The sequence below is a fragment of the Cupressus sempervirens genome, chromosome 2, assembly GCF_028749045.1.
Source record: "Cupressus sempervirens isolate cs-2001-9-10 chromosome 2, ASM2874904v1, whole genome shotgun sequence".
Classification (NCBI taxonomy): Eukaryota; Viridiplantae; Streptophyta; class Pinopsida; order Cupressales; family Cupressaceae; genus Cupressus; species Cupressus sempervirens.
This window is the reverse complement of record NC_143119.1, coordinates 343,462,033-343,534,121: the sequence shown is the minus strand read 5'-3', so window position 1 is coordinate 343,534,121 and position 72,089 is coordinate 343,462,033.

Genomic DNA, 72,089 nt, shown 5'->3' with positions numbered 1-72,089 from the left:
TTCTACTCATTCTAGAGTTCTCCATTTACATCATCCTAAAATTTTCCCTCTCATTTTTCCTCATTTTTACATCATACAACTTATCAAAAACATCATATCTTACATCATAGAGTGTTGCTATCATAGTCCATAAATGTATCACATCCTACATCACAAAGCATTAGTAACACCATGCATTTCATAAATCTCATCATTAACACATCACATCCTACATCATAAAGCATCAGTAAAATCATGTATTTCATAAACATCCAAACATCACATCTTGCATAAAAACATGTTTTTCTATCTCATACATCTATCCACATGCATCTCATAAAGCATCCACATAAAAATATCCCATGATAGAGTACTCAGTACATCCATATCCCACCCCAAAGAATGCTCATATATATATATATATATATATATACCCTCAAAAAAAGAAAAAATACATCACCCATGGATAGGTACCTTGGTGAAAACCTAGAAAATAAGCATCATTTGTACTTGGCCTATTCATTATCTATCAATGATCTACACCTCCCACACCATCCTCCACATCTCATCACCAATCTTCCCATTTTCCAAAGGTGTTCCAAAGATTCCATCACCACACTATCATAGATCATGACATTCTATCCTTATCCTTTAGCTTAGAACTCCTATTAGAACAATGTGTTCTACCATGGTTCACACATCTATCATATCCCTGTACCTTACCACATGTATCCTATCATTTATATTTTTTCTTCTATAACATGTCCATATATCATACCCTTGTAAAACTATTGTACTATATCTGATCACATCACACTACCTTGTCATCGTGAGGTTTTCCCATTATATAAAAATCCACTCACATATTGCACTTAATATTCAAAATGTCACCCAAGAGTTGTTTTGAGAAAGTTACAATTGTCATTCTATCATAGTCCTAAATAATACCAATAGGTTCTTGCAAGATGCATCCATCCACATATTTCCACCTTGGCCTATCAATATCTCATCGTAATAATATCTCTGGAAAAAGATTACATTCATGGATTTTTTCTTTCTCTTAACATTGGATGTCACTTTTTGGTTCTTAAAATGTATCTTTTCTAAGCAATTTGGTTGTTCCCTCCTCAAAGTCACCATGATCTTTTATATCATGGTATGTTGCGAATAGGAAAATTAGAGAGCAAAGTTCTAATCAGGTCTTTTTTTTCTTGTGATTCAGTTAGATATAACCCTTGGATGTTCCAAAAATGTGTTCTTTCATGATCACATGATGGAATTGGGAAATATCATTTTCTTGTGGATCACCTAGCATCATTTCCACTCTGATTCCTCTAAGATTCATGTGTGATGTTGGGGCAATCCTTGCATACTTGTTCAAGTTAGTCCTATGTAATATTGGGGTAGACACCTTGATTGTTTAGTAACCTTGGCATACACCTAATATTCCTATATCAAATTAAGTGCTCAAATGACATGATGGTACTTCTTTACGAAGTACCCCACCTTCAAGCTTCAAGCATCATTCCATCTTCCCACTACCTTGTTCCATAAATAGAAAAAAAAACTCTCATTCATATCCATTACACCATATCCATATTATCACATCCTAAATGTTCTTACTATAAATATCTATCCTACCTACCTCCATAGTTTCCTTTCTTAAAGAAACCTCCCTACATTTCCTATCCTATCACCAACCTTAGATCTAATCTAACTACCTATCCCCCTTGACCTTCTTTTTGTTTTCCCCGACACCCTTACCTCTCCCTAAAAGTCTCCTAACCCACAAACATTATGGTAAAATTTTTGCATATTTTCTCCTCCTCCCAATCAAAGACTATAATAAATCAATGATATGTTGTAGATCCTATCCCCATGTATGTTTCCCTATCATTCTACCCACATTTCATATCATGTACACTCATCTCTTACCACATTACCATGATCCCTTTTTTTGTCATCATTTGCATCATCATAACCCTTTAAAGTTTCATGCTACTTCTCATTTGCATCATACTTTTTACGATTCCTTTTTACTCATCATTATCATATGTTTAAATCCATTTTTCATTATCATAGTTTTAGATCCATTTTTAATTATCATAATTTTAGATCCATTTTTCATTATCATAGTGTTTTATCCATTTTTTTTTATTATCATAGTTTTAAACCATTATTATCATAATTTTAAAGTCAACTTCATTATCATAGTTTTAAATCCATTTTCATTATCATAGTTTTAGGGCCGAGTTTCATTATCATAGTTATAAATCTAGTTTAATTATCATAATCTTAGTTATCCTTTTTTCATTATCATAAACCTTTAGTTATCCATTTTTCATCCTCAATTTTAAATGTTCATTTTTATTATCATAATTCTTTTAGTTGTCCATTTTTCATTATGATAAACCTTTAGTTGCCCATTTTTCATTATCATAATCCTTTAGTTGTCCATTTTTCATTATCATAAACTTTTAGTTGTCCAGTTTTCATTATCATAAACTTTTACTTGTCCAGTTTTTATTATCATAAAAACTTTTAGTTATCCATTTTTAATTATCATAAAATTTTATTTATCCATTTTTTATCATCATAATTTGTTCTACTCATTCTAGAGTTCTCCATTTACATCATCCTAAAATTTTCCCTCTCATTTTTCCTCATTTTTACATCATACAACTTATCAAAAACATCATATCTTACATCATAGAGTGTTGCTATCATAGTCCATAAATGTATCACATCCTACATCACAAAGCATTAGTAACACCATGCATTTCATAAATCTCATCATTAACACATCACATCCTACATCATAAAGCATCAGTAAAATCATGCATTTCATAAACATCCAAACATCACATCTTGCATAAAAACATGTTTTTCTATCTCATACATCTATCCACATGCATCTCATAAAGCATCCACATAAAAATATCCCATGATAGAGTACTCAGTACATCCATATCCCACCCCAAAGAATGCTCATATATATATATATATATATATATATATATATATATATACCCTCAAAAAAAGAAAAAATACATCACCCATGCCTGAAAGAATACCGAAGTCCATGATAACCCAAATTTGGTCTTCATATAGTACAAATATCCATACAAGTACAATAGGTCTGTGCCTACGAAAATACATCCAACATATTGCTTATAGTCCCAAAATCCAACATATCAGTGCTCCTCCTTATCCTCATCCATCATGTCCTCACCATGAGAATTGTAATGTTCTCTCTCTTCACCTAGCACTATTGATGGTGGTGGTGACAACCTTATCTACCCCCCTCTAGTCCCTAATCTCTCTACCTCATCCCTACTCCCACCTATCCCCCTATCTCACCTCTAGCATTTCCTTGTATACTAAGATCCACTAGTTCTCTAAGACTCCCCAATACTCCATCAACTCTCTCCTACTCCTTGCATGCTTGTATGCATTCTAGATGTACCCAACCATGTCGAACATCTATAATGATCTATCTAATTTGTTGGCACCACTTCATGACTTTTCTAATAGTAGGAACTCACTCTCTCTTTCAAATACTCCACCTCCCCCCTCATCCACCTCATCTCCTCCAATCTTCCCCTACCACCAGTTGTGCCCTCAATGTAGCCACCTCCACCACTAGCCTATCCCTCTCCTCCTAGACTATGCCCATCCTCCCTTAGAATCTCTACCTCTCTAAGGAAATCACCTCCAACCTCCCCTATAACTTCCTAAACTCTATCCATAGTGTCCCCAACTCTAACTCTACTCTGTTTGCCTAGCTCTATGCCACAGAGCACTCATATCAAAACTAGTCTTGCTCTACCTAAAGCTAGTCTGTCTCCTAATGTGTATCCCATAGTAGTTGGCTAGTATCCTCATGTGCCTACTATAAGGACAAGTAGCTACCTTCCATTCCATGATCCCCTTCCCTTGAGGATGATCCTCCTCCATCTTCTTCTCCACTCATTGGCTCTTATGACACCTATCCACCCTCCTCTTACCTCAACTCTGGATGTGACCACTTATCCTCTTTCTTGCCCTCTCCCCTATCTAACTATGGCCTAACCTCCTCTTGTCTCACCTCCACTACAACCCTAGGCCTTTACCTCAATGACACATGCTCTTGTAGCATTTTCTTTGCTTGAAACCTTTTCACTTGCTACCTTAGGCCCTTAGCCATAAATCTCCCATGCCTCACCTCTCAAATGATCTCTGCTACCACTACTGATTCTTTGGTCACCTGGGCTTGACATACTAGCCTTGGGCACTCGAACCAATCTCTATACTCCTATGTTGAGCTAGCATCTACCAATCCACCAAACCAATCCCATTCTTATGGTGCTAAACCTTGGCATGCCCATAGTAATCCACCCCTTCTATAATGTTGCCTTGAACAAGATCACTAACTCCCTTATCACATGTTGATACTAGTTCAGCTCCCCCTAGTAAACCTATGGTCATCCAAACTACCATAGGGCCCTATTAGGTTGATAGTGTTATGCAATGTACTCCTAGTGCCAAAAAATGAAACATGGAAAAATGGTATAGGGCAGATGCTACCTCTCCTTTTCCCACAACACAAGACTCATATATGACCTCCATATGAAAAATTTCACCTCATTTAAATAGATTCACTAGTAGTTAACCTCCTTTGTATGGTGATAGGTGAGAGGATCACCCCAACTGCATATGACTGACTCTATTGTGTATTTGTATCTATGACCAATTATCCTAAATGTCATGATGTACTCCCAGGCCCACACCAATAGTAATACCAATAAACCCACACTCCAATGGTGCCTTTCACGTTGATATACAATCTGACACAAATCTCAATATAGCTCAGCTAACATTAGTAAGACCCATGCAGCCAAGACTCCATCACCCACGATCCAAACAATCATTGGTATTAGGGCCAATATCACTCCTATACCACTAGTATTTGGATCAATATACCTTGAAACTAGCCCATACACATAAAATTATACCCACCTCTCCACTACCACCCAATCCTAATCCTCATTTAATGGAAATTAGCCCCTTCAGATATAGAACTAGTCTTTGAGCCCCACTAGTCATTACACTCCAACCTCTCCTGAAACCTCCTTGCTAGCTATCACTAGTGTATGGTAGCCAAATAATATTGTACACATCCTCTTAAGTAACTATCATCTCCCCTCTTGACAAATGGAAGGTGTCAGTCTCACTATGCTAGCACTCACATAATGTTGTTACCATCACCATGTTTGTCTGTGTATGTAGTAGCCTTGCCAGGTACCCAAGACCAATGATGTCAATCCTCACCTAGTCTACTAGTGTAAACTACTCACCAACATGCAACACAACATCACATTTATCTCACAACACCAAAGAGTCTAATAACCACTGCATTAGGTCCATGAAACACTCATGTCAGTTTTCTATTTCTCTTCCTAAAAATAGTCTACCCATGTTTCATCACCTTCCTTTTCCACCCCCTTAGTCCTTTACTCTTTCCTCACATTCTCAAAATTGTGTTCCTATGCACCATCAATACCCTCATGTTTTTGCTACTGCACTTTAGAATGGGATTGCTCCATAACATTTCCTAAACCCACCCAAACCCTAACTTTCATCCTTGGTCCCACACCTACACCCGTATGTTCCCATAACTCTAGATCATTGCAAAAATGCATCCTCTCCTTTTCCCTTCCTAGTCAACATTCCCTGGTCCTTTGTTGACCCTCTTCTAAACTACTCTTCCCCATGAGACCACATTTCTTCTTAGGAACGTGTTCCCATTAGTGAGATAACTAACTCACATAAAATTCCAACTAAATTTGCATTCTCACCAAAACTACTAGCCAAATTCACATTCATGAAAGAATGGTTTTTGGATAAACTTTTTATGCCTACCCTCTAGACATTTTTGCATGATCACATTCCTAGCTAATCCCTATAGCAATCCCACTAGACTTGTGCCTGCAAGAACACACTTTCAAAATTATGAGTACATTATAACTTAAAATATAGAAATCATAGAGAAAAGGTTTCTGGGCCTATTGATTAGCCTAGTGTTCTTCATGCATGTACTCACTATACCACATCTTCTTGACTCACTAGTTATCCTTGCACTTCCATCACATTGTCCAAATTAGAGCTTCAAAAAGAAAAATATCTCCACATCAATATGAGAGCCAATAACCTCTTTCATGCTCTCCTAGCCCCCTTTAAGCCCCCTATGGTGCGCTATCTTCCTTTATGATCTCTCTAGTGACTGCCTTTTCATACCACCTTAGTATTTTTACAATTTTATTACAATTTTAACCCTCCTTTAATCCTTTTATGTCCTTCTATGCCTTCCTGCTCATTTTGACTTGTTATAAATTATTCAAGAATCCATTGAGCCCCATTTTCTCTCCTCATCACCTACTTGATGGGGCATCACATAGTCCATTCTCTCCTCTTCTACCTAAGACTAGGGAAACCATATTATTTTAAAAAATCCTCTTCATGTGATTTATATCCAGACTTCTTTGAAATAGTGTTGTCCCAACACTATGTCAAAGAGGGGTAAATGTAGACACCTAAATTTGATTACATCACTACATAATCTTATTTAATCAACTTCTAGGACATTATTGATTAAATATTTACTATGTAATTAATTAATTTTTATCCCCTAGTTAATTAATTAATTAAATTAAGTATAGTCCAATTGATAAGATCAAATGATAACCAAAATCAATTTATCAATTAAATCCCCATTCCTCTATTAATTTAAAAAATATTAAAATCTATTTAATTTAATCTCACATCCCCCATTTATTAAACAAATCCTTTAATAAATCACCCTAAATCCCTAAACTATCTCTAAACCCTATCATTACCCCTAATCCAACCCAATCACCCATGCTAACCACACTTAGCCAACTAACTAACTCATCCCATCAAGGCTAAGCCACTTACCTCCTAAACCCCCTCCTAAGCTGAGCTCAATCCCATTGATAAACATGTACACAACTTTAAGAAAGGGTTAAGACTTCTTAACCCAACCCAATGTCAATAGTCTTCCCTATCCTCTTCCATTCCTATCCAAGAGGATCCATTCAAGACCAAAACCATCCATTTTGTACCCGTTTTATGCTATAATTCTCACTTAAAACCATGGCTACATATTCACCCATTCACCCCATTAAAGGACTCCATTGATGTTTGAAGCACTCTTGAGCATACATCCATCTATAGCTAGACACATCAAAATTATCAAGGCTACACAAGGAGCTTACCATTCTTTGTCTACTTTCCTCCTGTTGGAAATATAAGAGGAGTAACTGAGAGGGGAGGGATGAATTAGTTACTACAAAAATAAATTCTAGACGCCTTAGATGTTAGTGCAAAATGCAAATAGATAACTGAATACTATTGAAGCTCGATAAACACATAGAATGTTGTAACTTGGTAATAACTGAATTAGTTCAGTAAATGATTAATATATAAACCTTTAGATTTTATCTATGATTACCATTAATTTAAGTTAGTGGAAAAAACATAAAGAAAATAGCATGAATAAATTTGACACTAGGATTTAATGTGGAAACCCAATTTGGGAAAATCCACCAATAGTAACTAGTTACTTATTTTCACTCTTTAGAAGTAAACCCTATTAGTATCTAACCTTGTTAAAGGTTACAAAAAAAATTGTTAAGTGTGACCCTATTAAAGGATTTAATCACCCTATTAGGAGTGTCCTTGTTAGAGGTCTTGAGAATAATTCAATGGAATTGTCACCTTGTTAGAGGATTTACTATTAAGCCAACTTTGTTAAGAGATTTAGATAATTGCTACAATGGTTAGAGAGTAACAATGAGATGGTCTAATTTGACTACAACCAATTTACTAATTTTAGATCTCTATTCTGGCTTATACTTGATCCTTCTTGATCGAATATAACTTTATTGCACCACAAGGATATTCTGCTTATCCTTCAAATTTGTTTCCTCTTCTCACCAATAGATCTTCAATCACATCACAATAATTTTCACATCCACTTCTACTTGCTACTTGCACACTTTGAAATCACAACTTGACCTTATAATTTTATATTTCACTTTGTCAAGTTGGCTCAAATACAACTTACAACAATCAATATTCATCACCTTAGTTGGATGGAATCAATAGATAAATCAATTAAGCTTAATACAACAAAATAAGAAAATCCTTCATTAGTTGACCCTACTAGATAGAAACTAACTCTTAAACGATTTCCTTTGTTAACCAATAGAAGCTTGGTTAACATTACAAACTTACAAAAGTCCTTTGGTAACTAAGTGAGCTTAGTTAGCACTAGTTCCATCCAACTTTCCTTCATTACCTAAGTGAGCTTGGTTAATACTCACTTTCTACAACTTTTCCTTTGACACCTAAGTGGACTTGGTAGACACTACCTTCTAAACTGGGAAAACACAAGAATGCTTGATAGACACTAAGAACTGTCTTCATTGCCTAAGTGAGCTTGGCATATACTAATTGATAAATATTATGACATTTGTGTAACATCAAAGACAAAACATAATTAATCAATTGTATCCAACAATCTCCCTCTTTAGCATTGATGGCAACACAACATGTCATAGTATAATGAAATTTTGGATTTGAGAACTCCCTCTATCAGTATGAACTCTTCCTTTCACTAAATTCAGTTTGCCAAAGTTGTTACCATGTTCACTCAGAACATCCTCCCTCTTTCAACATACTTCATCTTTAAAAGACTTCTCCATTTTTAGTTCCAAAAATTTCTCAGAGATATGATAGTAAACTTCTCTCTCTTTGACAAAAAATGCCAAAGACAATAACTTTGTAAATACCAATGTAACTTAAGTACTGATTCATTTGCAATATGCCCTTGCCAATTTTGCATCAACTAATTGATCCTCAGTAGGTTTTGGTTGATACATTCACTAAATTTCATTTTAGTGAATTTCAGATTGGAGAATGACCCCTAGCTTACCTCATAGATACAAAAATGTATCCTTAGGTAATGACTTGGTGAATATTTCTGCAATCTATTCCTTTGTATTCACATATTCCAATTTGAATTTTTTATCTTGCACCAACTCTCTTAAGAAATGATATTTTACAACAATATGCTTTGTTTTGGAATGCATTACTAGGTTCTTTGATATGTTGATTGCACTTATGTTATCACAATATATGACAACTAGATCTATGATTTCTACCTTCATTCCTTCCAACAGTTGTTTAAACCAAACAAGGTTAGAGAAATTGATTGCTGTTGCTACATATTTTGCCTCTAATGTGGATTGAGAAGTACAATTTTTCTTCTTGCTTGTCCAAGATATTAATCTTTTACCAAGAAAGAATCCTCCACCACTAGTTCTTTTTTTGTTATCAAGACTTCCTACCCAATTAGCATTAGTAAATACTTTCAAGTCCAGGTTGCCTCCAAGTTTGTACCATAAACCATATTCTTTAGTACCTTTTAGATACCTCATGATTCTCTTGATTTCCATCATGTGATTTTCTTTGGGATTTGTTGAGAATCTTGCCACTATTGCAACTATTAGAGCAATACTAGGCCTTGTGTTAACTACATATTGTAATTTTCTAATCATTGATATGTAAGTGGTCTTATCTACTTCTTTGGAATTACCATTTTTGGAAAGCTTATGTCTAGTAGACATAGGTGTTCCAAATGGTCTTGAATCTTCCATTCCAAATTTCTTTAGTATCTCCTTGATATACTTGGATTGAGTGATGTAGATACCATTCTTGTTTTGTTGTATTTGCAATCCAACAAAGAATTATATTTCACCAAACATGGACATCTAAAATTATTTTCTCATTTCTTCTAAAAATGCTTTGCATATATCATCATCTCCTAAAAATATAGTGTCATCAACAAATTGTTCCGCTAACACAATCTTCTTATTTGGTCCTTCCTTGATATACAGACTACTATTATCATTGGTCCTTTGAAAACCAATCTATACCAAGTAATTATGGAGTATTTCATACCAAGCTCTAGAAGCTTGCTTGAGATGATATAAAGCTTTGTGTAGTCTACAAATCATGTCTCCTTTTCTAGGATCTACAAAACCTTCTAGTTGCTCAATGTGAACTTCTTCATCAAGAATGTAGATTTAACATCCATTTGATATACTTTAAATGCTTTATGTGCTGCATATGCTAATAAAGTTCTAACACCTTCAATTCTTGCTATAGGAGAAAAAGTCTCACCATAGCCAATACATTCTTCTTGAGAGTACCCTTTTCATACCAATCTTTCTTTGTTCCTTGATACTTTTCCATCTTCATTTGACTTATTTTTAAATACCCATTTTGTTCCAGCTACATTTTTATCCTTGGGTCTAGGAACAAGAGTTCAAGTTTTATTCTTCTCTATTTTCTCTATCTCTTCATTCATTACTTCAATCCAACTTTCATTTTCTAGAGAATCTTTAATACTTCTTGGTTCAAATTCAACAAGTAAACATGTACCTTTAATTTGATTCTTATCATTGTTCCATCTTATTTATCTCCAATGATATGATTAGGTGCATGATGTCTTCTAACATATCTTGCTAACACAGGCTCCTTGATCTTTGAATGAGTTCCACCACCTTCTTCTTGAATTTTAGTTTCAAGCTCAGTTTTCCCTATCTATGAGTCAGGTCTATCAGGCTCAGTTTGAACTAGCTCAGTAGCCTTTGATTGTGACTCGACTCCTTCCAACTTGGGTTGCACTGTCTACAGCTTAGTAGCTATTGGATTTTCTAGGGACTTAGGAGTTGAAGCTTCTTTTCTTTTAGATAGATTTGGTAGAGTATTATGTTAATAATAAAAAAATATTTTATAGTCTTTAGGTTCCTTGTTGCTTTCTTCTTCACTCTTTTCTACAAATTCATCAATTCTAACATGTGCACTTTCTATGATTTTGTGAGTCGATAAATTCAAACATCTGTATGCTTTGCTTCTATAGGAGTATCCTAGAAATATGCCTTCATCACCTTTTACATCAAATTTTCCTTTTTTAGATTCTTTCAATATGTAACATTTTCTACCACATACTTTCAAGTAACTTACATTAGTTTTGCAGCCATACCATAGCTGATAAGGTGTCTTGTTTGAATCTTTCTTCAATTGAACAATGTTCAAGGTATTAAATGAAGTGCTGATATCTTCCTTCCAATATTTGAGAGCAACATTCTTTTCAATTATTAGGGTTCTTGCACAATCCATGATAGTTCTATTTCTTCTTTCTACTATACCATTCTACTGTGGTGTACTATGGGAGATGAATTCACCACCTCTATCTAATCTTAAGCATTTCAACTTCTTTCTACTTTCTTTTTCTACTCTTTCCAGATACCACCTAAATTTTTGAAAGGCTTATGACTTTTATTTTAGGTATATTACTATCATCATTCTAGAGTAGTCATCAACAAAGAGAATGGATAACTTTTCTCCACTATAACTCTCTATTCCAATAGGTTCACATAAGTTTGTATGAACAATTTCCAAGACTTTTGTTGACTGATAGTCTTTTCTTTTGAAGCTTTTTTCCCATCTTACCAATTTGACAATTTTTGGATAGACCAATGTCAAGCTTCTTCAAACTAGGAATACCTCTTACTCTTTTATGTTTTCTTATCTTAACTATATTATCAAAGTTCACATGACATAGTCTTTTGTGCCATAACCAACTTTCCTCTACTTGAGCAATAAAACATGAACAATCATTGAGATCAAGATAAAATATATTACCTTTTGTTTGCTTGCAAGAACCAACCAGATTTCCTTTCCCATCTAGAAGCTTGGCTTCTCCATTCATGAATTCTACCTTGAATCCAATGTTATTTAATTGTTCCATACTCAGTAGATTATTATTTAATCCTTTAGCCCAAAGGCATTTTCACATACAAGTTCATTAGTCAACAAGAAAAATCCTTTTCCTTTTATGTTACAATGTTCATTGTTCCCAAATCTTACACTACCTCTATCATAATATTCCATTTGTTCAAATTTTGTTTCTTAATTAGTCATATAATGTAAGTAGCCACTGTCAATAATCCATTTATCATTTTTGCTAACATGAGAGATAAGTGCAATTTTATCTCTTTCATCTTTCATAGCTATATATACCATTTCATCTTCACTTTTATCAGAATCCCTAAGTATGAAACAAGATTTCTTACCTTTGTCCTTGAAGCTCTTGTAGTTCTTGGAGTCCTTCTTGCCCTTATTCTTATTTCTTTTCTTCTCATCCTTGCTTTCTTTGTTTGGACATCTAGCAACAATGTAACCAATGTCTTTTTTCCTAGTCTTTTATGAGAACTTTACTTTTTGGCTGGGCTTTATGCTTATTATCAGCCTCTGAACTTATACTTTTTTGGTTGGGCTTTCACGCTTATTATCAGCCTTATATGTTTTAACTATTGGGTTGTAGGATCCCTGTAAAACTTGTTTATCTAATAAAAAACAATGTAACCAATTTCTTCACAAGAAAAATAGATTAGAGGAACTTCACGTTTATACTTTCCTCTTCCTTTGAAATACTTGCTCATAAGCAAGGCTTCAACAACTTCAAGATCACTATCTAAACTTTCTTCTAATGATACATCTTCTTCACTTCCTAACTGGTTCAATTTTTACTTTTTACCCTTTTCTTTGAATGAAAGCTTAGCTTTAAATGCAGATTCAATACTCTTTGAAGCTAGAACATAGTTATCATAATTGTCTAATTCGAAAGCTATTAATCTTCCAACTAGAGTATCCAACCCTATCTTATTAGTTGGATCACGTCTCATTTCTTGAATAGAAAATAATCTAATTGCATAGATGGGAAGAATATTTTTGAGTACTTTACTCACAAAAATTTCTTCCTTGATGTCTCCTCCATATGCTTTGATTGCACTTACACTAGCATTGATCCTTTCCTCATATTTTTCAATGTTTTCATCTTCTCTCATTCTCATTTGATCAAATTGTCCTCTAAGGATTTTTTCTTTGGCTCTACTTACATTGTCATCTCCTCCATAGATATCTTTCAGTTTGTTCCACATTTCAAAAGTAATTTTGCAATCTTTTACCTCATCAAATTCAGCATAACTGAGAGCAGATGCAATATCAATCATCATGATATTATGATTCTTCTTTTCAGCAACATCTTCAATTGATAATGTTCCAGTGGGAGACTTATACTCAAAATTAAGATACTTGCAACCTAAATTAGTAATGGTATCCAGATGTAATCTCATAACTCCTTTCGACATTGTGAAATTGTCTTTGTTCATCTTGGGAATCTCTCTTTTGTAACACATCCTAATTTTTAGCTTAGGTCCTTGAAATCTTCTCCATAAGCACCAAAAGATCTTATATCAATTGTTGAAAATATAAGAGGAGTAACTGAGAGAGGATGGGTGAATTAGTTACTACAAATAAAATCTTAGATCCCTTAGATGTTAGTACAAAATGCAGATAGATAGCTGAATACTGTTGAAACTCAGTAAACACGTAGAATGCTATAACTCGATAATAACTAGATTAGCTTAGTTAATGATTAACATATAAACCTTTAGTTATTATCTATGATTACCATTACTTTAAATTAATTGCAAACACATAAAGAAAATAGCATGAACACATTTGATACAAAAATTTAATGTGGAAACCCAATTTGGGAAAAACCACCAATAGCAACTATTTACTGATTTTCACTCTTCTAAAGTGAGCCTTGTTAAGAGCCAGCCTTGTTAAAGGTTACAAAACACACTATTATGTGTGAATCTATTAGGAGTGTCCTTGTTAGAGTTCTTGAGAACAATTCAATGGAATTGTCACCTTGTTAGAGGATTTGCAAATAGTTGTTAGGCCAACTCTGTTAAGAGATGTAGATCACTGCTACAATGATTACAAAGTAATAATGAGATGACTTGATTTGACTGCAACCAATTTTCTGATTTCAAATCTTTATTATGGCTTTTACTTGATTCATCCTAATCAAATATGACTTTTCTGCACCATAAGGATATTCTTCTTATCCTTCAAATTCATTTCCTCTACTTATCAATAGATCATTAATCACATCACCATAATTCACACATCCATTTCCACTTACTACTTGCACACTTTGAAATCACAACTTGACCTATACTTATATCTTTCACTTTGTCAAGTCAGCTCAAACACAACTTACAATAATCAATATTCATCACCTTAGTTCATTGGAATCAATTGATAAATCAATCAAGCCTAATACAACAAAATAAGAAAATCCTTTATTAGCTGACCCTATTTAGTAGAAGCGAATGCTGAAATAATTTCCTTCATTAACCAATAGAAACTTAATTAACATGCAAACTTATGAAAATATTTTGGCAATCGAGTGAGCTTGGTTAGCATTGGTTCCATCCAACTTTCCTTCGTTACCCAAGTGAGCTTGGTTAACACTCATTTTCTACAACTTTTCTTTCAATGCCTGAGTGGACCTGATAGACACTGCCTTCTAAACTAAGCAAACATAGGAATTCTCAGTAGACACTAAGAAGTATCTTCACTACCTAAGTGAGCTTTACATATATTGACTGATAAAGATTATGACATTTTTTTAACATCAAAGATAACACACAATTAATCAATTGTATCCAACACCTCCATGGTGTTCCCTTCATCCTCTCATAATTTTTAGTGTAGTTAGAATTGTGATTTCTTTGTAGATCTTAGTATTCTATTTGGAATTACTAATAATAGGTGATACACTTTCTATACATGAAAGATTAGTTGATGTTACTACCTAGCTAGACATTTAATATCAATCCCTAGATGTAGCAAAAATAAATTGTGATGCAACATTGAAGATAATAATGGAGCTACACAAACCATTTTTGGATAAACACATTTTTAGTGTTCAACCCAATTGACATAAGTGTCAAAAAATGGGGATTATGAAAATTTTGGAGAAAAATATTTGTTAAGGAAGATATCTACTTAGTAGGAGTAATAGAAGCTGGAACATAAATGAAGTACTTACTTAGGGGGAGTAATAGGTATGGAAGATAGACAGATTTTTCAAATTTTAATAATTTTGTATAGAAGCCAAGAAACACATATAAATTGTATCAAGATAAGGATGTATATGCCATGACAAAATGTTTTTTCCACTCATGTCAACGGGGGAGATTGTTGATCTCATTTTGGTTTTGACAAGGTAGTGAAAAAATACTTACTCATTATCTAGAAAAATTATAGTGCATAGTGCATGCCGAGTGATCAGAGTGAGCTAAGAAATTAGTGCAAGCTAAGTGATCAAAGCATGTAGAGAAAAGGTTTCTAGACATTACAATTGAATAATATTACTAGTTAGTGTTGAGTGCTAATATTTACTAGTCACTCAAGTTCTAAGTAGTCTATACATGCCAAGTGATTCTAGTGCCAAGTAATAGTTGGTGCCAAGTTCTAGAGAAGCTAAGTTACAACATTCAAATCATAGTGAAGGCCAAGCATTAGAGCCTTTAGATGCCAAGTGAACAATTTTTTCAATAGTTGTTTGTTATGGCACAAATTCATATGTAAACTATTTTTAACTGACATAATCATGAATTTACAATTCTAAGAGATAAGTATGGAGTCATATTACAAATCCCTATGCAATACATTCAACCAATCAGATTAAGGGAAGGTTAAGGCAGCTATAAGAATCAACCACAACCATTGATTCTAACCTAATCCATCTCAACCTATGTTTCTTTAAGAAATGAGAACCCTAAGAAGTTTATCATTGCATAAGAGGATGAATGCTAAGTGTTGAGAGAGCATTCATGGTGGCTATGGTGGCTATAACAAAATTATTCAAAGAAAACAATAGTCTAGAGGATCAGAGACAAGTAGATCCAATTAGAAGTATCAAGATACAATCAGTAAAGAGGAGATCTAATATCAAGTAGAAAGTTGCTAACTGAAGATCAAGTGCTAAATCATCCTAATAGGTGATGCAAAGTAATCTCTTAACTGAGCAGTCCTTGTATATGAGCAATGTTAGTATACTAATAGAAACCAAATTTAAATAAAGCTTCTACAAACTAAACAAAATTCATAAACTTCAAGATAGACTAAGATGAGCTCTCAATTGAGAATATGAGCCATTAATGGACTCTCTCAATGAGAAGCTCTCTTGTTGAGTGGCTTTGTCTAAATAGATAGGATGTATGCTCAAGCTTATGCTTCAAAAATGGCTTCAAATGGAGTTGGAATTTGGGTGTGAGTGTATGGTTTTAATGTAAAATGGCTTCTCAAAATGGCATTATGACTTTACTTCATGGATTGCGTTAAAATGGCTTGGGAGAGGATTCCTTATATAGGCAAAGGGCTTGAGGGATCAAGGGCTAGGATGCAAGGATGGGAAAAAGCTCATGGAGGGCTTAGATTGCATAAGACGAGAGCACATGGATTGTGCTTCCTTACAACCAATCAGGGAGTGACACATGTCACAGGGTGAGAGGATGGAGGAAAGGGCAAGGATGAGTCAAAAAAGGAGGCTCAAGAGATAAAATCTTCATAAAGACCCTTCATAAGTGCTTTGTAAGAACATTTATGACTTTGCGGGCCTTATAAAGTTTTGTGGTTGAAGATATTTGTGAGAGATACCATGAAATTCAAATTTGAGGGTTTAGGGGGGCTTTAAGCTTGCTTAGGGTTGTAAAAATGATTAGAGGAAGGGTTAGAGATGGTTTAGGATTAGCTTAGGGATAGGCAAGTGCATGGCATTTAATGAGGGTGGGTGAAGGAGGAGATATTTGTTAACTTTGGCTTGGGTTAGTAAGTCTTAACCCATTTTTAGGGAATGTGACAAGGTTAGGAGGGGATTAGGATTAGGTTTAAAGACATCTTCTAGAAGAGTCTAGACTTTGGATGAGGATAAAGACTTTCTAGAATAGTCTAGAATTTCCTAGGATGAGGATGAAGACTTTCTAGAAGAGTCTAGAACTTCTTAGGATGAGGATAAATTAGATTTTTAGGAAATAAATAAAGTTTTATTTATTTCAAGGGTTTGGGTTGAGGAGATATTTATTAAAACTTTTTTAATAAACATGAGGATTAATATTTAATCTTAATTAAATATTTTGAGTTGGGATTAGGGGTAGGAAATGATGGGATTAGCCTTTAATCGAAATTAAAGAAGGATTAGAAGATTTTGGAAGAGGTTATTGGTCTTAAAGAAATTGGCCAACTTTTGGGAAAAAAATAAATAAATTATTTATTTTGAGATTTTTGGTCAATTTATTAATTAAATAATTAATAAATAAGGAAATAATGTTTAAATAAGATTTAAACATTTTTGGGAGGGATTTCTTAATTAAATATTTTTAATTAAGATAAAGGGATTTAATGGCATAAAAATAAATAAATTAATTAAATAATTAATTAATTAATAAATGATGATGTCATCAGGAATTTTTTAGAAAATAAAAATACTTTATTTTCTAAAGGTTTTTTAGGTGTCTACATTTTGCCCCTCTTTGATGTGATGCCGCAAGTGGCATGACATCAAAGATAAGAAAATAAGATGCCCAAGGCTAGAGCAGAAGAGGAGAGAATGGATTGTGAGATGCCCCCTCAAGAAGGCGATGAGCAGAGAAAGTGAGGCTCGACGACTTCTTGAAAAGAACAAGAATCTGAGATGAGAAAGAAGACTCAGATTTTCTTAAGAGAAGAGGTTTGGTTAGCTCAAACTCTCACTACGGGAGAATGATAAAGGGAGAATCAGAGGCACAAGAGGAAGCAAGCTTAAGATCTCAGGGATTGCAGAGGATGAAGGAGCAAAGTGCTATAAAAGGAATCCAGGATGGGGTGATGGATGAGGGGATTAAAAAAGCTGATGCAATAGGATTTCAAAGAGTCAGATTCGCGGAAGATGGGTTTCGGAGATCCCAAGGACTAGGATTGTGGATCTTGAAAGATGAGGCTTGGTGGATTGATTTGGATTGGTGGATCCCTAAGACTAGGATTGTGGATCCCTAAAGCTAAAGGTGAGGAGTAATTCAAAGAGATACTGATGCATAAGCTGGGGTAGGCGAGATGGATGCTGGATATGGATGGGGGATAATGGAGATGAAGGGAAACCATTGAAGCTTTTTTGAGCAGGGGGATACTTCAAAGGGAAGTACCACCACGTAGTTGAGCACTAGATTTGCTATAGGACTATTGGTTAATTTCCAAGGTTACCAAGAATATCAAGGCCTTTTCACCAACTGTCTAGAGGACTGACGAACTGACTCAAAAAAAACATGCAAGGATTGCCCCAGTATCACACATGAGTCCAAGAGGAAGCAGTGTGGAACTGACACTGGGTAAGCCACAAGCAGAAAAGAAAAATAAACAAAAGACTTGATCAAGACCTTACACTCAGATTGCCCCATTCGTAGCATACCATGATATGGAAGATCGTGGCAACCTTGAGGAGGAAACAAAAAGATTGCTTGGAAAAGATATTTCAAGACCCAAAAGGGAAGATTCCAAATCAAAAGAAAGCGAAAATCCAAAAGAGAACTGTTTGCCAACGAGATGGGTAGGATAAGGTACTAACAAACCAAGATCAAACATGAGGAAAGCTATATCCTACAAGGATCTATCGGAGAGCACCTAAGCTGATGGATCTGGATGGGTGATGCGTCTGGCAAGCTGAACTAAGAAGGATAACACTTTGGTGATAGGAGATCTAGCTAAAGGATGCATTGGAATAGCTAACCAAGGGTTGTTCGATGTGTGCAAGATGCTAATCAAGGAGGAATGAACACGAAAGTTGGATAGATACAACAGTACTAAGCTAAAGAGGATGTACAAGCTGACAGACCAAGATATTTACAAGCGGGCTAATCAAGATATGGTACAAGCTAATAGACCAATGATAGGTATGATACAGATGGATAAAAAGCTCAGGATGAGAGGATAGCGCGATGGTTCAATGTTGTGCAAGATGCGAAAGCTAAGGGTGGGGTGATAGCAAAAGATATGGATTTGGCAGGATGCATCCAATGATGAGGAGAGATTCTGTGACCAAGGATAGCTAGAGGAGTAGGATGAGATGGATGGATAGGATGGTAGATAGCTAGGATTATGATGGATATAAAGAGATGACATTGGGTTTGCATGAGGATAGCCTAGAGCTAGATACCAATGACAAGGGAGGATGGACAAGACAAGATCTCCAAGGAATATAGTGCCCCCAATCAGATGATAACATGCAGAAGGAGGTCTTATGATGGATGTGATATGATTGAAGCTAGGATGGAAAAAGCTGAAGGGGCTAGGGAGATGGATGATAGCTGGGATGATTGGCTGAAGTTGCAGGAGATTAGTGGATGGTGTGAGATGGAAGATGGAGGGTGGAGGATAGGTGGATAGATTGGAAGATGGAGTTGGATGTCAAGAGATGACCAAAAGCATGAGGGTGATAGGCTAAGCTAGGGATGGCGGGATTACACATGATGCTTGTTTGCCAAGTTTTCATCATGGTACTTGTCCAAGGCACTTGAATTGCCAAGTTTTCACCAGTGGATGCTTTAATTTTCTTCTTTTTTTTGACTTTTTGACTTTGGACTTAGCTGGAATGATTTTGGCTTTCTTCAACTATTTTGGCTTTTTTGGGATTTTTCACTGGCTATTGGAATGTTCAATTTTTTTGCTAGCTATTGGTACACCGGATTTGTGATTTATGCAATAGATCGGATTAGATGGGATTGATGGTAGGAGATGGAGGGATGAAAATTCTAGAAAGGAGCATGAGATGGGGATGCTTGCAAGAGAAACATTGGCACATGTTGGAACGGGTGTGAAAAGAGCATATGGGGGATAGATGGTAGATGCGGGCGTGATGGAGGATTTGTGGAAGTGTGCTTGGGGATATAGGCACCCAAGATGGAGTTAGGAGATGGGGGACATGAGTCACTAGATGGGGGATTAGCAATTGTGGATGCCATTATGCATTGGGTTTCAACTTTTTTCTTGGGGATCCACATGGTTTTGGATTTTCTTTTCATAGGCTTTTTCATTGTTTTGCATTCTTTGATTGGACTTTTCCTTTTTGGAGTATGTCTTTTAGAATAGACATATGATTGCCTAGGATGTGGATTTTTAGCTTTATGCATTTTGAAGTTGGCATTCACATTGCTGTGGTAAGCTTTGGGAAGATGGTTAGGAGAAGCTTTGTGAGATGGAGAGGATATGAAAGAGCATGTAGAGGGATGATGATGGATGATGTGCCCTGATATGCGCCTTTGTTGATCTTGCATGGAAATGGATGGAATAGGATTTTTATGATGGCTGATAGGAGGATGGAGGATGGTAGATTTTGGGACATAGGGACCCAAAATGGATTTAGCGGATGAAGGGGGGATATGGTAGGTTGTTTTGGGTTGCAAAGATGGTGGAGGGGGGATGACATAAGATTTCTTTAAGGATTGATAGGAGGTTGGCATGGTGGGCTTGGAGATAGGCTTGGTTTGGGGGTGTGGTGTACCAACACCTTTAGATGGTGAGCCTTTGGATACATATCCAAGACCATGAAATCCTAGATTTTTTTGTGCAATAATATGCTCTCTGTTTCCTTGCTCTTGTGGTCCTAAACCTTGACCCTTATAATGCCATCGATTGAGCATTTGAACAAGCTGAGGAAACTTTTTGCTTGTAGAAAATGGTAGAAGTGATTTATTAGGTGTATTGCAATGGGGAGATACTGTTCTTAATTCTTCTGCTGAGAGAGGGCCACCGTGGATGAATGTAAGTGAACCAAGAGGGTAGATTATAGATGGTGGAATAGCTTGGATAGGTGGTAAGATGGAAGCATGGAGCGGGGTAGATGGAAGGATAGGACCTTGATGTAGCTGGTGGGATGACAAGATATCTTGTAGTGGAGGAGATATGGCTCGAGGTTTTGGAGATGGAGGAGATGGTGACTACACTATGGATGGAAGACATGGTATGATGATATCTTCATTTATGCTTTGGGGGATGTCAACATGCTTCTGGGAAGGATCTTGATAGGATTGGTTTGGAGTGGATGGTGCGATAGGAGGTGAAGGGATGGATTCTTCAAAGGCAACGGATGGATAGATGGGAGATTCAGTAGTGGAGATGGGTGAGTAGAAGATGTATGCATAAGGGTCATTACGAGAGATTTGGGAAATGCTTGGAGGTGATGTGGATAGGATTTGGAGGGATTTGATAGGTGGTGGGATTTTGATGCTTGCGGGAAGTGGAAGGATTTTAAGCAATTTGATGGATGGTATGGTGATGATAGCTATGGGAGATGGAGGTGATATTATAGATGGGGAAGCTTCATCACTGACTACTTCACATGGTTGGACTAGATGACATGGCTTATCAACTGTTGGAGGCAAATTTTCTTGTATTTCCTCTAGTAGATTCCTTGGAGACTCGTGTGTCGAAGGTGGAGGTGGATTGACAGGAATAGCTAGTGTGATGGGGGTGGAAGATTGGAAGCTTGGTTGATGGGGTGATGGAGGGGAAGCTGGAATATCAGATGGCATGACTAGATAGTTTGGAATAACTCTTGGATTTTGGTGGATGGTTGGTGGAATGTTTCTAAGGCTCTCAAGATACCCTTCATAGTCAACAAGATTTCCATCATTATTGGAATAGGAGGTGGCAGGAGCAAGGACAATGCAACCAAACACATCATGATAGGATTGGTACTTCATGCTTTGATGATGAGTTTGATGGGGATGGGGTCTTGCATATGGATGAACATAGAAGCTCATGGTTGGATTTGGATTAAGCACAGATTTTGGATTGGCTGATGAAAGATTTCCTAGGGGGAGTCAAAGTTGTATGACAGACCTAAGGAGGATTGGCTGGAGATTTTTGGCTTTCCTGTGGATGGAAGACTTTCAAGGGTATGCTATCAAAAAGTGAGAGTTTTCCTTTCCTATGTGCAGGATTTGGTGGTGGCTGTGTCAACTTGAGGATAAACTAATGATCCTATGGGCATGACATGAGATTGACCACTTATGGATCCCAACCTTTAGCTCAAGGTGATGAGGGATGCAAGTGACAAAGCTAGATTACCCTAGACAATGCTTTGTCAGAGGGATAACCTTGGTGAGATTGGTTGATTGGTAGGATAGATTGATTGGATAGCAAATTTTGGCAAAGTGACAACAACTCTTTAAAGGCTTGGGTGATTTTGGATTGGGTTGCTAGCTGGCTAGGGGGATGATTTGGATGGACTTTGGATTTGGGATTTTTCTAAGGCAAAGAACTAGATAGATTCGGTTGTAGCGGGGGAGCTTGGATACTTTTTCTGATAAGGCAGTGACTATGCTAAGTATGCCTTGAGCTGGGAGATTTCTACTTTTTTGGGATTTTGACCAAAGTTGGAAAACATTCATTCAAAAGCTATGAACAAACAAGAAGACAAAATTTTGGAGCAAGCACGTCAAACACACCAACATCCTAGGAAGCTTTCTACAAGGATGAAATTTGTTATAGCTAGGGAGTCCTCAATATATGCAAGGTATGTGAGGCCCAAATCCGTAGATGAAACCAAAAAGATGTCACACAGCTGAGAGGAGCGGTAACCCACTTCTCCTCTTTCACTTCTCAAGGGTATAAAGTTCCTTGAGGCTTAGCCCGAGTGACAAAATTTTGATCCCAAGAGAGGTGTCTTTGGATTCAACTCCCGATCTTTATACTCCGCCGGAATGCTGGAGTTGAGGTCATCCCAAGGGGTGATGAAATCCCCAAGCAAGCCTCCTAAAAAGTGTAAAACAAGACCACATACATGATCTTGGGCTTTAAAAGACACACGTTCATTCCAATTGATGATTTAAATTTTGTAAGCTATGATTGAAAACACTTTTCTTTTACTTACAAGTCAAGATTGAAGTTTCATATAGCCACTAGAGCCAAGTTTGTGTTGGCCAATCTTTTGTACTCCCACTTCTATAGCTTTTGAAGTGTCTTGCACTGTACAAATTTTGTTAAACATGTTAGACTATATATTTACAAAAATAACTAATTAGTACAGAATTGCAATAACATCATGACACACCTTTTTTTTTTTTTTTCTCTTCTCTCTTTTGGTTCAATTCCTTTATTTGTAGCCTTTTCTCTTTTTCATCTTTTATTATTTCATTCTACTCCATCGGTGGAATCATAGGAGGATTCTCATACTTTGGGTTAACCTTTAGAGCCCTTCTATATTGGTCCCTCATAGTCTTTATATGTTTGGATTCTCTTTTAAGAAGTAGAACATTGTCAAAAAATCTTTTTCCAAAGAGGTCCTCAAAAGATGTAATAAGCTAATTTTTTAATTCAAGACCCTATTCATTCCACCTTCATACATTTTACATATAGTGGGCCCAAATAGCTTCAATGCCATTTCAAAAAGAGTATAGTAAAATAATCATTTCCTACAAAAACATCATGGGATTATCAGTCCAAAATGAGTTATGTATAAGTAAGCTACAATTTAAATGTAAATAATAACAATTTTAAAGAACCTAGAAGCTTTGTTACTTGTTGGTATAATTAAATATTCACTAATTAAACTTACTTAAGATTACTTAGGATAATGCATTGCATAGTAGTTTGTAATTGAGATACTTGGGAGTTTGCACCTCAATTAAATGCATGGTGTAGGAGAATTCCACTCTAGGTGGTCATAGTTGTTATCTCATTCCACCTTTAGTATACTTATCACATTATCATCCTCATTAACACACATACTTCAATGCATAATGGAGGATGATCCACCTTTGGTGGACATGTGATTCCACCTTCTATGGGTGATAACTTATCTTCTCCTTATCATTATCTCTTATCACCTCTCCTATATAGGGAGGCCTATTATGTACATTTTAAATCAATACATTGGATGTAAATCAAGTCCATTATCAATAATAGCATTCTTACATCTTCATGTAATTGTCTTGACAATCTCTTGTGGAAGTTATCTTAGTCTTTCATTTGATCCTAGGGGTGTTGTAGAGTCACCTAAAACTCTAACATGGTATTAGAGCTCTCATGGTGTGAAGACTTCTTCTCAAGAAGTGAAATTTTGGTTTGACATATTGTTGGTATAACATTGGCAATTTGGACATCACAATTTGGAGGAGATTTTGGGAGTCCTATTTTGTGACCTTCTATTGCAAGTGACAATTGGAGCTTGCTGGTGCAAATAAGAGGTTTGCATCATATAGAGGAGGTCCAAAAACCCATAAATTAAATTTTATTTCATCCAAATTAGATATCTAAGGCCAAATCTATAGCTATTTGATTTTTGAAGGTACGGCAGTAGCGATTCAAAAAAAAGAATTTTAGAGGTGATTTTCAAATAGCAATATCTCCCTCATATGTATTTGATTTAGGATCTCTACAAATGTAATAACATTTTTGTAATTCTATGTGTTTCATATATCTTTAAGAGGCATGTCTTGTGAAGAGATATGTCTCTATGGTTATATATATTAATTAATCATTAATTAAAACATTATTAATTATAACATATCTATATTATATAGAAATATATTATATATAATATATAGCATACAATACATTATATATAATATATATAGCATACTATATATATATATATATATATATATTAGAGTATGTACAATTAATGATTAACAATAACCATAGAAAGGATTAACTTTAAGACAATTCAATCTGACAAAAGCTACAATTTAACACTCCCTCTTAGCTCAAGAGAATTCTAATAGAATACATTATTGTCATATTAAAGACCTTAATATATATATCACACTAGATACATTATCCTTTGATAATATAAGTCTCAACAAGAAGTCTATATCGTAGGTGAGATATTTTTATAGTAGGCATCACTTCATGAAATGTGTCAGAACAAACATGCAAACAATATCTAATTCTAACAATGATATGCATATCAATTATTTTCTACCATAGCTATGACTTAGATATAATCAAAGCTATCTCAACACACCATCTTTATTTGGGAAGATCGATATATAACATATTATGTTATTGAGTATAAGGAGATATCATCTCACTATGATATACCTAAAATGGCATATCAATATGAATTCATCAACACACATATGTAAATTAACATATGGAATTTACTTCAACACACTAAGAGTCTAGAATCCTCAATACTCCCTCTTAAGGAAATAGAAATTGAAATAAGTTTAACTTAAACAATAAGGTGTAATTATCATTATGTTTTAAACTAAGAGAGACAAAGAAAAAATAATGGATTTTCATGGTGTTCGTCTATTGCCCAAAAGATCCATGAAGGTTATCAATGTATTTGGCAAAATTTGGCCCAAAGAACAAAGATAACCTAAAATTTCAGAAAAATGGGTTTTCATGGTGTCTGACTATCACCCAAAAGACCCATGAATATTATCAATGTGTCCGACAAAATCTGGGCAAAAGAACAAAGATAACCCAAAGTTTCAAAACAATGGGTTTTCATGGTGTTTGGCTATCGCCCAAAAGACCCATGAAGGTTATCAATGTGTCTAGAAAAATTTGGCCTAAAAGATAACACCAAATTCAACCATTGTTTGAAAACAGACCAATGAAAAATAAATTCATCACTTTATAATAGGATCAGAACACACAAAAGGTCATCACCTTTCACAAGAAAAGTCGTCACTTTTCACAATACAAGCTTGCAAGAAAAAATAATTTTATATTCATGAATATATAGATTAATAAATGCATTTACAACAAGGTCATATCAATTTTACCTCTAAAGTACACAATTTCAACTTTGCAAGAGGCTGGGTAAAAATATTAACACTTTGCTCATTTGTACTAATATAACTCAGCCTTGTGATAAATGCACCAATATCACAAGGTCAAATGACATTAGGTCATGGAGAATTTTCAATAAGAGTAGATTTATCACTATATGCATATAATCATCAACCATATGATGTTAGTTAATAAGAGCATAAGAAACAATAACCATTAATCATGTCAAGTTTACCTCTGAAGCTTAATTTGAAACTCAAATAATTTTTATTTGACTTGTGCCCAATATCTTTACCAAGCTCACACTACAACAATGTATTTGATCTTTTAATTATAGAAGGGAGATATATCTTCCTTTCTTTTCATATGGTAAATGTGGAAGTCAAATTGTATTTCATATTTCATGGGTTCCATTTTCTTACCATCATGCCTTGTTGTGGCGCACTTCATTCCCTATACATTGATCACTATGTTGATTATTATGTGCCTCAATTATTCTTCTTTTATCTCTGCACCAATTTCTTTTCAATCTTCTTGTGTTCGAACATTATGACTTTTGTCTTACTTTTTCCTCTATGTCACAAAGGGAGCATATAAGAATTGCATCAATATTCTCACTGTATTTCAATTTATTATTATTACTCTTCCTATCTTCAAGTATCATAGATACATCCAATTCAAAATCTTTGGGAATTATGAATAGTTGATAATAATATGTGGATATGTTCATATTATTAGATATGGAAGCTTTGATAAATTTCTTTGAGGTATATTCAGACCCTAAGAAGAAACTTCTCTTTATCATAGTATATAATATATCTGTAGTGAACTTCAGAATCCATTGTTGACACACATATATTCATCTCTGACCCTATGCTAGTTGATGTCAATGTGATAGGTAGAAGCTCCTGATGGTAGTTTTCTACTATGCTATTGTTAGATATATTTTCCCAATCAAATATAGTCTCTGAATTCAATTAGTGGGTCTCCTTTGTAGCAAAAAACAACATAGTTTTAATGTCATAAGGATCATCTATATTAATCAATGGATTAAGATGCATCTTTTTATACTACATTTGCAGCCTAAGCTCTGATACCATGTTTGATTTAGGATCTCTACAAATGTAATAACATTGTTGTAATTCTATGTGTTTCAATTGTAGATTTCCAAGATATATAAATATATCTTCAAGAGGCATGTCTTGTGAAGATACATGTCTCTATGGTTATATATATTAATTAATCATTAATTAAAATATTATTAATTATAAAATATCTATATTATACATAATATATAGCATACAATATATTATATATAATATATATAGCATACAATATATTATATATAATATATATAGCATACAATATATATATATATATATCTATTAGAGTGTGTATAATTAATGATTAACAATAACCATAGAAAGGATTAACTCTAAGACAGTTCAATCCGACATAAGCTACAATTTAACAATATGAACTTTTTCCAAGCAATTTTTTTAATTTTGGGGTAGAATTTCATAATCTACACAATGGTGTAGGTGAATTTGGATATCTGTCTCTGAATTTTTCTAAAAATCACAAATCCTATTTTTTGCAAATTTCAAGGCTTTATTTGGGCACATTTAGTAATGTTTTTAGGTGCAATTTTTTTTGAAATTGTATGATTTTTCCTCTACTTTCTAGATTTATAATCAAATTTTAGTGATTTGGAGTGGGCATATCACTTTTTGAAATAGGTCTCTTTTGGCTATATTTATACTAGGTAAACACTTGGATTTCAATTTTCTTAGTTGAATCAGTAATTTGAAGGAGTTATTATATTATTTCAGTCATCATTTGATTTCATTATGGATTTTTCAAAATTTCCATTACTCACTCCATATAAATATAACATGAAGTTTCTAATCAGTTGATGTGTATTGGATTGCTTAGAATGATTCTTGAACAAGATCTAGAACTAGCTATAGGTGTTTTAGAAAGAAGAAAATGGTTTGATAGAAGGGATAAAGCACTTAGCTCTCTTAGATCTACCATTTCCAATAATTTTCTATATCATATTGCATCCTACACACATCCTCATGATGCTTGGACTAAATTGGAAGGAATCTTTGGTAAACCTGATAGAATTAGAAAATTCAAATTGGAGAATGAGCTTATAGGTCTAAGTCCATGTGATTTCTACAATATTCAAGACTTTTTCTCTAAGTTCAATTCCATTAGATTGGGTCTTTGTAATTGTTAAATTACTAAAAATGATGAGAAATTAATATTATATATTCTTTCCAAGCTAGGTCCTGAATATTCAATCTTTGTTTCCACATTCTATGCTACTATGGATACTCTTGGTAGTGCATACAAAATGCCTTCTCTTGATGAAGTTGTAGCTCAACTCATAAGGGAACAAGAAAATTTAGCACACATGGGTCAATTAAAGCCTTCAAAGCATCAAGCATTGGTTGCAAATGACTCCACTCCCAAGGCTCCCAAAGGAAAGGAAAATAAACAACAGAAGGATCCTAAGAAACATGACAAAGGTAATGAATCTCTTTCATAACTTAATATTAAATCCAATTCTCTTCAAGAGAAGAAACATCTAGAAGAAAGAGAGATAAATATGCGTATTGTAAAAAGCTAGGATATGATGAGCATAAATGTTTCCATAAGAAGACTAATGAGCTCACTTGCATTCTTCAAAAGAACAATATCCAGTTGCCCTCATCAATGTCTTCTCCTTATTCCCAATATCAAGTAGTTGCTGCATCTACATCATCATCTAGAGCTAAAGGACAAGCACTCATTGCTTTCACACATCTTGAGCAAGACAAATGGCTTCTTGATTTAGGTGCATCACATCATATGGCATCCTCTATGGATATATTTTCTTCTATTGAGCCTTGTACTTCTCCATCTATATTGATGGGAAATAATACATACATGAAATTTTGTGGGAAAGGTTCTTGTCCTATGGGAGAGATTATATTTAATTATGTTCTTTGTGTACCATCCTTGACCACTAATCTCCTTTCCATTTACCAAATTACTTATGGGGAACAAAAAAAAATTGTTGAGTTCACTCCTAATTATGTCTATATTAGGGACATGGAGACTAGAGATGTCATAGCTATGGGAGTTGTTGATCATACATCATGATTGTATTCTTTCACACATTCTATTGATCATTACGATGATATTCATGATGTACCTAACCCTTTAACAAGGTTTAATAATCCATTTGAGGAGAACATTGGACACTTGAATCATTTTGTTGTTGAAACAAGTGTTGAACTTCCTACTCCTCCACCTCCTTCTTCTTTAGACATGAGTTCTACAATTCAGCAGGATGATCTTCATCTTTAGATCTTTTAGTGTGGGATGAATTTTTCGATGCTCTTTTAGATGAGTCTCACAATACAGATTTGGTTAATACATATGAGGGAGTTTCTCTTCAAGATACTTCTTCACCTTCTTTGGAGACTAGATTTCTCAACTCTTCATGTTCTCTTATTTTTTCACATCTTATAGGTCAGCTTGATGGTGTGACAAAATCTTTAAGCTTGGACACCTATTTAGTCTTCAAAGATGCATACATGGAGACCTTCTTCCTCCTTCCTCACTTTTTACATGGAGTGGCTTCTTCATCTTTTAAAGTATTTATCTCTTCCTAAGGAGAGACATGTTTCTTGTAGGCATTGGATTATATTTTTCTTTTAGGTACTCTTCATCTACATTGGAGCTTCTTCACTATGGGTGGGGGGGATATAATGTCTCCTTATTTCCTTCATATATGGAGATCATTCTTTGTATATACATGATGTATGCAATTTTTGCGAGGTCTTGAGTACTCCATCCATCCATGCATCTTGTTTTCATCTCTCTTTTTGAGGGAGAGTTTTTTCCACGAGGTTTTCTCTCTTTGTCCACTTTATGAGAGATTACATTTCATGTATTTCTTTTCATATTGTACATGGGTACCTAAAATGGTCTAGTAGCTAGGACCCATCTTGCATTGTAAGTTTAAGTACATTCCCCTAAGTTTCACTTAAGGGGGGTGTTGGTGTAATTAAATATTCACTAATTACACTTACTTAAGCTTACTTAGGATGATGCATTGCATAGCATTTTGTGATTGAGACACTTGGGAGATTGCACCTCAATTAAACACATGGTATAAGACAATCCCACTCTAGGTGGTCATAGTTGTTATTTCATTCCACCTTTGGTGTGTTTATCACATTATCATCCTCATCATTGTACATACTTCATTACATAATGGAGGATGATCCACCTATGGTGGACATGTGGTTCCACCTTGTGTGGGTGATAACTTATCTTTTCCTTATCATTGTCTCTTATCACCTCTGCTATATAAGGAGGCCTATTATGTATATTTTAAATCAATCCATTGGATGTAAATAAAGACCATTATCAATGATAGCATTGTTGCATCTTCATGCAATTGTCTTGCCAATCTCTTCTAGATGTTATCTTGGTCTTTCATTTGATCCCAAGGGTATTGTGGAGTCACCTAAAACTCTAACAATACTTTTAGTAGAAACATTGTTTTCTTGTTCAACAACAATGACCCCACAAACAAACTAGTACTAGTAACATGGGTTGATCTACGAAATGGTTTAGCTTATGTAGTAGTGGTCTCTATTCTTGTATTAGTCATCGGTGTATGTATTAGTGCACAAAATATATCAAAATAATTTTTTACTAGTTGTACTTGGTATATATAAAGATGTCTTCAAGCTTCTTGTTGTCAACATTGCAGTTAGTATTATTAGAGTGGTGATCGAAGGAGGCATTTGCACTTTATCATGATTTGAAGAATACATTTTTAGAAAAGATATTTTTAATGGATAAAGATTAAATGAGGTACTAGAAGTATCCCAAACATAATTTGAGTCAATAATGCATACAAAGGTTAAACGAATGGTTAAAGATTTAAGGATGATTTACATGAAGGTTATGCGCCACTACAAGGCTCACCATGTTGACTACATTTTACATGAGTCAAAAATTCCTATAAGAAGAACACATAATATTTTAGATCATGATCCATAAGGTAAAATTAAATATAAACATGTATTGAAATTTTATTATTGCTTAAGATTAATTACTACTTACCTTGATAAAATTGACTCTACTTATCAATTTATCTTTGAGTGCCTTTGCCTCCTCAATTTTTTTTTTTTCCATGACAAGGGTAAGAATTTTTTGACTATATTTATTTATAATCATAGTAGCCATGAAACCAAGGTCAACACTACATATAATGTCATCTAAAAATCCTGCCTCAATTTTAGATTGCATTTGATCTGCTATCATTTTTTCTTTTCCCTATAAATAAGTATCAAGTTGTGACATCAATATCAATAAAATTATATCCATATAACTCCAAAGCCATAAAGAAAAGCATACTAATATGACATTTGCTTCTATATAATTTGTCCAATTACACTAATTAAGGTTTATCTTTGTTAAAGGTGTGTGAGGAACATCCCTGACTATGCCTTTTGGTGGATCCATGTTTCCCTATGAAAAAGATTAGTAATTCTTAGCAATCATCGATGAAATGAAAGTAACTAACTTACCAAAAAAATTATCAATAAAATAGTATATTATATATTGAAGTCAATATTAATTGGAGACAATTGGTTTAAAATATGTTACACTTACCAATCCCATGATAGTGAATTTTTTGTATTAACATGATTCAAATTGTAATCTATTAGAAGCTCTTCCCCTGCACTTATTGATTTTATCACACATATGAAAACACAATTTCCCTCACATGCCTTGAATATACGATTAAACCACTTATTAGTTGACATAGGTCAAGAAATATTTACGAAACCTACCCTATCACTTTTGGCCTTCCATCAATATACATAGTGATCCTTTTACTTTGATCATTTTCTTTTCATTGTATATAATTTTTTGACAATACATACCTACACATACTTTTTTTTTTATATAGCACATTCTACATTTAAGTATTATAATTATAAAAAGGTCCTACATACTCCATCAAATTGAGAATTTTATTATAACTAATCTTTATGTCCTCCACGGAAAATAAGCCCAAACCATGTAATAAAGATGAAGCTATGCAATATATCCTTTTGTTAACAAAAAAATTAGTGTTAACTAGAGATAGTTCCTTGGGTACCCATCCTTTCTAAAGATGTGTGTACCTTAAGGGAACCTTCCTATCACCTTTGGTCTCATTATCATAAGAACATGACGAACCCCCCCCCCCAGAAAAGGAAAATTGTATTCATTTATTGAATTTCCTTCTATTCTTTTGAAATCTAGTTGATCTCCCTATTTTAGACCTTCTAGATGTCTCACATTTGTCTTCTATTCTTGCATTTTCCTCACTCAAGGAAGAAAAATTAGACAAATACCTATTTGGTGATACTTGCAATTCATCGAATAAGAGACATAGTAGGACTAAAGTTGATGTGGATAGTAAAGAGTCTACCATAAATAATAAATTTTATCTATAGGGTCTATTGACTTATACCTATTGATCCATATCATTGTACATGATCTTGGTCAAAGGCAATAAATTTATTGCATATGTAAATCATTTATCTTAAGCTAGCCAAAAATTATGTTATATGTATGCTATAAATTACATAGAAGAAAAAAATTGCATGATGCATTCATCAAAATCATTATATATTTTCTAATTCATTACCTCTTCTTTATGTGTGGTATATATGCAAAACCATTGTATATACTCCATGACATTAGAGTTCAACACATAATAACTTAATTATAAAAACATACAAGTCATACAAATTTCTATGAATAAATCAATACCTCATACATGACATTGATCATACCTTGACATACATTTCATTGATAATGTCATTGATCATCCTCTTCATTCATGTAACCATCATGACTATCATCATCATCATAATCATAATAATAATAATAATAATAATCATCATCATCATCATCATCGTTATCATCATCACCATCATCATACTTGTGCCCTTCATCATAATCATCATCATCGTCATCATTATCAAGACCAACACCACCACCATCTTCATCACCATTATAAGCATCACCATCATCTTCATCACCATTATCATGAAAATCATCATCATGACTATAATCACCTTGATCATCACCATATTCAAAAATAAGATCATGATCACCACCACCATCACCACCATCATTAGCATTACCAAAATCATCATCATCTTATTCTTCATCATCATTTTGTAATAGTTGTTCATGATCATAATTTAATTTATCTTTTGATTCTTCGGTATCTTCTTCTTCTATGACATTATAATTTACTGGCCTTCTTCTTGGATCATGTCTAACAACAAATGATTGACCCAGTTTATGTAGAACACTAAAGTAAAGCACTTACTCATGTTGGCTTGAAAGAACATAGGGCTCATCTCCAATTGGCTCAAATTACCTTGTATGAATCATTGTAAATGCACTATCATGTTTGATAACATTCATATTAGATCATTTTGATTTAACCATTCCCTATACCATTTATGACAAATAGAACTAATTTGAATGGGTTAAAGTCACACTCAAGTATATAATCCAAAATAGCATTATATCAATTTTCAGATTATTGAGGATGTATGTCATTTATAGATGAAATATCGGTGATCTTGAAGACCGCACTTATCCATGAATCACAAGTTTTCTTCATTTCATCTAGCATTTTTATGAAAAAATTATAGCCATGCTAGTACATAGCTTTGTGGTGTTTGATATGCAATGATTAAAACATGTCAAGATTATTTGCATCGATCTATGAGTTGTGTTGCCATGATTTCATCCTACTATATTTTTCAAACTTTAAGGGTTAGTGTTGATTCAATATGATGTCAAGTCTGAGTCTAGATTGCGTATAGGATAACCTTTATTCTCATCATTCCTTTGAGTTAACCTAATGTAGGAAATCATATGAGCAAATTTCTAGTCCATGACTAGGTGATTAGTGTTTGGGAGGGTTTGTTTTGCATTTTCTTGATGAGAAGACGGTTTGGATGTTTATAATGATTCATAATTCCTTGTTCCTAATCATGTCCAAGACAAAGATTCATGTTGAGAAGTGGTTCCTCATCTCTAAAAGTTTCTAATTCCATGGTCAAAGATCTATATCTAGAGAAGGATACATTTTCATAGGTAAATATAGAGCAAATGAAAAAGAGAACACTAAAGACTGAAGGTGAAGATTGATATACAAGTCATGGGAACAAGTCAGAAGCAAGAATTAGTTAGATTCAATATAGAATGGATGTTCAAAAATGTAGAAATGGTGAAGAACATGGTAAGAGGTGGTGAAGACCAAATTTGGAATCAATTTAATGAATCAAACATGTCTGATCATCCACATCACCAAATTGACAAGTGAAACAAACAAAATAATGCATTTCATTGATCAATTAAAAAGTCAAAGTATTACATGTTAGTTGGGCACCTTTTGTTTAACATAAGATCATGCATGTTCCTAGCCGTCATATCTTAAAAGATAAACACATGACACTTTCCCACATTTTGGAAGTGATTGAGAAATAAACAATGCAAGAAAATGACACTTCAACATGTGTCTTGAGAGGCCCATTACATTCAATAAAGTGTAATGAAGCAAAAATTCCACATTAGATTCTTTGGTCAATAAAGTAATGTCACTTTTCTTCCAAGAAGTAAATGAGCTATACAATTTGAATGTGGATGCACATTGAAAACTAAATAATGAAGCCTTTTCCATGAGCCATCAGATCCTATAAGATCTACAGACACTCCTTTCCTACTTTTTTAGAGATGCTCGTGGTTTACACAATGCAGGGTAGTGATAATGAGACACATGGAATGGTGGACCCATGGAAAGAAATATTATGGTGATAGTAAAGGTTTAAAATTATTTAATCATGGCTATTAATTTAAGACTAATGGCTAGAATTTGAAAAGGCAATGAATGTTAGAATATGAATTACATGGATTTGGTGCCAATGTGACTATTAAAGATCAAAAAAGAAAATGGACTATTTTGAAAGTTTCTAACCATTTCAATTTTCTTTCTCTCATGTATTAGATTTTATTTGTTGACCATTGGGTTTCTAAGAAATTAAACTGCTCTGTCAATGTAACTAGCCAAGAACCCTAAAGGGGAGGGTTTATATATGTAATTTTCTAAGTTAATGGATAGGATTGAGAATTTTATGCAATTTCTCCTCCTGTATTTCCACATACTAAGTGAGAATTGAGAGGTTCCATGAAATGAAGGATTTGTATGATGTTTGTAGCTAGGTAATGCGATATTATGATTCCATTTAGGACTACATGCCTTGCTTTCTTTTATTGTCTCTTTTGGCCGAGCTAACTTAGATTTCTTAGAATGGTTTCTATGGAATTGTAGGACAGATGTATTTTAAGTTGGTGATATCTTACTGGATTCAATTTTAGTGGAAATTTATTAGTCAAGGTGGATTCCATTTCATCTTTCATGTGCTTCTCTATTCTACCCCTAGATTGCATTTTAGTAGGACTAATATGCATCGAGAAGTAGGAGTAGATGTTAGAAGAACTTTAAGGTAGCTTATGATATCCATTCCACTAGGTGATATAAGTTTCCCAAATATTTTTATGACTAGGGTGTTTGTAGTTATGAACATCCTAGTTTTTCCTCTTCAACTCTTAGGTTAAGAGCATACACGATATCAGAATGATCTATTAAAAACACAATTTAGTGCATATATTTTGTATAATGGAGATGTACCTTAAAATTTAGAGGGTAGTGATATAACACATACAGAGACCCATTTGTTCATAACATCCTTTTGTTTCCTCACATTTTGGGTATCTAGAGTCAAGGTAAAGCCAAGTTAGCAAGAGGGACAAATTGTTAACCAACAACTTTTGGAAACTCTATTGGGGATTGAAATCTAAGCCCAATATTTGGTTTCTCATTCTAAGATTAGAAATCTAAAAGTGTCTTCCTTAGGATGAAAATTGGTGACTCTATATGAAGGACCTACTTTCTTTGGTCTAAGAAGGTCTAGTGTAATTTGATGGTTATGCCAAATTCAAAAAATGGGAAAATGCCATGGCCTAATCCCACTCTCTAGAAGCTTAATGAAACTATTGACAAGCTATTGTAGAATCTTGTACTTCTATATAAAGAAAGCATCTCCAATGCTATCTAAAAAAATATCAGCATTGAAGATGATCATGTTTCTACCTCCCTATGGAAATGTGTGTGCTCTAGATTCTACAAGTTGAAACAAGTACATATAGTTGAACATGAAAAACCCTTGGATAAGCTAAGGCCTGAGCATACTCTTGAAGAACTTTATACAATTAAAGACAAGGTCTTTAAGAAGATCTTGTTAAATTTTGCTAAGAGTCTCAATAAAGGAGATGACCACAAAGCAAATAAGATATGGGACCACCTTTGCAACCTATTCTACAAATTGAAGGATAAACAAAAAGCCAATAGAAAGGTTCTACAATTGAAGATAAAATCTACACCTAATTATGAAACTCCCATGGTAATCTCTCTTGACTCTAGTTCTCATATTATTGTAGTCTTTGGTAGACAAAAAGATATTTTTGATGTTATAGATCAAGGTAACAATACTCCATCAGAATGATTTGAAGAAAAATCTTGTAATCATCATTTGCCTACACTAGAAAATTTTACTTGTGATCTACCAATAGCTACAAGTCTAACTCCAGTTGAAGAAAGAAGCAATGAAGTTCATCCTAAAGAATGGTTGTATTAGCATAATGTAACGCCCTGCCAAGGGATCCAAAGAATTAACCTAATGTTTCACTAAGTTTGGCAACATTTTTTTTTTTTAAATCAAGAAATTAAAAACTAGTTATAGCTTATACGTAGTAATAGAAGCAATAGCAACAATACAAGTAAAAATAAACATAAACATACATAACAGGTCACATTCTCTAAGGATCCCTTAATTTTGAATTACATCTAAATCAACCAATACTAATGATTCCATTTAACACTACATCCACATGAAATAATAATGAAAAGTCCAATTTTCATTAATTACATTTCCAAATGCTCAATCATCCATTGTACATGTCACAGGGTATGAAAGGCTTAAAAGAATATACATGTGTGAAATAAAGTATATCATCATTCTAAATCTTATCCATGATGCAACAAAGTAAAGGTAATCACATGTCATGCATGATACATCATCATAAAAGATAACCATTTATCATCAAATATAATTAACTAAGTGCATGATTCCTCCCAACCATAAATAGCATCATTAGACCATTGTCGACCCTAGCCATCCCTCCATGCATAACATTCCAAAATTACCAAAGAGATCATCGATATTTAAAAATTAGGAATGTCACTCCTAAACATACTACATCATATGCAGAAAGTAATCTAACATGCTACAACATATAGATAAGAAATCCCACCATATAAAGTAGAGCATAAGATAAGTAAACAACATCATCTATCATATGCTAATCATCAATGAAAGGATAAATATCCACCATCATAATCCAAGAATGCATCAGCTACGGTGTCTCAAATGGATCTCATATGGTAAGAGTGAAAAAAGCACTACCACTCAATTGCGTGGTACCTAAATGGTCCACTCCCACTGCGCTGAGGAGATAATCTCAAGTCCCAAACAGGCTATCAAAATCACATAGCATAATACTATTTAAGTCCAAGAATCCTATAAGTATACTAACTCAATGGTTTCAATCACAAAACAACATCTAATCCCAGAGGCACAACAAAGACATGTAGGAAACCTACTATGCAAGTGGGAAAGTGTCATCGCATGGATCATGCTAGAGTTACCTTGGTAGTCTCCCAATAGACCCCGACCCCTTAGTGATCCCTGTGCGGCCACTAGTATCCTCTCATACAGACAAGGCATACTACAAAATGTAAGGTCGCAACCAAGCATTCTCTCTACTCCCATCCTAGTCTGTACTAGCACTTGAGGCATGGGCAAGAACAAACAATTATCTTTTTAGTTTCATTAAGTCAGTATTAGGTGTGAGTGTTTTTACTTATTAAGACAACTTACAATGAGTTACCCTGGCAGCCTCTTAGGGCCCTGGCCTCCATTGCAAGCCACTTCCCATCACTATAAGTAGATAACCTACCCTAAGCTCATGGAATCATAAATCACAAAATACCAAAAGATAATGCACAATATAAACGTTAAATCTCCATGAGTCAACTAAAAAGAATCCATAGATAATCATGACCACAATAGTTTTCTATTGGCAACTGAAGGTATCCCTGATAATTAGAATAATCATTGGTTCTTAATAAGCAACCAAAAAGCATCTCAAAGTAATATTGACCGAAGACTCCAAAATGGTTGAGTCAAAACATGTCACAACATGACATCATCAAGATCATATAACAATTTCAATTCCATCAAATGACTGGAAAGTAACCCAAGTATAATTGATTGATGACCCAAAACGGTTAAGTCAACTGTCTCATACATATGAACCTTAGCTTCACACAAGAAGATTGGAAAGCAATAACAATACAACATTTCATAGAGCATACCATCACATAACCATGGTTGGGTTTATAAAGATCGGAATAAAAAAATATATCATCATCACATCACAATCATAACCCCTGAGCCTCTGGTAGACATCCTACAACTAGTCAACACTAGTCAACCCAAAAACCCAAAACAGAAGCATAGAGAAATATTTGTATGTTTTTTCCCTAACCCATGTATAATTTTGATGAATAAAAGTTTCTCCCTCTAACTCTTAGAATTTGATTTTCTAAATGTTCTAGGAATAAACATTATACGTTATTTTGGTAATGAGTTATCATTTAAAAAAAAAAAAAACCAATTCTTCTCTTGATAATTCCCAAAAAAATAATAATTTTAAATATTTTATTTAAAATATTCTTAATAACCCTAATTAAACCGAATTATAATTAAGAAAATTGATTAAATTAAAACTATATATATATATATATATATATCTTTTTAAAAAAAAAATCTAAAATCTAAATAACTTGAATATTAAAAAATTCATCAATATTGTATACATCTATATATACATATATATACATATATAACAATTAATTATATATATATATATATATACATACATATACATATATTTATATATAATAACATATAACCATCCCTTAATATTTTTAAATGAATCAAAAATCGCATTATAACTTTTACCAATGTTATTAAAAAAAAGTGTACATATTACATACCATGGCTTGCAGTAATGACATCGCTGTCAAGCGACAGAGCCATGTAGTCTGACCTCTGTCACAGGGCCTATGACGGCAGTCGCAGTACCTGTGACAGCAGGCTCGGCTGCCAATGCTTTTATAAAGGGATCGGGGTGGGATAATCCCCCCCTCCCAACCTTATTAATTTTTATTTTTAAAACACTTTTAATAAATGTTTATCAAATGCATGATTCGGATTTTTTTATATAAAGTTTCTCACAGCGATTTAACATTCGATCTTTCAATAAATAAATAAATATATGTATGTATGTATATATATATATATATGTATGTATATATATATACACACACAGAGAGTTTTATACTACAACATAAATATATACATATATATGTATTTATAAATGTGTATATATATATATATGTATGCATGCAGATTTGAAAAATATATAAACATGTATATTTCTAAAGAACATATACACTATTTTTTTAAAAAAAGGGCTTCCAATTTAAGAATTTTCCTATAAATTATTTGTTCCCTAAATTTACCCATAATTCTTCTAATAGGTTTGACTATAAATTTTAACCCTAGCTCCATAATTTCATCGGATCTATGCATATGAAAGTTTCATGCAACCAAGATATAAAAAATTCTCAGAAAGAATTTAGCAGACACGAAGAAGACAAGAAGTGCAAGAAGTGAAAATGACATATGAAAAAATCACAAGTGTCTACCTGGACACTGATGCTAAATCACTTCTCCTCAGAATCTATAGAGCAAGCTTCTTCCTTCTCCAATGTTCTCGGTCCTCCAAACATGCTCTCTAAGCTTCTGGGAGTGCTTGAATATAAAGAACTCTCAGGAAGCACCTAGAATGTCTCTAGAAACAACTAAAAGGTGTTGACAACTAAGCATGAGTCTTTTCCAACTTTCTAGATGAGTCATAAGGTTGTAGACATCATGTGCTTAATTTGTGCACTAACCCCTGTGTTGTTGACATATGTGAAATCAAAAGGTGCGCTTACTCCTAGGAACTTATAACTTTTATTTTAATTCTTTTATAACTTTTATTATTATTATTTATTACTTTATTATTATTTTTATTATTTTAATTTTAATTTCTTTTATTTAATTCTTTTCTCAATTAATTTCCATTTAATTAATTAAAATCAAAATATCTAAAGATCATGATATTATATTAATTTTTCCCAAATAATTAATTTATTAATTAAATCTATTTATTTAAGACTTAATTAATAGAAAATTCACCATAGACCTCCAAGATAAAATATGAAAACCTATCATAGAACAATCCATACAAAATCAGTCTAAAGGGTTACAAATCACGAATAATGTCATCCAACACATTCAGAAGGTAAAATATCTAGATACTTGTCCTACCTCACTAGGACAAATGGTTTAGGGGTTTAGAATTTGGACTTGATAATTTATCTCCCTTCTCTTACCATTGAGATAGTGCATAGGGTACACTCATCCTGGAAATTCAGGGAAGTCGATACCCGGTACCTGCAACCTGCATAAAAACTATGCATGTACATGCAATATATATATATATATATATATATATATATATATATATATATATGCTAAACTAAATAGGCAATGGCAGGAAGTGGTGCATCGTGTAGATCCTGACTAGCAGGTGACTATGACTCCCTTCCTTAACCACATCAGAAATGCCATACATAAGGACAAACACACACACCATACACATGCAAGTATAGGGTAAGTATCCATCAAAAAACACATGTGATAATAAACTGTCTAACTAGTCATCATCAATAATTGAAAGAAATGTAACAATGATAATGCACATATGAAATGTAGATTCTAAGTAATCTCATCATACATCAACTGAATCTATAGCATAATATCTGATAGTCTCAAAACAATGCTACTAACTATCAGCATAAAACTAGTCTAACATAGTTTGATAATAATAGCAACAATGTGTCTAGAGAGATGTGAATGAGGGTAGGCACTACACATAATAAGAAACTTCATGAACCTACTAGTAAGAATATTATCCTTGATAAAAATTTGATTAAAGAAATGAGTCTTGAGACCAATTGTTAGTTTGTAGAAGAATTAGTTCCATTGGTAGACATAAATTTCCCTTATAGCAAGGACGAACCCTTTTTATGAGACCACTTCCCTTGGAAATTTTATTTTTGATCACCATGACCTTACCTCTGATGATGAAGAACAAGTTCTAGATGACAAAAATAAAGTAGAATACATAGAAGGAGAAGTTGTTCCCTTGTGGTCATCTCCTTTAGAGAAATTCTCACTTGTTGAAGAAGGACTTATTGAAAAGGGGTTAAAGGTAGATGTACTATTTGAGAGCTTGTTGAATTCTCATAACTCTTCTAAATAAATAGTGAAGTGGATGACAGAAATCTCTCACAAAAAATCAAAATATGAAGATGCAATGGAGGATAGGGAGAATTCATATCACTACATAGCTGAGTGAGGTTTGTTTCTTGAATTTAATGAAGTAGGCATCCATCCAATAATAGAGCTTGTACAAGAGAAGATTTTGTCTATGTTGATTGATAAAGCCTAGCTATGTGAGAGAGTAACTGAAGTCTTTGGTGTCAACCACTTTCCTCCTAATAAGGAGGTACATGACCACCTTCCTCTCCTAGAAGATTATCAAAAGGAGACTATCAATGAGAAAAGGGATGAAATTGATTTAGTTTTTTTCAAAATAATGAGGTGACTAATCATCAACTAGTGGATTCCATGGTGAAGGTGATATCTTCCTATTGTTAGGCTCATGAAGAAAGTACAAACCATTGAAATAAAAAGCTAATTTTCATAAAAGAAGTATATGTTTTTCCTTCTATCCTTGGCATAATGGAAGATCATCAAGAGAATGACATGAAAAATGCAAAGGGAGATAATGAAGTATATGACTAGGAATTACTATTAGAGCATGAATGCATGTATAGCTAGCTACTACATATAATTAAAGAAACATGTGGAGTTTCCATGTTGTTGTTGTTGCTACAAGCAGGGATCCTACTTAGAGATCAAAATTAGTTGCAGAGGAAGGGATTCTACTTCAGTCAATCAATTAGTGTGTTTCTTTTTCCTTTCTTTCCTACTTTCTATGTGTTTTCTTTTCTTTTGTGTTGGCTGCCCTATTTCCACACCACCCAAATGCATAGCATCTCCTTGTGCTATTTAACACTCTACAACCCAATGGACTAAGGCACTGAAATTTTCTATTTGATTTTTTTTAATAAGGGAAGTAGGTAGTTTCTTTCTATGTGTGTTTTTGATGATCTTTTCAAACCAGAGATTGCTAGGTTCCTACCTAGGCACTAACATGCCTAGTTCCCTAGTTAGAGCCAATTGTTGCTATGATTTTAGCCTTCTATATTTTTCAAACTTTTAGAGTTAGTGTTCATTAAATATTATGTCAAGTCTAAGTCTAGGTTTCCTATAGGATAGCCTTTCTTCTCATATTCCTTTGAGTTAACATAATATAGGAAATCATATGAGAAAAATTTTGGTCCATGACTATGTGATTAGTGTTTGGGAGGGTTTGTTATGCATTTTTGTAATGAGAAGAAGGTTTAGATGTTTATAATGATTCATAGTTCCTTGTTCCTAATCATGTCCAAGACAAAGATTCATGTTGAGAAATAGTTCTTCATCTCTAAAAGTTTCTAATTCCATGGTCAAAGATCTATATCTAGAGAAGGATATATTTTCACAAGTACATATAGAGAAAATGTAGAAGAGAACACTATAGATTGAAGGTGAAGATTGATATATAGGTCATGAGAACAAGTTAGAAGTAAGAATTAGTTAGATTCACAATAGAATGGATGTTCAAAAATGCATAAACTGGTGAAGAACATAGCAAAAGGTGGTGAAGACCAAAGTTGGAATCAATGCAATGAATTAAACACATCTGATCATCCACATCACCAAATTGAAAAGTCAAATGAGAAAATTAATCCATTTCATTGGTCAATTGAAAATTCAAATTCATACATATCAGTTGGGCCCCTTATGTTTAACATAAGATTGTGCATGTTCCCAATCATCAGATCTTGAAAGATCAACACACAACACTTTCCCACATTCTAGAAGTGCTTGAGAAATAAATAATATAAAAAAGTGACACTTCAACATGTGTCCTAAAGGATCCATTACATTCAATAAAGTGCCATGAAGCAAAAAGGTCCATGTTAGATTCTTTGGTCAATAAAGTACTACCACTTTTCTTCCAAGAAGTACATGAGGTATATAGTTAGAATGTGGGCCCACATCACAAACTAAATAATAAAGTCTTTTTCAAAAGATATTAGATCTTAGAAGATTTTCGAACATTGTTTTCCCACTTTATAGAGACTCTTGAGGTTTACACAATGTGGGGAAGTGACAATGAGAAACATGGAATGGTAGACCCATGGAAAGAAATATGACAATAATCTAAAGGTTTAAAATGATTTAATCATGATCCTTAATTTAAGATTGATGGCCAAAATTTGATAAGGTGATGAACGTTAGAATATGAATTACATGGATGTGGCTCCAATGTGACTATTGCAGATTAGAAAGGAATATGAAGTATTTTGAAAGCAACTAACCATTTCTATTTCCTTTCTCTAATGTATTAAATTGTAATTGATGACCATTGGGCTTTAAAGTGATTCAAGTGCTCTATTAATGTAACTAATGAATATGTAACTAGCCAAGAACCCTAAAGGGGAGGGTCTATATATGTAATTTTCCAAGTTAATGAATAGGATTGACAATTTTATGCAATTTCTCCCACTGTATTTCTGTATGCTAAGAATCAAGAGGTTGTATAAAATGAAGGATTTATATGATGTATGTAGTGGGGTAATGTGATGTTTTGGTTTCGTTTAGGACTAGCATGCCTTGGCTTCTTTTATTGTCTCTTTCAGCCAAGCTAACCTAGCTTTCTCTGAATAGTTTCTATGGGATTGTAGGATAGATATATTTGAAGCTAGTGATATCTTACTAGATTCAATTTTAGTGGAGAGTTATTAGTCAAGGTGGACTCCATTTCATCTTTCATGTGCATCTCTGCTCTATCTCTAGATTACATTTTAGTAGGACTAATATTCATTTATAAGTAGGAGTAGATGTTAGAAGAACTTTAAGGTAGCTTATGATATCCATTTCATTGGGTGATATAAGTTTCCCAAATCTTTTTCTGCCTAGGGTGTTTTTAGTTATGAACATCCTATTTTATCCTCTTCTGCTCTCAAGTTTAGAGCATACCCCATATCCCAATGTTCTATTAAAAACACAATTTATTGCATATATTTCATATATGGGCAATTATATAACACATATACTGACACATTTTTTGGTAACCTCCTTTTGTTTCCTTACATTTTGGGCATCTAGATTCAAGGGAAAGACAAGTTAGAAAGAGGGGAAAATGGTTAACTAACAAGTTGATATTAAATTTATGGGTCATAATTACTAATCTTATATGTACCTTCCTACCTATCAAACTATTTGCTAGATCAAGTACGATTGGCATAACATTGGGATCTCTATTATGATGAGCTTCTTTAACCAATGATGCAACACCATCTTATGTTAATGAGTGACCATTTTCTTGAGATTGTTGAATCCATACCATCATCAAATCGAGACATTTTGCAATATACAAATATAGTGCATTCAACTCATGACCAATTGTATATAAAACAAATAGACCACTTAGAAACAACTTATATTAAAGATTTATAAGAATTAATAAACTACAATGACATGTTATAATTACCTCTTACTTTTTTCAATCTATCTTTCCCTATCAACTACCCACCTTTGAATTTGTTAATACAGTTAAGATCCCAAATGTGATCTACATGAATATTTGCTACAAACTTGGGAAGATATTCACTAATGTACATTATGGTCTGGTATACCATACCTCTCTCCACCATAGAACCCTTAGTATGTGATCTTTGTTGAACCAAGCCCTTCACACATTTCAAGTCTCTCCCAACCATCCACATTGACCTAGTTTGTACAATCCCACACAATTCAATCTTCTCAACTTGATGTATGAGGTAGTATTCTTGAGCATTGAAAAAGGCTAAAGGTAGTCACTTTTTCATTTCACACATAATTTGGGAAAGTTTTCTTTTACAATATTTAATATCTTCTTTTATCAATTTCTTTAGATGATAACCACCTAAAAGAGATTCAACATGCAATAACATATAAATAAGATTTTAGAAAAAAATTATACAATAAATTACATAAAATGTAAAGAAAGTCATAAATATAATATATGTACAATAAATCTAATAAATAACACTTTTAAGCTCATGTATTTTCCAAGATCATATATAACTTGTTTAATAATATTATCAAACTAGTGTGGGAGGGATAGAGGTAAGACATACTATAATAATTCAAAAATTATCTTTTCAACATTTTATAAAATAATGCAATAAAAAGTATATATAATTTTATAAATATAATGTAAATAGACAACATGATTTACCTTGAAAAAGTTATTCCAATCATGTGTTTTCAACCTTGGCCCAAAATCATCTTTCTTTGATACAAGACTTCTTATATTTGCGGCAAATCCTATTGAAAATTTTGTTTTTTTATGACTTCTTTTAATGCATCACTTTTCTACTCTATTAATAACCAATGAAAGGAACTCATATTTATTTGGTCTCCATTGTTATATGATTCAAAAAAATCTTTCAATGCATGATTGGATTCATGATCATCATTACAAATTTTGGCAATTTTTTCTTTGTTATGCTTCCATCCAATATTTTCCATAGTGTCTCTGTTACATCTTTCCAATATACATAGCACCACTCAAAAGCATGATTGTGAGATCCTTGTACTATGAAAACCTACTAAATTGATTAGGATAACTTTTTATTCCTCTATGAAGTTAGTCATTGATGCCTTGATGACCTTCACAAGCATCAATTACATCATTACTAAATAAAAGACAATATAAAAATATAAATTTCAAACAAAAATCATCAAATGGAGTGACATTACCTCAAAGATTTAGTCTATTGTATTCCAACTTTCATAGATGAGGTGTCATTCTTCATGGTCTTGATGTTATCTCTTCTTTCCCATTACAAAAATACTTTTTCATTAATTTTATACTTATGATTATTGTGGAGAAAGTTCCTAAACTCATCAAAGACTTGCTTTCGAAAACTTCTTGAATGATGAGATTTCATCTTCAAACTGCAAACTAAACATTCAAATTTTTCCTTTTTCTTTAAACCTAAAAGATCATGTTCAATTATCATGTGCACCTTAAACATACAACAATAATGTGTAAGCACTATAACATACCAATAGTATGTGACCTTAGCAATAAAACATACTACAAAAATGAGTTAGCTTAGGGGCATCATGTATTGTCCATACAAACATTGCATAAATTATCTTTTTCTTATTGATCTAGAGATGTCATTTATAGTGACTCCATTCCATGACTTCAACAACTTCTCAATAAGGGGCTCAATATACACGTTCATTTCTTCAACTTAGTACTTACCTAGTTGAATGAACATAAACATTACATAATTATTATAACCATTTTGATGTGGTATTTATAAATTAATTTATATAACTATTAAATGAAAAATACCTACCTGGTACAATCATTGACAACATTATGTGCTGCCTCTTTATGGACATTCAAGGAGGAATTTTATTGTTAATAACAAAAATAGGCCACATTGAGTAAATAGATCTCATATTTCCAAATGGATTAACACCATCTGCTACCAATGAAAGATTCAGATTGCAAGATCCTTATTTAAATATTGGCCACCTATCTTCTATGTCCTTAAATTTAGAACTATCTATAGACAGTTGGATAATGTCATTTTGACTTCTATTGCATGCATGGAAATCCATAAATTGTGCCAAGCTAGTACACCTGAATAATCATTCAAGATGTGCAATAATGAGAATGTAACAAAGAACCTTGTGAGCCACTTTTTTTGTTATTTAATCTAACTAATATCTACTAATATGAAAATTAGAGTATTCTATTGCAAATTCATGTTGTTTATGATATAAAATGTGCTCATTGGGACATGCATGTATTGTTTGATACTTCATTCTAATTTGATTCATTATAGTAGATAATTCTTTGTACAAATGAGGCAAAATGTTTGACAGTGGTAAAAGAAATTCACATATTAATCTACAAGAACAAATATTATTTGTTAATATAATGAATAGTAATGGTATGCTAATATTGAAGATTAAAAAAATGGCATACCTTAGCATACGTAACATTGCTACATTGGATAAACCATCCATAACCTTTAAGTTCACCAACAACACTAGTAGAGAGAAGAGTTATTTGGGAGCTATGGTATAGGAGCTCATATGCCTTCTCAAGTATAGGTATATGAAGACAATCATCACCATCATCATCATCAAGCATGCTAGTACCATCATCATGATCAATTGCACCAATACCCTCTTCTTTAATCATTTCCTCTGGCACATTATTAGCTATGGTAATACCATCATCTTCAATTGTGTTTTTTGCCACAAAATCATCTTCTTCCATTGGAGTGTTATCCTTTGCCTAGATATTCTCACCTCCATGTTCCTCCATTTGGAAATTCACATTGACCAATCAACAAAAATTGTGCCCGTTTTTAATGTGACTATATTGCCTATAATGACTCTAGGCTATTGTGATTAGAATTATTCAATTCTTTAGGCCCTTACACTTTTTGTAAGTATAATTACATTTATCAACATTTCTTCAAAACTAAGACCACAATCTAGCAATTATCTCATTATTTTATTTTAGGTTCATATTGGCATTCGTAGTTTTTCTTCATAGGAAAATATGTGAGCTATAAATACACATAATGTAAACATACAAGGATTAGTAGTATCTTGTATATAATAAAAAATAATAAAATATTACAAGATCATGCAAGATTTAGAAATACATACAAATCATGCTGACAAGATTAGGCCAAAAAAATTTCACATTCATTCCCAAATCATTTTCATTTGTCCTTTATTTCTGAAAATGTCTTTTCCACAATTTCCAAAGCATACACATTTGTAAATCTAGTTTTAGCAAACTCCTTATAGTGACCTGTTCTAGTATTTATATAGTCTCTTAAGCTCTATTCCTCTTTTAGACCCCATTTATCAACTATGTGACTTCATGTATCCATTAGAATGACTATTCCAGATATTTCTACATGAAAAATCATTACTAAATTAATGCCAGTGCTACCATCAAGTGGATAGTTTTTATCTTCTAAGAACATGGAATCCACTAGACTCATTTAATCAAACACATTAACCTTGGGCTTTCTCTAGAAATTACTAATTGGAATAGCTTGCTAATATTTTCCTTTACTCTTAACACCTACCATCTCATGCCACACCTAGCCGCTCTACTTTCATGTTGCCAACCCACAACTAGCTCCTCTTCTTTCACTCCATTGGCCTTTCACTCTAAAGGTGTAAAATACCATACAAGGCCATAGACAGATTAAAATGTAATGTTAAAATTATCATTGTAAGCCTTTGGAACTATTTGAGGTGCCAAGTAGGCATGTTAAATGGAAAAAATGGAAAACATTGTAAAATATTGCAAATTTGTCAAATATGTTACTGACAACATTTTCTTGCAAAATGAAAATTTGGAATGTGAAGGGTCAACAAGCTTGTACATTTGGATAGGAGTCTTTAAAAAGTTGAAAAGTCATTATATATGCCATATATTATGTAATCCATTATAATGAAGAGGGATGGAAAGATATGGTGTGGTTTTTGAATAAGTTAATCAAATTTTGTTTATGGTGAAATTAGACTCAATACCTATATTTGAGTGCAATTTTGGTACTTTCTCCCTTACCTTTTGGATGTGATGGTTCTTAATCTTTCTATATAGTTTAATATATTCTACAACTAATGTTAATGTTAAAGGTGTACTTAACACCGTTGATTTATTTTCACTTGATCTCATTGCTCACTTGTTAGACAACAAAATATGTATATTTTTCAGAGTGAAGTACCCTAGTGACTATGTGATCCCATTATGTTGAGTTAGGGAATGTTTAAAGGTATTCCTTATTGTTTGAGATTTCCCTTTCATAGATTCAAACCATAATCCTAGTGTTGATAAAGGATTTGGCCAAGAACCTATAAGATATTTTTTGTTGCAAGAAATGGAAAAAATTGTAAAGTTGGCTGATTGCAAAGTTACTTTCACCATTTTCATATCCAACCTTGAGCTTAGATTTATGCATTGATGGTAAAGGTTTGTTCAAATTGATTAATTTGTAGAGTAGTTCTTGTGGTCATGCATTTTGTAGAAGCTCTTGAGAATTTAACAATGGTAGATCCAAGTGATAGCACTAGATCCAAGGTTAGAAAATTTTTTAAAGAATTTGTGTAGCTTTTATCAAAGAATTCTAAAAATATCTCTAGAAATGATCACACAAGGAAGGACACATGCAACTAGTATATATATCTGTCTAGTAGTACTTCATTGTTCATGTATTTCTTGGATAATGGAGTGAGGAAAGTACCAATGTGCAATCCTTGGCAGATAAACTTGGAGAAATTGATTATGATTAATTTATTCATGGATGTGGACCTACTTAGGGACCTAACAAAGTATTACTAACCTCTAGCCAGAGTGATAAGGAAAAGAGACAAGTCCAACTTGGTGAAGTTGATAGAGTGATTTTCATGGGAGCTTTTGAATAAGCGGTGCACCCTATATTGATATCAATTTTGGAGGAGGAAATAAGGAGATATAACCTCCACAAGACTATGCTAAAGAGGAATTCTATACCTAGGTACATGCCTAGACTGGGTAGAAGGATAGACCTAATTAAAGATGATGTCGAACCATCATTTGAGTTGGACACTTTCTACAACTATATGAGATATGTTGTATATGGACTAGATAAAGTCCTTGGAATGGATTGTGATAAGAGGGTAACTTAAGATTTTCTAATGATAGAAATGAATATTCGACAAGATTCCACTAAGGTAGAGTTCATGCATTATTCTATCCTTATGCATCTATTTTTCTTATAGTTCTAATATCATATATAATGAGTCAATTTTAATGAAAGTGAATATGGGTATACCTATGCTTGTTAAACAATGAACCAATATTTAGGGGAATGGTACTCATGTGGCTTCTTTAAGTTAAATAACTGGATAGTTATTCCTATCATAATTGTGTTAGGGTATCTCCCATTTCCATAACAGTGTGCAATAGCTTAGTGAAGTACTATATGAAGGAAAAAAATTGGTACAAAATCAATTGTAAATATTTTAATTGCACGAGTATTGTTTGTAAAGTTTCTTTTATCAAAGTCCAAAGAAAATTTAACTCTGTGTTGGATGAGATTTTGATTTTGATATACTTGTTTTGAAATTTGGAGATATTGATTTCTTATCATTTTGTATGCTCATTTCACAATGAATAAATTATATCTTACCTACAACTATGCTAAAAACTAATTCTTCTAAGTGTCAATTTTTTGGTATTGTAGTTTTTTTTGTCCTTTGATGCAATGTAAACACATGTTAGTAGAGATTATTATCAAAATAGTTCATGTTGTTGCAGATTTGGAAAGAAAATATGTTAACTATAATTTGATTAAAGTTGAAGGAAAATTTGGTGGAAGGTTAGAGGATATAGAGATGGTTAAAGGCATTGTTATCCACAAAGATTTGAGTTATCCACAAATGGCTAAAAAAGTTGAAGATGCAAAGACCTAGGAATGGTTTGCAATGTTTTTGCTTCTACAAGGTTTCTTAGATATATATTATATACTAGTACTAGGGAAGAGAGTATTGTTGCAAGGTTGAAGAGAATAATCAAACAATTGCACATGGAGAATAATCCATGTGTCCAGTGAGTAATTCAATTAATTAAGAAGAATATTGAGGGAAACTCAAGTACCTCCACCATACAATACCATCATTGGTTTGAATGATTAGTAACTATACAAAATGTCGCTCCAAAACTCTCCAACCAATATTTAGCGCCAATGATCTAGATTTGGGTTAAGAAATGGCACTCCACACAATGTATTGTGTCCAATGATCTAGACTTGGGTTTAAAAATGAAACTCTACACAACTTTCCCACTATTATGACTCGTGCCCACATTTTTTGGTTTAAAAAATGTTCATGTCCAATATAATCAACCTAAATGCATGAAATCACTAGGATGATCCAATTTGTTCACATACCTATACTATTGCATTAACCCTTCTTGCCACCCTCACGTAGCCACTAGAATGAAATGAAATGAGAATCATTTTTCTTTTTTCTTTTTTGTTTATATCCCTTGCTGGTCAAAATTTTGACATTAAACTTTACAAAGGTCAAAATTTTGACCTTTTTGGGTCATATGAAAAATAAAATCATAAGCCAAAATGGCCTTTGGACAAAACTTTTGGTTGAAAATCAATGGCCTTTTGAGTTTCCTCCCTTTATACTAAGGGTTAGTTTTGCTTTGAATGTTGATTCTATTTTATGAGATCTAGCAAGATAGTTATCAAAGTTATCCAACTCAAAAGATGTTAACCTTCTCACTAGTGATCAAAAGTTATATCACTTTTTAGATCACATCTCGTTTCTTGAATAGCTAAAAATCTAATTGCATAAATAGGAAGAAGATTTTTTAATACCTTACTGACTATTATTTCATCTTTTAATTTTCCTCTTGAGGCTTTAATTGCACTCACACTTGCTTTGATTGTCTCACTGTATTTTGTATGATTTTGTCTTATCTCATCTTCATCTTATCAAATTGACCTCTTAAAATTTATGCTTTAGCTCTCCTCACATTGTCATATACCTCATACATATTTTTTAGCTTGTTTTAGATTTCATTAGTAGAAGGAAAATCTTTGACTTCATCAAATTCAACATAATTGAGAGCAGAAGCAATATCAATCATTATGATTTTTTTATTTACAATTTGATCCATAGTGAAAGGATCATGAGGTGACACATATTGGTTCTCTAAGAATTTTATGCCTATATCTCTAATGGTTCCAAAATGTGTTAAAAATCCTTTAGAATAACTAAGAGGGGGGTGAATTAGTTATTCAAGGTCCAAATGTCCTAATAAAACTTTTTCACCAAGTAAAGTGAGCCCATTAAACTGTACATGCATCCAAGCTTAAACTTTTCCTACATAGCAAGTTACTGAAAATCATCATGCAAGAATAAAACATGAAATATCAACACATAACATAGTGATTTAAGTGGAAACCCAATTTGAGAAAAACTACCAGTAACATACTACTCAATTCTCACTCTTTTGAAGTGATGCCCTGTGAAAGGCCTACCCTATTAAAGGCTACAACACATTGTTAAATGTGACCTGGTTAAAGGATTTAACCACCATGTTAGAAGTGGGCCTAGTTAGAGGACTTTAGAACATTATCTTTGATTGCCACCCTGTTAAAGAATTTATAAATGGTCGTTAAACCAACCTAAGTCCATAGGATTTTACCCTAACTAATACAATTGTTAGAGAGTAACAACAAGGGCTTTTGACTTGATACAACACACAACTTAACTTGCAGATTTCAAATCTCAATTTGGCTCATAACATTGCCTTCCTTTCAGTCTCTTCAGCTCTAACAATTTGTCCTCCTTTCAAGTTTTGTCTCCTTGAGTCCCCATGCTCAATTTACCAATGCAATCTCCTATATGGCCACTTATCGAAGCAGAGTCTCTATGCTTTGTTCTTCCTTCTCAATACCTTCTCCTTGATACACTTCAACAACTTCAGAACTTGGCACCGTAGCCACTCTTGCTTCTTGGCCTATGACTCCTTAAATAGAAGTCTAGAATACTTTTCCCTCTCAAATTTTCTTGCTTTTAATTTTAGATTGAATGGATTAGGTAGGATTTAATCAATCTACCCCTAATCTTGTTCCTTCTAGAAACATCATGAAGAATCCTCTTGAATTCACCCAAAAATGGTTTACCTAAAATTTTGTGCCACCAACTCATCATCTTTATCCTCCATCTAGTTCAAAAAATTCAAGGTAGCAAACTTGTCAACTCAGATTTGGCATATCTTTGACTTTTCAAATAATGCAACAGCTCATCCCTATTGAAATTATGGTGCTTGGCACATACTGTGTTACTTGACACCAACTACATTTTACTGATGCTTGGCACATACTATGGATTCACTCAGCATCCACTAAGTTTTTTTGATGGTTGGAACCTATTACTTGCTCAACACCTAAACTTTCTTGGCTCTTTCTATATCATTCAGCTTACACTATATTTTTTCTTTTCTTGGCACTAACTAAAAATTTTCTCAGCATGAACTAGCTTGCTCAACACTCACTAATGAACTTAGTCAAGCTTTGTAGACAACCTTGTTACAACTTATTCTTCCAAAGTTTCTAAGTGTGGCCAACCTTTGTATCTTCAAGTGTATTATCAATACATCATTTTACCATTTTCTTAACTAATCCTTGTACTTTATTACAAAACCTTAACTCAACCTTTCCCTTAGGTATTTTTGTTACATCTTGTTGATTAAATCCTCTTCATTGATCAACTAAGTGATAGTACTTGGGTCTTATAAGTAATTTTCATTCTAACAAATAGTAGGTTTGACATCAATGAAAAAACAATGATTGGAAACATTCTTTATCAACAATCTCCCTCCTTGCAAACAATCTTCCTTCTTCAAAAATGATCTTTGCAATCAAATTTTCAACAATCTCCCTCTTTGGCATTGATGGAAAATCAAACTGATCAACCAAGTTATCAAAATGCTAACTAGGTTAAGATAGTAAATCAAATGCCAAAAAGAAATTTTTTTACCATTTATATTTTCATCAGCTTTCACATCTCCCTCTCTGATCTACTATCCTAATTTCTTTGCTTCTACTTCTCCCTCTTAGTTTCTATTTCTTATCCTTCTATATGTTTCATTAGTTCCTATATGACCCCGTCTACTACTTTGATCAATTTTTCTCTTCTTAACTATATACTATTTCACCCTCTTACATTTTGTGCCATGCCATTTCTCCCTCTGCACGGTATTTCTTCCTCTATATGAATTGATTAGTTTTTACTATTTTGTATTAGCTACTTCTCCATTTATCCATTTGATTCTACATATTTGATCATTTTTTTCTATTTCTCCTTCTTTGACAACAATGCCAAAGACATATTATTTCAGCATCTTCAGTTGTAAGTATAGCATCTTCAGGAACTTCAATTTCTCCCTTTGTCACCTTGCTTGTGAATGATTTGGAACTTCAACACTTTAGTTACTTTAGGCAAAAACCTAAAGTAAGTATCCTTTGCATCAATTTTTAATATTTCATCATTCAACTCATTTAATGTAGGGCAATCTTGCTATTGCTCAAACAACCTTGGATAGGGCTATCACCCCTAACTTACCTCTAAGATACTCAAATGCATCTTTAGGTAGTGCTTTTTGTGAAGATGTTAGTAATTTGTTCCTTTGAGCTAACATATTCCATTATTACTTACTTTTCTTCCACCAATTCTCTTACATATTGATACTTATTTGCAATGTGCTTTGTTTTGGCATGCATCACATGATTCTTTGATATGTTGATGGCACTTGTGTTATCGCAATAGAGTATCATAGGTTCAATTACCTCTTCCTTCATACCTTGTAGAAGATGTTTGATCCATACAATATTGGTGTAGTTGATAGTAGCAGCAACATATTCAGATTCTGCTATGGACTGTGAGGTACAACTTTGTTTTTTGCTCGTCCAACTAACCAACCTTTTACCTAAGAAAAGTGCTCCTCCACTGGTGCTTTTTCTATCATCAATATTACCTCCCCAGTCTACATTAGTGTAGGCTTTTAACTCAAACTTTTAACTCCTCTTATAGTATAATCCAAAGTCATTTGTTCCTTTTAGGCACCTCAATATTCTTTTTACTGCCATCGGATGATTTTCTCTTGGATTTGTAGAAAATCTTGCCACTCTTCCAATAGCTAATGCAATGTTTGGTCTACTATGCACAACATATTGTAACTTTTCAATCATTGATTTGTACATTGTCTAATTTACTTTAGTTGACTCATCATTTTTGGATAACTTATGTCCTATTACTATTGGTGTACTAACTAGTTTTGAATCTTCTAAGCCAAATGTCTTGAGTATCTTCTTGATATATTTTGATTGGGTCATAAATATGCCATGCTTTAGTTAATGCACATGTAATACAAAAAGAATTTGATTCCTCCATATATTTTGATTGGGTCACAAATATGCCATGCTTTAGTTAAAGAATTTGATTCCTCCAAACATTGACATCTCAAACTAATGTTTCATTTGATCAGAAAAATTTTTGCACAATACATCTTTTCCTCCAAATATTATGTCATCAACAAAGATTTCATATATCAAAATATCATTACCTTTTTCTACCTTGATATACAAGTTGTTTTTGTCATCTATTCTCTCAAATCCAATCTTTGCAAGATATTTGTGCAGTCTCTCATACCATGGTCTAGGTGCTTTCTTCAAACCATAGAGTGATTTATGCAATTTACAAACCATGTCCTTATTGTGATCATCAACAAATCCCTCTGGTTATTCTATAAAGACTTCCTCTTCCAGTATACCATTTAGAAAGGCAAATTTTACATCCATTTGGTAGACATTGAAATCTTTGTAGGTAGCATATGCAAGTAGTGTTCTTACTCCTTCCATTCTTGCAATAGGGGCAAATGTTTCCCCATAATCTAGTCCTTCTTCTTGTGCATAACCTTTGTAGACTAGTCTAGCCTTATTTCTTGTAATCTCACCATTCTCATCTAGATTGTTTATGAAAATGCATTTGGTACCAATCACATTTTTATTAGCTGGTCTTGGAACTAAGGTCCAAGTTTTTTTGTTCTCTATCCAATATATCTCTTCTTCTATAGCTTTATGCAAATTATCATCTTGTAGTGCATCTTTCACTATTTTGGGTTCAATCTTGCTCAGCAGACATGATTCATTTCCTAGTCTATTCCTTGTCATTGGTCTAGCTTCCTTATCTCCAATGATTTTTTTATTAGGGTGATGTCTCCTCACATACTTGGATAACCTTGGTTCTGTCCTTCTTTCCATGTTTGATCTTTCAACTTCAGAGTCACTATGTATATCTCTTTCAAATATATCATCATCCCTCTCATGTGTACTAATTTTAGAAGAAGAATGTGCATTATCTTCATTCTACAACTCAACTTTTGAATGTAGCTTGAAATTTACTAGCTTTGACTCTGATAATACTAAAAAAAATTGTCGATTCCCAACTCTATTGGCAACTTCTTCTTCAGTAGGCATCCCTTCATAGAAATATACAAAGGATCTATACTCTTCTAGTTTCTTGATTTCATCAGCCTAAGCTTTTGCATGCTCATCAAAATTTACATTTGCACTTTCCATAATCTTGTTAGTGTTAGTATTCAAACACTTATATGCTTTGCTTCTATTGGAGTATCCAAGAAATATGCCTTCATCACTCTTTGCATCTAACTTGCCATTTCTAGAATCTTTAAGAATACATAATTTATAACCAAACACTTTGAAATATTTTACATTGGGTGAGTGATTATACCATAATTCAAAAGGTGTTGCATTTGCACCTTTCTTGAATTGTACTTGATTTAAGGTGTAGATAGTTGTACTTACAACTTCTCTTTAGTACTTTAGAGAAACATTCCTCTCTATCTTTAATGTTTAGGCATAGTCTATTACTGATCTATTCCTTCTTTTTGCAATTCCATTCTAAGGTGGAGTTCTTGGTGTTGATGTTTGTCTTTTAATTCCTTTGTCATTGAAAAATGTCTCAAACTATTTTGATGTGAACTCTCCTCCTTTGTCTAATCTTAGGAACTTTAGACTCTTTCTTGTTTCTTTCTCAATCCTGGCCAAAAACCACTTAAACATTTGAAATGCATCAAATTTTTGTTTTAATAATATGGCAGCCATAATCCTAGAATAGTCATCTACAAACAACATTATATATTTTTTTCTATGGTAGCTTTTCACTTCTCTTGGACCACATAAATCAGTATGCACTAACTCTAGTACTTCTTTGGAAGTGTAGGTTTTTCTTTTGAAACTTGATTTGGTCATCTTTCCTAGTTGACATTGTTTACACATTATATTTACAAGCTTCTTCAACTTAGGAAAACCTCTAATTTTCTTCATTTTGCTGATGTTAATCAGATTATCAAAGTTAACATGACAACCTTTTATGCCATAACCACACATCATCAAATCTAACAACAACAAAAAAATGCATCTTCATATCTAGGTAAAATAGATTACTCCTAATTTGTTCACCTTTTCCTATTAGATTTCCATCAATGCCATAGATTTTGCCATATTTGTTTCCAAATTCTACTTTTCAACCTATATTGCCTATTGTGATACACTTAGAAGATTGTAGTTCAATCCTTCAACATAATATGCATTATCACAAGAAATTTTCCCTATAACTTCAATAGAACCTTTTCCTTTGATTTTACATGGAGCATCATTTCCAAATCTAACACTATTTCCATCATATTGAGTAAAGGTAACAAACTTACTTTGGTCTCCTATCATGTGGTGTGAGCATCCACTATCTATGATCCATTTGTCATTTTTGTTCACATAGGTTACCAGTGTTGTTGCCTCATCTTCATCTAACTCATCCTTCATGGCTACATAAACTACCTCATCATCATTTTCATTAGAATCCTCTTCTTCAACAATGTAACATTTTTTGCCTTTGTCTTTGTAATCTTTGCTATCATCTTCTCTTCTATTCTTATTCTTGTTGCCTTCTCTGTAATTTTTCTTCTATGTGCATCTCACTACAATATATCCTACTTCATTGCAATTAAAACCAATGATAGGAAGCTTTTCCTTTGAATTTACCTTTCCCTCTATGAAATCTTCTAGCCAACAATGCTTCCAATTTTTCCACATCTTTATCATCTATGATGCTGTCACTAGATGCATATTTTACCTTTTTCTTCTTCTTCTTTGATTTCACCTCCTTAGTTTCTTTCATTGATATCTTGGCCTTGAAAGTAGATTCAAGATTTTTAGGTTTGTAATTGTCAAAGTTAGACAACTCAAATATAGTGAGTGTTCCTACTATACCTTCAAAAATTAGTCAATTTCTTGGTACGCATCTTAATTCTTGTATGGATGAAACTCTAATAGGATAGATGGTGAGTAAGGTTCTTAAGAAATTTCTATTGAAAATATCATCTTTTTAATGACCACCCAAAATTCTTATTCCACTTACTACTTATTTCATTCTAGAGACATATTGAGCAACATTCTCACCTTCCTCCATTTTCATGTCATCAAAATTTCCTATAAGAATTTCTCTTTTTGCTCTTTGAATATTCTGATCTCCTTCATAGATATTAGTTAGGGCTTTCCACATCTTGAATGCAGAGTCAAATCCCTTGATGTCATCATATTTAGCATAGTTGATGGTAGAGGCAATCTCTAGCATTTCCTAATTGTGCTCCTTCTTTTTCTTCATATATTTTGCAGTGGGTATAGTTGGATCAACATGTTCTATTTAAATTGAAGTTTTTTCATGATCACTTATTAATCCAAGGTGGAACTTCATCAACTTTTTCCATGCAGTGAAGTTATCTCTTTTGGGCTTGGGAACTTCTCTCTTGGACATCATTGATCTTCCTACTTCTAGTACCTTTAAACTAAATCAATAGATGGCTTTGATACAATTTTTTAGAAATTCTTTAGAATAACTAAGAGGGGGGTGAATTAGTTATTCAAGGTCTAAATGTCCTAATAAAACTTTTTCACCAAGTAAAGTAAGCCCATTAAATTGTTCATGCATCCAAGCTTAAAATTTTCCTACATAGCAAGTTACTGAAAATCAACATGCAATAATAAAACATGAAAGATCAAAAAATTACATGATGATTTACGTGGAAAATCAATTTGGGAAAAACCACTAGTAACATGCTACTCAATTCTCACTCTTCTAAAGTGATGCCCCGTGAAAGGCCTGCCCTGATAAAGGCTACAACACACTGTTAAATGTGATTTGGTTAAAGGATTTAACCACCCTATTAGAAGTGGGCCTAGTTAGAGGAATTTAGAACATTCACTTGAAATGTCACCCTATTAAAGTATTTACAAATGACTGTTAAACCAACCTAAGTCCATAGGATTTTACCCTAACTGATACAATTGTTAGAGAGTAACAGCAAGGGCTTTCAACTTGATACAACTCACAACTTAACTTGCATATTTTAGATCTTATTTTAGGTCATAAGATTTCCTAGGTTTCAATCTCTTCAACTCTGACAACTTGTCTTCTTTTTAATCTTTGTCTACTTGAGTCTCCATGCTTGATGTACAGTTGCAATATCCTATATGGCCACTTATCAACGCAGAGTCTCTATGCTCTGTTCTTCCTTCTCAATGCCTTCTCCTTGATACACTTCAACAAGTTCACAACTTGGCACCCCAACCACTCTTGCTTCTTGGTCTATGAATTTTTAAATAAAAGCCTGGAATACTTTTCCCTCTTAAATCTTCCTACTTTTAATTTTAGATTGAATGGATTAGGTAGGATTCAATGAATCTATGCCATATCTTGTCCCTTCTAGAAACATCATGAAGAATCCTCCTAAATTCATCCAAAAATGGTTTACCTAAAATTTTGCGCCACTAGCTCATCATCCTTATCCTCCATTTGGTTCACAAAATTCAAGGTAACAAACTTGTCAGCTTAGATTTGGTGAATCTTTGACTTTTCAAATAATGTTGCAGCTCAACACTATTGAAATTTTTGTGCTCAATACATACTGTGTTACTCAACACCAACTATGTTTTACTGATGCTTGACACCTACTATGGATTCACTCAACATCCACTAAGTTTTTCTTATGCTTAGCACCTATTACTTTCTTGACACCTAAACTTGCTCAACTCCTTTTGTATCACTTGGCACACACTAGATTTTTCTTTTTCTCGACACTAAATAAAAATATTCTTGGCATCAACTAGCTTGCTTAGAACTCACTAATGAACTTAGTCAAGCTTTGCAGACAACCTTGTTACAAATTATTTTTTCAAAGTTTCTAAGTGTGGTCAACCTTTGTATCTTCAAGTGTATTATCAATACATAATTTTACCATTGTCTTAACTGATCCTTACACTTCATTACAAAACCATAACTCAACATTTCCCTAGCTTTTGTTACATTTTGTTGATTAAATCCTCTTCATCAATCAACAAAGTGATAGTACTTGGATCTTATAAACAAATATCATTCTAGTGAATAGTAGGTTTGACATCAATGAAAAAACAATGATTGAAAACATTCTTTATCAACAATCTCCCTCTTTTCAAACAATCTTCCTTCTTCAATAATGATCTTTTCAATATGATTTCCAACAAAATGTAGCCTTGTAAGTTCCTACCATGTTTTGAACTTTTCTCTATTCAACTTGGGAATCTCGCTTTTGTAAGACATCTTGATCTTTAGCTTAGGTTCTTGAAACCTTTTCTACAAGAACCAATAACTTTAATACATATTATTAGAAATATAAGAGGAGTAACTGAGAGGGGAGGGGTGAATCAGTTACCACAAAAGTAATTCCAAATCCCTTAGATGTCAATACAAACTTTCTTTAAACTCACAACTCTATTAGAACTAGATATTCACTTTAACTTGGTTAATAAAGAAATCTAATATATTAATGTATATTAACCTTTAGTAACCTAGTTGTAGAAAGATAAAGCAATAAGGAAATAACATGAACATATGAGATACCAAGATGTAACATGGAAACCTAATTTGAGAAAACTACAAATGTAACTAGTTACAACTTTTTACACCTTTGAAGTGAGCCCAATTAGGAGCCAATACTGTTAATGGTTACAAAATACATTTTTAGGTGTGATCCTATTAAAGAATTTAAATCACCTTGTTAGGAGTGGTCTTGTTAGAGGTCTTAGAAACTTCAATCCAAAAATGCCACCTAGTTAAAGGGTTTACAAAATGACTATTAAGTCAACTCTGTTAAGAGATTTCTTCACTACTACAATTGTTAGAGAGCAATAATGATTGACCTAGTTGATGAAGCAACTATATTTGGATTCATATCACTATTTTAGCTTATCCTCTTGATCCTCCCTAATCAGAATATTCTTTGTGGCTCCTTGGATACTCTACGCTAAATAAGATATACTTCTCTATTTGTATCTTATCTTTTTTTCTTTTCCATATTACAATCCACAACTTGACCTTTCATATATATGAAACTCAATGTCAAGTAAGCTTGAATAGCCTTTCAAATAAACAAATAACATCCACTAAGCTAGCTTTCATAAACCAACTAATAGATAAAACTAATTTGTTGAAGGTTAGCTAAAATTGGGTCACTTAATTACCTTTGAGTTCCTTGGTAATTGCTCTAACTCAATTTACACTAAACTCCTTTGGTAACCAACCTGACTCAATTTGCACAAGAATCCCTAATCTTCTCTTCTTCTAAAATTATGCTTGACATATATTGGATTCTTCTAAACTCAGTCTCAACTAGAAATGCTCTATTAAAGTATAACATTCGTGTCACATCAATGAAAATATACAATTAAATAATTATTATCAACAACTTGTTCAAGCATAGGATTAAGATTCAATAAAATTTCATGTGCTAACTTAGATTGTGGAGTTTCCTCCTTCCTTTCTAGCTTGGTTAGCATAGGATTTTTTTCTAGTATATCATTTATATATTCCTGATTTGTCACATCTTTAACTAGATTAACCTCTGGTTCATTGTCAATTGTGTTTGTTTGAACTTTTTCTCCTCTTTATTGATTTATATCATCATTGAAATCTTATGTATTATCCAATTCAACATATTCAAACTTGACGTTGTCAATCTAATCTTTCTTTTCATCATCAATCAATGATCCATAAATCTTTTTCCATATGATTTTACTATCTTCCATACATTCTCTATCTTACTTTTCAAAATAAAAACTATTATTCTCTTTGGAACAATTTTTTTGTTTTACATACTCATGGCTTTGGAAATTTTCTTGATTCTCAAATCAGGCATTACATTTGCAAATGTTCCTTCTATTATCTTCCTCTCAGGCTCTAATGCATGCTACCACCTATTATCAATTATATTATACAATTCATTTGGTAGATCAAATTACCTAAATCTAATGGTGTATACTTAAATGTTTCCATCATATTAAGAACTATCTCTTTAACCTTTTCCTTATCTATTGTGTCCAAGGTATCATAATTTATATACTTGAATCCTGGCATTCCTATAGTCCTCTTGATACTTTCACAAAGTTCTTCTATGGTCTGGGGTGACTTTTGCACTGCACTCCTAAATTAACTTGTATCCTTTGACTTGGTCCTCTCTTCATTATCTTCCTTGTCATCTTTATCCATTATAACTCTTCTCCTATGTTTCTTTGTAAGCTTAATCAGCTTGGCTTCCTCTGCTGAGGTATTCTTTCTCTTTGTCATTATTTTCCTTTAAGAAGACTTAGTAGCTTTACTTTCCCCTTTCTTGGGCTCAATCAACAGTATAGTAGATGTCTTAGTGCATTGTTTTGTGATAAATTTTGTTGTAGGGGCTGGCTTGGTGGCCTTATTAGTGGTTTTCCTTGAGTATGGCTCAACAACCACTACTTCGATCTCTTTTTCTTCCATTTCCACTTCTTCATTACCCTCTTTCTCTTCTTTACTAGACATGTCCTCACCTTTTCACTCAATGATATGCAATGGTCCTTGTTTGACTCCTTGACCAAATGTTTTCTCCAAGATCTCTATTACATTTTTTCTATTCTTATATATCTTAGATGCATTGATCTATATAGTGATCTTGACTTTTTTTTGTGTCATACCTATTGAATGGCTTGATATCCTTATCTACAGGCTCATTCAATAATGCAGTAATTGTTGCAATAGCTTCATCAATGTTATTATCATAAAGTAATGGTCTCAACCATATAAACCTAGGTATGACTACATGAATATATGTCCAATCAGTGTCCACTAAGAAACAAAAATCATCATAATATTTGTCCATTAAGGGTTGATGATTCCTTGACTCATTATTCATCTTTTTCTCAAACTCTTCAAAGTAAGCATCCATTACTTTCTCAAAATTATCACCTAACTGATTAAACAAATCATTGATTTTCTGAGTTACTAGTTTCTTCTTGTTCCAAACAAAATATCCTATTATAGGGAAAGAATTTTGAATATAAAAGAATATACAAACAAGTAAAGAACCAAAATTGCATGTATTGTTCTTTGCTTTCAAGATACTTTCCAAGTTTCTTGGCTAGTTGTCTTAGTTGGAGGTTAGCAAGATAATAGGTGTGATATTTCTTTGAAATCTTCCATGCCACTTCCACAACAACAAATGGTACACTATCCAATTGGCTAGACTAGAATAATTTGTGTGTAATGACCCTTATTGCAAACTCAATCTTTGCATCCTTGATAGTAGAAATGGAATCCCTTGGTTGTTCCATTTTTCTAATGTGTTTGCCTCAATTACATACTTTCTTTGGCATCTAATTATTTTCACTTTATCCATAATAGGATATCTAGTGACTTGGTTAAAAATCTTCCTTGTTATCTTGATAGGTCCCACTTTTAACCATAGTTTCATGTCATGGATTTGATTCAAGATTATCTTAATTCACTTGATTTTAAAAACATTTGAAAATTTAGCACACGAGTTAACCCTTTCTCAATAAGGTGTTTATGTTCTTCCTTCAACTTTTCATATATAGATAATTTATCATATCCATTTATCAATTCAAAATATCTTAGTTAGATCTAATATTGCACATATAACATGATCTCGCATTGTAAATCAAGATAACTCTTCCTGAAATCAAAGATAGGGCTTTAGAAGGATCTCTCTTTGCTACAGTCATTGGATAAGATTTGAACTTTGGTGGTTTCATAGATTCATTTTGAATCAATTGAACACTGCTAACCTTTTATTCAAGCTTCTTCTATGTAGCTAACAAACTAAATGACATTATCTTAATTAGGGTTTAATCTCAAAACTTCTACTTCTCTCGACCCTAACACAACACTCACAATTTCCATTAAATGATTATAGAACACACAAGAATATTCCCAAAGTTGGTCAAATTCACTCATAAATCACTTGGGCTCTATTTTCTCTTGAAAAATTGAATGTAGTGTGACCAAAATGATTGAAAAAAAATTCTATATAAGTCAAAAAAATTAATTTTAGGGCCTCATCAATGCTCTATACCCATAGTGAGTGCAATACAGGTTGTCAAGACCACTATCATGAAACTTAGTAGTAGCACTTCAAAAATCCTTCAACTTGGCTAATACCGTAGCTTGGTATATACTAACAATTATGCTCGGTCACTTAACAATCTCTAAACTTCAATATTGACACTCGACAATGACTAGCTTCTTAACTTGACATAAAAAAGCATTCACTCTTTATACTACAAATCTTTCCTTATGCATCTTAACTTATGATCATTTGGAATTTCATGCTTACAGTATTAAGAACTGATATAAGATTTAGAAATTTGAAATAAAATTCCATACATACCTCTATATTTAGTTTGTGATGGAGGAATCACCTAATCCATTGGATTGGATGATCATAGTTTCATCATTTTCACTGCTTCCTCTTTTAGATTTCTTCTTCCTAGTTTTATTCATCTCAGTTCTCACTTATTTAGCATTAATTATTTCATTTCCATTGTTTTCTTCATTATTGGATCTACTTAGGTTACCAACCTTTTGATAGTGAAACTATACTGGACCAATTTTTTTGTAGTTTCTTGTCCTTCCTCTTACATGTATCCATGCACAATTTTCTACAAGATGTCCATACTTTCCACATAATTGATGAGTGACCCAAGTACTGTAATCCTAATTTATTTATTTACCTTATCTAGTTGCATAGCCTTGTACCTATTAGAAACTATAATTGGAGCAATTATTATATTGTCTTTGATGTCAAATCTATTTGTAGGAAAGGCACTTACTAACAATGTAGAGTGTTAAATATGTGTGTTGCACACGTTACATAATATTGTTTAGATTGCAATGTTTTATTTTTTAAGTAATGTTGCACCAAGGATCACCTATATGAGCATGCAACATGTAGAGATTCACATGGGATATACTTTATCAGTTATATTGTAACATTGTGGTAATATTTGATGTAGTTATTTAATATTGGGAAAAAAATTAAATGTCCAATATTAAATGTGGGGCCAATGGATTAGGTAGTACATGGTTTTAGCACATGGTCTATCTAATACCACTTTAGTTTTGTGAGACTCACTCTTAAATAAGTAGACACAAGTGTAGTTGTAGAGACAAGACAAAAGGGAAAAAGGGAAAAAGGAGAGTCGAGCAATAAAAGGCTTGACAAGTTAGCCAAGGAAGCATTTGTGAAGGTTAGAAGCATGACATGGGATGTGTGGATTTATGCTTGTTCACATAGATTAATTGGTTGTGGCTATGACTTTTGTTGGTGTGATTTTTCATAGTATAGGATTTGTTCTGATATTTGGGTGAAAAATCAGCTGTCTTTGTTTTGTGATGCCCTCATTTTCATTTTTTAAAAAAAGAGGTACTTTCTTCAAATATGTTGGCGGGGTTTTTTATCCTCAATATTTTTATTTACGTCAGAATGCCTTTTTGAAAACCCTTTGTATGCATTTAATTGCGATTTTTCGTCTGAGAGGATGCCAAGTTAAAATGTTTTTAAAAAAAATCACCGTTGATCTATCAAAAATCAAGGGTCAGCGCATCCCCGCATAATAAAGATGCATTTTTTTCTAGTAATGCGGGGAAGCGCAGTGGTAATGCGTGGCAATGTGGGGTCAAATTTTTGTATTTCAGTATGCTACACTGAAAACAACTGGTGATGTGTAATGCTAGGAATGCACAGAAGATTTTTGGTTGCTTAATGAATGAGAAGTGGTATCACCATTGATCATGTCCTGATCAACGGTTGACACTTCCTCGCATAATAAACAAACCAGGTTTTTAAGTTATGTGGGGAAGCGCAGTAGTAACACGTGGCCGTGATGATGTCAAACCCTTGCTTGCTCAAAAGATGATATGGTATCCACTAACGTGAAGTGTTATCCATCAGTATAAGCTAATATGGCAATTTCCTATTGGTCCGTACACCTAGCTGGTCGTCAATACGAAATGGATTATTCCAATCGCCGATCTTGTCTTGATCGACGGTTGACGCATCCCTGCATAATAAAGATGCAGGTTTTTAAGTAATGCAGGGAAGCACGATGATGACACGTAGCATGTTTCAGAAAGGATTGTGAAGCCTTGTTATTTTAAATCAGGACCGTGCGATCTCATAAAATCTACGGATGGGATTCAAATTTGAGTGCAAATTGCAGGCAATGGTTACTGAGAGTAAATGTGATCCAGACCTGGTTTGTGCGATTTTAATTCATAAAAAGAGCCCATGATTTCACCACTAATGAATCACCAAAGTACAGAAAGAAAAGGGCGTTCAAGTTTTCAGAGGTAAGGCATGAAATTTCTTGGTTAATACTCCAATAAAATTGCAGAAGACATCATATAGCATCGAAGTGCGATTTCTGGAGAGTAAGTGCTCCATGACTTTCTAAGTAAAATTTCAAGCATCTGCTATTGTGAATTTTCCAAACTTTCAATTAAAATGCTGCCCTGAAAAGAGTTTACTAGACAAAAAGATTATCTAAAATGTTCAGTACATGATGATTTTCTTGAACAATTCCCTTCATCAGTGCATGAAATAAAAAAGGGAAGGGAGCTCATTCCAAAAAACCCTAGATTGGTTGTGGCAGAAGGATTTTATGACAAAGCTAATTGGATAAGGGATGCCCAGGTTTCCATGGGAGGCTTGGAGTTGTTTAGGAAATGGTTTTTAGGGCAAAAATTGGACATTCCTATGAGCAATGTATGGGAATTTGACATTGGAAAATTAGTAGTCCCTAGTGTTTTCTTTGATAGCGATTTATTGATGGACCTGGCAAAGAGGTATGACCCTATCACAAGGTGGGTAAAAAATCATTTAGGGGTCAACCTTTTTAGGGTTTTCCTTGAATTTTTCAGTGAGGTTTTCAACCTAAACCCTAACCACGTTGTGCATGAAATCATTGATCTGGATGATTTTCAAGCTAGATATGATGCACAACGAGTGTACTTGAGAATAGGGCCACTACAAGAGCATGCTGCTAGGGTTGGAAGTTTGCCTGTGATCATAGCTAGTACTCCAGAGCCATTTTTAAGAAGATATTTCAATCTGAGAGCTCAGGCACTATATTTTTCTCTTTGGAAGATCTTGGGGATAGATGAGGGTGATCAAATTCTAGATTTTGTGGTCCTTATAATTGCTCAAACCCTTCAATTTGGAATGAGTACCATTCTGGATTTTGCCACTTTCCTAGCAAAAGAAATTCACAACGGGTTGGTTGGAATAGCAAAGGGGAAAGTAAACAAACCATTCTGTTGGTATTCATTGATGATGCATGTATATTTATACAAAGGATATTCTTTCTTCTCCAAAGGTATGGAGTTAGAAACCAGAAAGGATGGAGAAAGGAATCCAGTGCAGTTATGGAGTGTGGATATGACTTTAGAGGCCACTGATGCTAGTTATGTAAGATTTGACAGGTATTTTGCATCAAAGCTTAGACTGCTTTTAAGAGGAGATAGCCCTAGAATCCCACAAGCATTATTAGAATTGGTCAAACCCAAGGACCATGCTAAGGGGCTACTTGTTAGTCACAACTGGGGGATATAATTCCCTACAATGTTTCAACAGTAATAAGAGTTTATGATTTCTTAGGAAAACCTCATGTGTTACCTTTTCATGTACCTCTGAAGATAGGGATAGCTGAGCTCTTATGGTAGATAGGTAGTATAGATGAGAGGGAATTGGTCAAGAAGTGCACTTTCTTTCCAATAGTTAGTGTGGTGCATGATTTTGTTTTTGTTAAAAAGGGGTGGAAGCATTTAAATTTGTTTTTGAATAAATACAACATGGCAGAATCTCACGCCAAATTCATTGACCCTGAAGGATTCTATGACCTGTTAAGAGAAAGGGTGAGAGCTTCCCATATGGTGCATCGGGTTTACTATCCAGAAGATGTAATCAGAAATGTTTTCACATTGCAGGAGCAAGAATTAATGAAAGAGAAATGGATAGTTTTCAGTAGAAACCTAGAATTCATTAATGCTTTTGACTCCCAATATGACCCATTGAAAGATAAAGAATACTAGGGAGATAAAATAAAGACATTAATGAATAATTTTGCTAAAATAATTCACACTATGAATGAAAAGAAAGATATACTTATTAAGGCATACCCATACAAGGCAGCAGAAATACAAAGAAGAATGAGTAGCAGAAATATAGTAACTCCTGGCCAATATACATTGCAGAAAAGGATAGGTTATGTCATGGTTCAGAGTGTGCAATAGGTACCCACTCATGTGAAGTCAAGGTCAAGAAGTCCATCTGCAGCCAGCTCTCCAAAAAGATGAAAATTTGAGCAGGGGTCTTCTTCTTCTCAAAAAGAACAATACTCCCCAAGCCAGTCTCCAATCCAAATAGATGATGAGGCATCTCTAAAGGAACAACTTAGAAAAATGGGAGGAGATGGGGATATGATTGTCACTTCTACAGACCTGAATGTTGGAGAGCCACAAGAACCTCCTACACCTTCCTTGGACCTGACCATTGCTGGTTACCAAGGTAAGGAAATTGACCTGATTGTTGCCTAGGCTTCTGAAAGATTTATTAATGATGAAAATTTTGTAAGATCTAGGGCTTTTGCTCAGTTTTTATGGAGATTAAATATAAAGAATTTTGAGAAAACCTATGAGAAGATCAAGGTTGAGCAACCAAATAAATCTGACCCGATTATCAAGGAAGAGGTAAAATCAAAGTTCTTGAGTGATTTTGCCCGGTTCACTCCTGAAGCTGGAAGGCAAATAGTTAGAAAATTAGGAGTCCTCCTTCTGCCAGAATGGGATATAGCGAATGCTATTTTTTTTGATTCAATAAGGAAGCAGAAGGATGTTCAAATGATAACTGCTGAAGAGGTCTTGCAAGCTCATAGAGGGATAAAATTTAGTGATGACCACCAAGCCCTTGTTTTGTGGTCCATAGATAAGAGGGAAAATACTAGGATACATGAGTTTCCCGCTGCAGAACATACTAGCACATTGATAGTATACAGGTCTGATGAGGTAAGTAGAAAACAAGTAATAGGAATGGCTACAGGAATGCTAAAATTGGGTGGTGTTGTATCTGGACAAGAAGAAGATAAGTTTTCCCAACTCAACACTAGGTTTGAAGAAGTTTTAAAGGCATATGAGGAAAGGGGTATACGGATACAATCATTGGAAAACAAAATGTCTCAAATGGAGAGGATATTGGGGAAGAGAAAAATGGGAGAGTCTAGTGCACCTACAATTGCATACCCTTCACAGCCATTGGTTGGATCTGGATCAACCCCTATTATTGAAATACCTGACACCCCTAAAAGGCCACAATTCTATACTGCAGAGGAATTTGAAGAAGAAAAAATAAAATTGCATGAGTTGCAGATAGAATTGAGAAATCAATATGAAGAAAAGTTAAAGCAAGGTGTAATATATTTGAGGGATAAAATACAATGGTCAAATTTCTTTGATTAATTGGCAAGAATTGTAGCCCTCATGGATGAGTTGAATAGGGATAAGGATAACCTGACTCTTCGTGCACAGAAATGGAGGGAGATAAATAATGATATTACAATCATATGTATATTTGCAGTCCAAATGCCTTATCATCAAGTTGAGAAGATTTTTGATTTATTAAATAAGCTAGAGAATTTTGATGATGAAAGGGATTCTTTACAGAGAAGATTAACCCTCTGTTTTTTCCAATACATCGCTGAAAAATTCACACTATTTCCTTGTGCTTTAGAATCTATTGATATATTAAAAGAAAAAGAAAAGTGGAAAAGGGAGATGGATGAATTATTAAATGAAAGAATGATAAACATCATGAGTGAAACTAGCCACTGGTTCTGGACAAAGACAAATGAGGAACTAGTAAAAGTATAGTTATTTTATACTGCTATGGTGAGAGAATTTGATGTTTTAGAAGAAAATGCAAATTCTTTAATAATGATACAAAGAGAAGCTTTGAGCTTTGATTGGCTAGATGATGATGCTTTTAATAAATGGAAAAATTAGTTTCTAGAATAAATATCAGAAGATGATGAGGAAGAAAATGAAAAAGTAACAGTCACCCCCGAAGTTAATAATAAGGACATGGAAAATCCCCAGGTTGAAGTAAATTTACAGGTAACTAAAGACAATACATCACTTTCAAACCTCATGGCTACTTACTCTGAGGATGAAGAATAATTGGAGAATCAGATCCTATCTTCTTGTTAAAACAAATGAGAAGTATAACAGAAAGGGACCCACCCAGGATGTTTTGATGTGTTAGCTTTTCTGTTATTTGTTTTTTGTCTTTTACTATAGACATTCGTCAGTGTCTTTTAAGGGACATGTGTCACTCTCTTTAGCCCTAAGCTTGTTGCATCTCACATTATTTAAGTGAGATCCCAAGGCTAAAGAAGGGTCCGAATTCTTTTTCTTCTAAGTATTGTGCTTAGTCTAGTTTTTGGTCCAAATTTCGAAGGCAAGTTTGTAATGTATTTTTTTGTCAAATTTTCTGAAAATACATGAAGATAGAATGAACTATGTTTCTTTCTGAAGGCTATTCTGAGTTTATTCTAAAAGATATACCATTTTCAAAGGAAATGAATACAAACTATGAACTGTCCCCATATCAGTTCTTTCTGAATTTTGTCTCCTTCTCAATACTTAGCTACCTTGATGTTGTATGAGTAAAAGCTTGTACTATTGAATGCAATCTAGTTAGGTTGTATATCCATCTATCATTTTTGTTAATTCAATGGATTAAATAAAAGATTTGATGAATGTGATAAGATTCCTTAAGTATTGAAAAGGATTTTGAATGATAAATTCTGATAAGAATTGCTGATAAAATTTGTTGTAAGGCAACAAATTAGATCTTAGATTTTGCTATAGACTCTGAACCCCAATGGATTAGGCACTGATCAAGTTATTTCAGCTAAAGGAGAAATATCTTACAAATGGTCTTTTCAAATGCATCATCAAATCAAATTTTACTTTTATTTCCTGTAGATCTTCAAAGTTGGCCAGCACTTGTCTGCATGAAATTTTTTTAGCTTCAGTTAGCCATTGTTGTTGAAAACGTCTATAGATCTATAGAAGACTTCTTGGACATATCTATTTATGGGATGTGTTTAGCAAGTGAGTAATAATTATGTATATATTTGAGGATCTTGAAATGAGAATCAAAATGAAACTAAGAATAATCCTCATATAGTCGTTTCAATTTTGAACCATCCTTGGGTATACCCACCCTGGTTGTGCAGAGCCAAAAGAGTAGGAAACCATTTGTGGTTTTGTTGAAGTTGGGTCCAAATGCCTTACATATTCAATTGTTGATAAGAATAGGCTAGTCTTTAGATTGTGTATGTATTGTCATTCTGGTATTAAGCATTTTGTCGCTTAGTAGTTTTAGTACCATTTAAAACACCAACAACTTTAAAGGATTTAATGATTGTATTGCAATGGTGTTTTTGATGAATAATAAATGGTGATCAATGCTTTTGGAGGCTATATTTTTTTTCCCTTAATGAGGGTTTCCCAAGGTATATCTTGTGTCACATGTTTGTTGGTATGTTTTATATTCTCTTATATGTGGATTTTAATTGCATATATATTTCATAACTATTATGGGTTATGCAAAAAATGTAATTTTTTTGTTACAAGTTTCCTTGCAAGTGGTATTAGAGCTATGGTTGTATTTTTGTAACCCTAGATTAAATCCATGTGAATGCATGAGAGGATAAAATAAAGAGAAAGATATATGGTTTCATAGGT